A 72,089-nucleotide genomic window follows, 5' to 3' on the forward strand; every position below is an offset into this window, starting at 1 on the left:
CGAAACACTCATCGCCGAATGCCCCACTTCTTCCATGTGATAGTCGCATATCTTTGACGGGTCATAGTTGGAAAAACTTTCAGCGTTGGGTCGCTTTGGCTCAATCGAAAGGAGGTTCTTCTTCCGGAGGATTGCCAGTACTTGTGATGGAGTTCCAGGAAGAGGAGTAAATTGTCTCTTGTTGTTGTAACGCTGAGATGGCTGACGGCTGGTGGTCTGTTGCTGTCTTGCATTTGTCTGAATTGTTGGAGAATGATTGTAGGTCGCATTGACATCTACCAGGGGTTCTTTATCTTTTTTCATGCTGAACCTGCCCATGGATGTAGGTTCAGTGAACCAACCATCCCTTAACCCTATCTCGATTTGCTCCCCTACTGGAATGAGTTGATTAAATGATTCAGCGATCGTAGTTACCATTCGATTGCGGTACTCGTAAGGGAGGGTTTTGATAAACATCTTTCTCAAATCAAATCTGTTGGTTCGGGACTGATTTGGGCGGCGATTCCTCCATCGGATCGTATATTCTTTGAATGATTCATGCTTTTTCTTTTCAATACGCTCGAGATCCTCACGAGAAGGGGTAATGTCCATTATGAACTTATACTGCTTGAGGAATGCTTCACTCACTTCGCTCCATGTTTCGAGGAGATTCATGTTCTTGGTAATGTACCACCTTAGGGCAGGGCCTATTAGACTTGATTGGAACAACTGGATCATTAATGGTGCATTATTAACATATTGGGTCATTCGAACCAAGTACATTTGCAAATGAGCCCTAGGGCAAGTTGTGCCATCGTACTTCTCAAATTCAGGCATTTTGAATTTTTCCGGCATTTTGACATTGGAATAAATGGAGAGATCGGTCAAAGTAGGATCTTGGAGGCCTTGCAGTTGTTTCAACTTCTCCTCAAGCTTTTCGAGGCGTTTGTCATGCTCAGTTTTAGACAAACTGTCTGGCCTAGCTTTCTCAATCATGGTTGGGTGCGGATCATCCTCCACGGGCATGTTATCGTCGCATCTCCACCTTGATCACCCCGGTAGATGATGGTGGCAACAATACCTCGACCGAGGTCAAAGGTGTAAGTTTGCCCCGGATGGAGTCTATCTGCTTTGACAGTTGTTGAAGCACATTGAAGACTTGCTTCATTTCGCTTTCTATGACCGCAATACGGCTTGGTACGTTTTCTTCAGCCATTCTTGCTCTTGCTTTTGAACGAGTTTGGACCGGCGAACGTTGATGTTCCGTGATTACCTTGTCATGAATAAACAAGCGTGTGGGAATACAAGGTGTAAATAGGGAGTCAGTCCATGATGACGACCTAACCCTACTCATTTCGTTTATTCATGAAAAGATAGACGATTTCTTAAGCATGGATTGAAAAAGGGCATGCGAGATGTTAGCATGGACTAAAAAGATATTTAATTTGAAAGGTGAAGAAAGCATGAATTGCAACAAATTTTGAAAAAGATTTCTATCCCCCTTTTTTTGGCAAATGAAAATTCTTGCGGAAAAGAATTTTGTAACATGCGTGAGAATAAAAACATCAACTGAAAGTTATTTTTGCAATTTTTTTCTTAAACTTTTTAAAAAAAAAAAACTTTATGACAATTACTTCCAAATTTAGATGACCGTGATATTAAATCCTACACTAATCATGGACTACTCAATATATACAGGAAGGTAAGTAAATTGCAAAGTACATGAAATAAAAACTTACTTCACACGAGAAAATTGATGGCAATCACATAGACATGCGCATGATATGTGCGGCTCGATTTCTAACTGAGAAGGTTTGTTGAGATTAAAAGGATATCCGCCCGTCGCAGTCTCGCGTTAGCGATACCCTCCTAACCTCGGCTAAGAAATTCGGGGAAAAGAAAGGCAACCTCTACATCGCAGTCTCGCGTTCGAGGTCGTATCTTTCTTAACACCATCCTAGAAATCCTATGGCGGCCCAGGTCCGGCGGCCGGGTTGTGTGTGCCATGTGTAGTGCTAAAACAATAAAGCATGCACAGCAGTTTATAATCACAAAACAATTTATTTTAACAAAATAAAAAAACTTTAAGCTACTACCCTGCACAAAAGAAAAAAACCAAGTCAGCAAAGCATTTAAACAAAAATAAAATGGCCTAAGTCCTCAAAAATGGTCCCCAGCGGAGTCGCCAAGCTGTCGCGACCTCTTTTTTTCTGGCACCCGCAATCGGGTACGAGCGCCTAAGGAGGCTAATGGCTCGGCTGAATTTATTAAGCCCGGACTCTCCCAAGTCCGCCAATTCACGACTTAATAGTTTAAGTTTTTAACCTGTAAATTAATTTTAAAACGGAGTCGCCACTAATCGATTTGGGGTGGGTTGATTAGAAACCCAAGTGAAGTATCGGAGAAATACTCACTCTGCGCAAATCCAGAGAAATTAGGATCGGGGACTTGATTACACTAGTTAATCACTAATGCCCTTTCGGTACCTAATCTTGTTTAAACCCTAAGGCTTTTTGGATTTTTGAGGGATTTTCCATATATTTTTGGAGAAAAAACATTTTTTGAGTCTTTTCTCATTTTTGGACGCAAAAGGGATTTTTTGGGATTTTTTGGAAAAACACAAGTCTTTTTGGCTTTTCTGAATTTTTTGGCTTTTCATGAATTTTTGGCTTTTTTTGGATTTTTGGCATATTTTTGATTTTTTTTTTTGGAAAATAAAATATTTTTTAATATTTTTCAAAATATTTTTGGAAAAATTATTTTTTGATTTTTCTCGATTTTTAGAAAATAAAACATTTTTCGACATTTTTAAATATTTTTCGATTTTCTGAAATTAAAACATTTTTTTAATATTTTTTGAAAATAAAACACTTTTTGATTTTTTTTAATAAAATATTTATTATTTATTTATTTATTTAAAATATTATTTTATATTAAAATAATATAAAAACTGACCCGGCCTCGGATCCGCGGGTTGGGTCCGACCCGGGGCAGAACCCGAACGCGGGCCCGACTCGGATTTTTTGTCTGTTTTTCTTTTAAATGTAAAAGCCCAAACCCCCTTTTTTTGGCGAAAGGGCCTGTGCCCACAACAAAATTGGGCCCTTCCCACCCGCACGACTAAAACCCTAGGGAACCGGGTCATGCGCCCGACCCGGTTCCATCCGGTTCGCAGCTCTCTCTCTCTCCCACCTCTCTCTACTCGCGGCGCCCATGGAGGAACTGAGGCGGCAGCTTGCGTCGACGACGGCAGCGACGGCGGTCTTCCACGGCGACGATGACTAGGGCGACGACAAGCGGTTGCTGGCGACTCCACTTGGGGAAGCGACGTCACCCGGCGGTGTCTCGGCGGCCGGGACACGGACGACGGTGGCTAGGGTTTCGAGCGGAAAAACGAACGACGGGCGGTGGTTGATACCTTTCTGCAGAGGTAGCACGGCGCAGGGGCGTTACTGGTCGGCTTCGGGGAGGGATCGCGGCACGGCGGTGGACAGATCCAGCCCTCCCCCTTCTGGTTTCCCTCTCTCTCAGCTACCTACTTCGCAGATCTAGAACCGCCTCTTCTCCTCCGGCCTCCGCTGCTCACAGATCCGAGTTCGCTTGCCGCCGGCCTCCCCCGATGTCTCTCGGTGGGAGGTCGTTTAGCTTGCGACCCGATCCTTCGCACCCTTTGCTCACTCTTCGATCCCCCCTTGAAGTCTCTCAAGGGGAAGCTCTCGGAGTTCGCCGTGGTGTGGCCTTCCTCTCTGATTTCTCTCTCACTCAACCTCCACACGCTCGGATCTCTCCTTCGCTCTCACTCCGGCTAGATCCGAGCCTCCACCGGCCGGATCTAACCTCCCGAACTCGCTCACCGGCAACCTCCCCCGAAGTCTCTCGGGAGGTCGGCCGAGCTCGCGATCCGAGTCCTCTCTCGCTCGCTCTTCGATTCCTCCCCCGAAGTCTCTCGGGAAGATCTCGAGCTCGCTCGTGCCGTTCGTTGACGGAGGTGCTCCTCTATTTATAGGCGAGGAGGAGGCCGGTCGACAGAGGTTCGGCCGTCGGCTCTCGCACGCCGACCGGCCCTGGGTGCGGCTGAACCGGCGTCAAATCTTCCCCCTTCCGAGCTTATCCAGTGAAGCGTGCTCGGCATTGATGGCGCCCGAGATCTTATCCTCTCCGGCCGACGTCGGCCTACTCCTCTCGGCCGTAGGCCGTCCTTTGCGCGCGTCGTCGTCTTCTGCGCGTGAACTACAGAGGCGGAGAAAGAAGGAGCGAGGAAGAAGAAGAGGGAAGAAGAAGAAGGAAGGGGGTGGGGCCAAGCCGCACGAGCCCACGTGAAGAAAAGGGGGCTGCTGTTTTTGTTTTTCTTTTCTTTTGTTTTTACTATTTTTTGTTGCTTTTGTTATTTGTTATTTATTATTTAAAAAATAAAAGAAATTAAGACCTAATTAAACCTAATCAAAATTTTAGGTGTCAACAAGTAACATTCGAATAAGCGATTGTGAATCATATTCAAATTGATGCATTCAAATTGATGCGACGTGCTAACTCATATGAGCTTCCAAGACTACACCTGCATTTGAGCCTGACTGAAGCTATCACGTGCCCGATTAGGAAATGACAACACGGGGAGGGTCAATGGGCTGCACATGTTTGAAATGGAAGAGAAGGCAAGATCAAGATATCGAGAGGAAATAAAGTGCGTGGGAATGAGCAGTTAGTTTGCTTAGCTGCTGACCGTTACACATTTTTCTACCCTTAAAGCATTACAGTTTTGAGTTTCTTATGCATTTTTTTTGTTGTTTCCAGGCAAGTATGAACTAACTCCTGGTGTCTACCAATATGCTTGAGATTGCATTCTTGAGGAGTTAAGAAGCAGCTAGCTCCTTAATCTAGAATGGAGAATCACTCATTTCGTTGTAGAGAATTTACTACTAAGTCTTGAGAAAGTCCTGTACCATTGAATTCATGAATATGAACAATACAATATTTTCATAATCCCATAGGCAAGGTGATAATCTAAACTAGTATGTCTTGATTGTCTTGATTCCTTGCAATGAAATTAAGGATATTTCTTTTCAAGATTTGTGATAATTGCCCCCACAATGATGCAGCCCAAAACGACCCAAAGGAAATAGTTGGAAATATTGAGGGTATATGATGATATTTAATGAAATAATTTATGGAATTTTACTAATGCCTTCTTTACCTCCCTACTTAGAAAGGAAAGCTTGAAAATCTAATTGATTATTTTTCATAATCTAGGAAAGGTGGTTGAGAATTGATTCTCTCTCTTTTCGATTTTTTGCTGGGTAGAGTTGAAATAACAACAAGAACAAAATTTTCTTCATTTTCCTTATTATCTTTTTTCTTGTTCTTTTTTCTTATTCTGAAGAGAGAAGACTACCCAATAGTGAATGCCATGATGGAAAGCGAAGAAATGAGTGGGATTGGGCCTTATGACGTCGGCGAGGCTTGAGTAAGTCTTGGAAAATGAAGGGGCTCACGACTTTTGAGGTTTGTCGTGGCATTCATCAATAGTCCCATTTATCCTCTTCCATTCAAAAAAGTAGTTTTGTACTCGCAATTTCAACATTGCATAATGAGGTAATTCTTTCTTCTTTGACTTGGCACGGTAAATGAGGCAAAGAAGTTTTTAGAGAGAAAAACGTCTTGAAAGGCGAAAAAGAAAATATATATATAAATAAGTAGAGGAGGGTCTTGTGATTCCTAGCCATAGGGATGGCTAGGAGTACTAGCAATTAATTGCCATGAAGAGGGAGCGTAGTACTATCCTAGCAAAACTAGAGAGAAGAGAAGAGCGATAAAATCTCTCTCTCTCTCTCTCTCTCCCCCTCTCTCCCCCATTATTATCAATTATGGTGGTGATTATACAAGGGTCCAGTCGATAGGGGAAAAACATGTCCATTCAACAGGCGGCACTCAATCACTAACTATAAGGATACTGTCCATCATCATTACTAACTTTTAATGCTGGAAAAATAAGTATTCATCTATCATTCTAATCCAATGTTATGTAATTAGTTATACTAAACCAATATAATTTTTGGACATATAATGTGTTTAATTTAATGAGAGGGAGTTTTTCTTTTTTTCTAGATAAAAGTTCAAAAGCTTTCGTTAAGTAGCAATAGAGGTTTTAGAAGATTTAGTAAGTTGGTGTTAAACCAGATGATTGTTTTGTCTCCAAATATTTTTTTTTAAGTCAAAGTATAAAAATAATTTGAGAAATATTGTGAAAGTCTCCAATTTAATTACAAATCTCTTATTATATAATGAATTGTAATATTGTAAATTGAACTATGAATGAAACTTATATGATAAAAAAAAAAAAATCATTCTGGCAAATAGGTATACCCATCGTGTTATAAAATATATGTTTTAGGGAAGTTAGGCAATAGTACCTAATAAAATCAAAAGAAAAATGAAAGAAATAGAATAGGCGATTAAATCATAAACTAAACTTAATGAATTGCTTGGCCTTAGTTTTGACGAAAGACCCGATTAAGTGGACCGAGACGTGCTTAATGTGGTGGCATAAGAGCTAAATTTGTCTTCAACCATGTGGCCTTGCAAGCAACTATGGGAATATATTTTGAGAAATACAAGTCTTTGGGCTAAAGGATTTTCTGAAATGGAAATAGTATTTGTTAAAGTGCTTTTTAAAAATACATTAAAAAGTAACTTTGATGAGGTGAATGCCCTTCACGGTTTATAAAGGATTTTTGGTAAATTTCATTGTTATGAAAAACCAAAGACTATGGTATGCCAACCTATGACAATTATGACAATTCAACCTTGAATTTATAGAGGATAGGCCGTGATCTTTCTTCTGCAAGGTCCAGACTCCTTTAATATCCCGTTGAACTCCGTCTAGAAACATGAAAGTCAAAGAGGAACTTAGGTAGGGTTTGGTAAGAAGAAGAAAAAGAAGAAGAAGAAGAAGAAGAAGATATTAATGACGATGAATTTGATCAATTGTCAAACCAACATTACTAAAACACAGATATTAAAAATAAAAAAATAAAAAAAGCAAGAACTTATGAGGTTATAAGTAACATTTTTTACTCATATACTTATTTTTTCGAATTTCAAAAACATGAAAAATCATAAATTTTTTACTAAGATTATAAGTAGAAGATAAAACTAAAAATAAGGTTGCCCCACATGTACCGAGAACTCCAACGGTCTCAAAAAAAAAAGAAGAATAAGGGGCTCTATTTCATCAATTAGGTAAAATAGGTTAAAGATAGAATACAAGTTGAGAATAACTATTTCTTTGATAATTTTTATAATTTTGAGGGTCTTTGTTTTCCCCATCCATAAAAGAAAAATCATGTGGAGAAAACTTTCTCAAGATATCTTTACCCTTTGGCCATGAGCGTCCTTCGCAAATGTAACAAAAGACAATGGAAGAATAGAGCTTTTATACCTTCCTCACATGTTTTTGTTATGATTTAACCCTATCATAAGCCAAAATGGATTGATAGCTATGTTGGGTCCACGACGGTGACGTACAAGTTTGCATTTCCGTCTCCCTCGGTCCCTTTCTATTTTTATTCGGGGAGTTTAGTGGATGAATAAATTATGAGACTCATTCATTAAGTATGAATTCAAACCGAGTTTTAAAATTTTAACTAATTCGATTAGATTTTGCATTTTTATAATAAAAAAATCAATTCAATTTTAAACACTTTAAACGTTTTGATTATGTCCTAAATTTTATGTTGAAAAATCACATTTCAAGGGGGCGGGGACAATTTGAAGTAAAGATGTTGCAAGGATAGAGGACGAAGGCTCCCAATCTTTGCTCCTAAATAGTTATATATATATATATATATATATATATATATATATATATAATTTCTTTTTCTGGTGTGAAGCCCTGGAAAATAAATCATCTCTTTAATTAGGCAAAATGTGGCTGAAAATATTTTCTTTTCAGTCTCCAACTCAAACATGAATTTAAAGTGAAAAATATTTTGTATCATTTTGTATCTGGTATATGATTTGATTTTCTTCCGACCACTTGTTTTGATCATTTTTTGTTTTTATTTTTTATTTTTAAAAATTATAATTTATATTTTTTTCTTTTCTTTAATTTTCTTTTCCTTAGCCAGTAGCCGGTCGGCAAGCGTCCCTATAGGGCAGTGCTTGGGCCTTGCCACCCTCCATGTTTAAGCTCTCCATGTTTAAATGTTGCCAATCTGACAAGCCTCAGGGATTAATGTGCGCCTCATTTTTTTTCTTTCATAAAAACCTAGTAATCAGTGATTAGTAGATTAGATTTATTGATTAAGGAAAATATTTCTTTTGATAAAAACTATCAAACTTTGATTATCTTTGGATCATAGTTAATTTTTTTCTTTTGGAGCTAGTAAATCTCGTAATATCCATCAATTATTTTTTTAACTAAAAAAAAAAAAAAAGAAATGATAGTTTTGATAGCTATTTATCTACTTGCAAATTTGAAGAAAACATGGAGAAATAATAGGAATACTGCTTTGCTCTTCTCGGAATGGGAACAAAATGAAATGGACAATTTTACCCAGCGGCTCCATGCTCCATCTTCTTCTTCTTCTTCTTTTTCCATTTTTTCTTTTTTTCTTTTATTGTATATTCTCTATTTTCCTGGGCCCCACCACTTCTTTCTTTTTCCCTTGGTGGGCCCAACCGCCATTTGAGTGTCATTTATTATTTGTTATTTTCTTTTTTGGTCGTGTGTTTATTATGCGATAAAGGTCCCCCGCCCCCCCCATCCCTTCTCTCCTCTCTCTTCTCTCTTTGTGGGATTTTAAATTTGTTTATCATTTCCAGCCTCCGATCCGCATCCGGTGTCTTTTTCATTAGGAACCTACATTTTATAGGAAAAACGTCGAGAAAAGGATAGGATTTTAAGATGAGTTATGATGTAAATTACAATTTTGAATAGGTGAAGATGATTAGTTTTTTTGCAATGTCTCTATAAAATATCTTTAAAATATTCATATAAAAATTTGGATTTTGATAGATTCAATTAGATCGGTCTCACTATCCTTAATCCCACCAACTTTTACTTCTTTTGCCTCTTCAAATCAAGTCAATCAATTAACAAATCCTTTACAAATTGTCAACTTGCATTTACAAAAAATAGAGAAGATAAAATTCAAGGAATTTGGATTTTCGTGTCTCATTATTATTTCCATGGCTACTAGACAAGTCCAAAGAAAGAAATTGCTGCACTATTTTCCAGTCCATTGTTAAATACATGAGCATACATTTGCTAAGGTGACTAATTAGGGAAATACCATAATTTTCAATGCCGATATATTTCCAAGAGTGTTGAGCATTGCATGGTAAGCAAGTAGAACAAAGTCACAAACCACGAACACTTCCTTTCTTGTTTAATATTAATAATTGAGCCATAAACTCTTCAAACGTTGAGGAACATATAGTCTGCACATCCTTCAGAGGACAATACTAGGTGTATGGCGATGAACACCTGGAAACTCGCATAATCGTAACAACTTAAATTACTTTATGCATCCCACAAAAAAAAAAATTAATGCTTTAAACACACCATATAATTTAAATGGTTCAAAATAGCTATCTCCGAGGCCTAATTAATGATAAGATAGATAAGAAAGAGGAAAAGCACAAGAATACTCACAAAGCAATGATGTCTAGAACAATTATATACAATCTCCCTATAAAGATTAATTTCTAATAAGTTCAAATTATTTTCTAAGTGGAAATTTTTGGTTAAAATTGTGAACTTTTTATGATTATAACTTAGGTTCTGGATGTGCTAATTAATAAAGATTACAAACAAGATTCAAATTTATCTGCTACCCACTCTTGAACCCATATTTAGCATCCTAGAAAGAAATCTTCCCTTTTCTCCTTTTGAAACTTATACATAGATGATTTTCATATCACACTTCCATAGTGCTGTTTTCTCTCCCTTCACCTCATCCTAGACATTGATCGAAAATTTTTCATTAAGAACAAAATGCTTTACATAAATGCTAAATGAAATGCTTTACATAAATGCAAAATGACAAATTTAGATGGAAAGGAAACCTTGAAAGGATAAGTCTATCAACTACTCATGGAAACTAGTGCTTTTAGTTGCAAAGCGATCCCATAGAGGTGTCAATGGCAACAATACCACTAAAGTTTGTTTTTTGCTTTTTTTCCCTTTTTGATTAGAACCAATATGTCTTCAGTTTAATATTGAAATAAGCACTGTCTAATAATTCTTTATTCTCTTCATTCACATGGACGGATGAGGATGAATAATGCTGATTCGCATGCCCTACACACATGAAGGGTACAGAAAAACCACACAAAATCCAAAGCTTCAGATGGTCCGCGGAGTAATTCTCGTGACTGCTTCCTAGACCTTGGTGCTCATCATTGTTTAGACTGGATGATTGAAAGAAATGCCATAAGAATCAATCATGCAGGGCAGTGAGGCATGAAATTTAAATGCACAATTCTTAGCTGAATAATGGCTACAACCTCCTTCAATTGCCGCTTTAATAGCATGCTCAATGGATGTACCCCACTATCTATCCATCTAAGTCTACTATATATACCTTAGGATATCATCCTAGGTATCAATACAAAAATTAGATTCCTATAAAAATGCTGGAGATAATGCTTGGAGCAGACTTGAATGCCCAAGTTAAAAAGGTGGTAACGAACGAAAGCAAGTTGAATCGATTGCTTGAACAAAAACATTAGCCTATGTCCTAAGCAAGGACTAAAGCATTCTATGTCATCTCTAGGTAATCATCTCTACAAAAATTTGCACTGAAGTATTAGTTTTGCTAAAGAATCGAAGTTCTTCCTCGCTTGGAAAATTGTACATGATCGGACTGTACTATGATCAATTTCTCACAATTGAAATGATAGAGTGCCACTCATAGATAGATTTGCATACCTCATGGCAAAGGCCTGCAGAATCATCCTGATTGAAAAGCCCGAGGGCTATGATAGGAAGTGACGTAAAGAATAAATTGTAGAATCGCATATCCAAATCATCGTAAGCAGGCTGACCAGAGAACGAAGCATATAGGCCTTGAACCAGAGCAAGGTAAGTCCAAATGCAATGTTCTTGTAGAATGCACAGGGGTTAAGTCCATGGAAGTGGGGCTTTATCATCTTTTTTTTTTGGTTACTATGAGCTTGGTGAGTTCTCTTGTAAATACTAATTTGATGATGGACCCTCTATTTTTAGATGCTGGAATTGTATAACATAATGATCATTTGTTTTTACACCCATGTGTCTTAACTAAATAAATTCACCAGAATCACCACACAAAACTATTCACAAGAGTTCATCATCCACATATAATTTTCAAAAGAAAAAAGGTTCCATGCTGCAGTGCAAGTAATATTCTTGCTACATAGAGCATGGACACAACAATTCTAAAATTCTCTTGTTTAGCCTGCATCCCCAAATATAGAAGGCAAGAAATACCAGCAACGGTTTATTATTACAAATGGTAAATAATAAAAGTAATAACATTTGGAAAGGACAATTACATCTTGAGACGATTGGCCCACATGTGCTTATGCAAAAAGTGATACCAGTAAGGGTCAATCAAATGCATGTTATAAATCTCAAAGCAAAAGTATGTAAGCTAGATGTGTTTGGTAACTGGCAGCTGGACGGTGGGAAAAAGAAGCAATAACAATCTTAGTTCATAAAGTGATAGGCTGGCTGATTTTTCTCTCTCCGTCTCTCTTTTTTATTTTATGCAGTGCAAGTAATATTCTTTCTCTCTCTGTCTCTCTTTTTATTTAATTCATTTTCTCTCCAGCAAGCTCAACACATGATCAAGGATTTTGGAGATTGGCTTATAAACGAAGAAAAGCAGAAGACTAAAAACAAAAATACCTCAAAAGAATTGTCTCAATTCTACATAAACTTCACAAAATTAAAGTTTCATCTTGAATTTTAAGGTACGGACGAGTTCTACCTTGCTTCTAGTACTCAATTACTATAATCATCAAGCACCAATGTAATGGTTGGCTAGGCACTAACATAGCACTACTGTAGAGTTGATTCCTAAAACAAGAGAGAGTAAGGTAAGATTAGCATCTATAACTGCTGCCAAAACTAATGACTAACAAGACCCATTGGGATTTAATAGCTGGAACTAAAATTTACAAAATGTGAATAACTACCATCCATATATGAAGGTATCAAGTGGGAACTACCACATAACAACTAAATCCACTAAGGTTCTAGTTGCCCCTTCCATTTTACGATAAAGCATATTTGGCAACAACATTAGATCTAAAATGAAATTAAGTGTGCTTCGATTAGTCCTGCATCAAACTATATCAGAGATGTGCATAGTTAGCATCAAATCATCACCAAGTGATCATGTCACCCCAATAGAATGCATACCAGGTTTCACAATTCAGGTTACTATTGAAAAAAATAAAAGATGCATAAGGCTAGTTTTCAATCCATACACAATAGAAAGAACCCATTAGATTAAAAACCCTCCTTCCAAATATCAACCAAATCAAAGACTGAGAATTCCTTTTGTTCACTTGGTGATGTCATCAATTCCTTGACAATGTTAAGCCTTTTTCATGACACACCATAACTCAACCTGACCTTGGGGACAGATTTCCTTAATATGCCTCTAAAACCTATTTCTATTGTCCATAGAGTGAAAATAATTCCTCATAATACTAAAAAAAAAAAGAAGATCAAGATTTATGTTTTTTCCCTATCTAAAATGGCCAAGAAATAAAGGCTCCAACCACATTATTACAATATAAAGATGGAAATCAAGAAAATGGGAATCGGCATATGATTTATCCTACTCGTACTAAAAGCATCATCTCGGATCTACTAAAGCTTGAAATTAAGAAAATAGAATCTTTCTATTTTGTATATTTCTCTAATTTTTTTGCTGGCCCCACTTCTTTCTTTTCCCCTTGGTGGTTGGGGGCGTCTTTATGGGCGCGCGGTGGGTAGGAAGAGGAGAGATTAAAGGTCGGTCTCTCTCTCCGTCTCTTTCACTCCCTCTCTAGGTGGCATTTTAAATTTGTTTACTGTTTAAGGTGCTAAAAAAGGAAAAAAAAATTAAAATTGCTTACCCTTTACGGTGCCTACGCCTCCCAAACCCTAATTTTCTTCTCTCTTTAAGTTTCGCAAATCCTAATGAAAATGATATCTGCCCTTTCGAATCCACCTGATTGTCTTTGGCCTAATCAAGCTTGGTGGGGAGTCCCCCGGGGGTGGGGGTGGGTGAGGGGGGGCAGCGCGGAAACATGGGTCATCTCGATTAAGGAGTCAAATGAGAGATTCGTGATTTGAGATATGTCATCAAACGACAGTAAACATTGGGAGAGGGAGCTGGGGACTCACAACGAAAGCTTTAGACATTTACTTGGAAAATCATTAAGAGGAAGCCAAAGTTCCTACCATGAATATACATAATAAGATAAAAATCTTAATTAAATACTTAAGCCATTGAATTATGATTTACCTTAGATATTAATTGGTCCACATTCTAGGGATAAATGTCCCAAAAATCATAAATTTGTTGTAAGGTCACAAATTTAGTCATAAATTTTTGAATTTGACCAATTAATTGACAAAAAGATTTGGCCAATTAGTCATCAAAAGATTTAGATTAGAATTGACCAAATTAAAAATTTTAAGATTGTGTTTAACATATTTGAGACTTGAGACTTGTTTACCATTTTTTACCCACATTTTGTCACATTCCCAAAGTGAAGCTTCTTTTGCATACCTTCTTACACATGCAAATTTGCATGTTGCATGGCTGTTTCTAACTCTAGCTTTGTTGTTCTAAGTAAAGGTCGATGCTTTTAAGACATTGGTGGTAGATTGAAGTCTTCTAACTTGTCTTCAAACGGATGCATATTTTAAAAAAATAATCAAGTCATCATTTCATCTTAAATATTTATAAATAAATAAAAAATATTGATAACCCTTGTCTATTAGATCAAAAAAAGTCTATTTCATTCATCATGTAAGAAAATTCACTTGAGGTGTCATTTGAATATAACCCGATGCAAATAGTGCATCTCGTGCGTGCAAAAAAACTAAGTGGGTTTCAACTTTTCCCCCATCCATTATTCAATTCTAATTCACACCAGTTGAATGGGCAGAAATCATTGTCCGCGTGGCTTTGGGACAGAACCCTAAAGATTTGGTACAACATAAAATATTGTTTTTCTGAGGTTATTGTATCAGCAAGAGTTGCCTCCTGTTTTTGGAGTTTCTGATAGCAAAAGGTTTGTCCTTTCTGCTGCAACTTTAGATTTTTTCAGAAAGGTGGGGTGCGGGAAAATGGAAGAGCAAGAAACTTCCCAATATACAAACGAGGGGGGAGAGAGAGAAGTGGGAGTTCTTAGTTTTTGAACCATTAGAATTGGCTAGTGGCCACCCTTTCAATATAGAAGAGAGAGGTGGATGATTCGAATCTCCACCTTCTGGGTGGTTGGGATGGGGATGATTCAGTATCAAATATGAATTTTGACTCTCACGCCTCATAATAAGATAGAGTAAAAATCTAAAATCTGATAGTGAGAGTTAGAATAGAAATAAAGTAAGACTTGACAAAAAAAAAAAAAAAAAAATTGGAAATTATTGGGGTTTGAGATGATGGTGGTGGTTAGGAGAGAGGAAAAGAAAGGAGTGGAAGCTACTTTATCGTGCCATGAACAAGCAAACATGGAATGGCATTGGCACACCAATGAAAGCCCAACCTACGAAGAGAGAGAGAGAGCCCAAAATAAATTTCCTAGAGAACCAAAATGATACATATGCCCTCCTCAATAATTTTCATGGCCGTGGCAACAACATAGAAAAAAATAGCCGGGGCGCCTTGATCCTCTAAATTAGGAAGCATGGGCGCAGGGATGATAAATCATGGCCCTCACCTTATGATTGGGAGGATCACTCATATGAATGACAATTCAAGAGCCGCCACATGACAAACATACATTTCTCGAGCCTCCCTTTTTTTTTTTTTTTTGTTTTTTTATTTTTTTGTGACCTAGGAAACTCACGCACCGTACCAACACGGACAGCCCGAAAGGCCCGGGGTAACGGGAGTAAACCCTGGGGGCAACATGTGCTAGCCACCACACACATGCCACTGGGTAAGTCACCTGCGACGCCCGGGAATCGAACTCCTCCCCTTGCGTTAGGGGGAGAAGCTCGCCGCCAGCACCGCCCAAGTGGGTGGTGAGCCTCCCTTTTTGTTCATGCTCGTGAAATGCTCAAATTTTTTATTTTCTAATTTGCTGGGAATAAGACCCTTTTGCGTGACCAAAGCCCCGTGAATAAATAATAAAAAAGTGATTTTTTTTTTTCTGTCGGTTAGCCGACGCATGGAAAGATAGAAAGGAGAGGGAGAGTGCATGAAATGACAACGCACCCACCATTCTTGAATGAAGAAAATATGGAAATAAGAATTAGGGCCGGGGGCCAAATCTTTGTTCAGAGGATGCGTAACAAAGATGGGATCCACATCTCCTCTTAATTTTCTCCCTTCTTTTGCTTGGCCTTCCTAATTTATTTTGGTTAGGCATATTGCCTAGATTCATGCGCGCCATGTCTCATGCTGAAATTTGCATCACCAACACTTTTCATTTTTTCTAGGTATATAAGGTTAGTACCCAAAAAAAATCCCAAACTAAATTCATTGTAAACTTGCTCACTATGAGACACATATTTAAAATATTTTGTGTCCTAAAAAATCTTGAATTTATATTAACGCAATAAATATGCCCTTAAACGGTGCTAGAATAGAGAATATATTAATATATAAGTTTTGGTCTTTCAAGAGTAAAATGCACGGGGTTAAGTCGTCTTCTCCATCACGAGTGAAAATAATTCCTCGTGATACCAAAAAATAAGATCGAAATTTATGGTTTTTTTTCCTATTTAAAATGGCCAGAAAATATAGGCTCATGCGGCTCGAGGCAAAGGGCAAAAATCAGCAATTCACCTTATGGAAATCAAGAAAATGGAAATATCTTTTGGTATAGTTCTCCAATTTTTAGTTGGGCCCCACTTCTCTCTTTTCCGCTCGTGGGGCCCATCCGCATCCGGGCGTCTTTATTTATTTTATTTTTTTTTGTCGATCCTATTCTAAGCCTATTCTAACACTCACTCTCAAATTTTTACCTTGTCTCTTTGCAAGGCATGGGAGTCGAAATCCACTCCTGAAATGATATCGTTCCCACCCCAATCCCCCCTAAGAAGGTGGGGATTTGAACCCCTCACCTCCCCCTTCAAAGTTGGAAGAATGGCCACTAGGGCGAACCCCCAGTGGGTTGGGCGTCTTTATTTGGGGAGGAGAGAATTCTTAGGTCAAAAGTGTGAACTGATTAACACCTTTTGGTTATCAACTACTTAAGGAAACTTGTGCTTTTAGTTTCAAAGCTTGAGGTATCCATCGCAACAATACCATTGAAGTTTTAGTTTTTTCTTTTTTTCCTTCTTTTTTCCCTTTTTGGTTAGACCCAATATATATCCATATGAAATGTTGAAATAAGCATCGATTAATAATACTTTAGAGATAGACGGATGAGAGCCTTGTATATCCTGACAATGAACAATTACTCATTTGCTTGCCCAACCTGTACACACACATAGTCCACAAAAAAATCTTACAAAATCCAAAGTCTACAATGGGCCAGAGTAATTATCGCGAGTGCTTCTTGGACCTTGGTGGCTGTTTTTAGTTATTATTTATCAGTTTAATGCGATTCCCATTCCATTACCATTCAACTTCCACATCCTCAACGGATGCTCGGGGCTGGGATAGGATAGATTTGATTACCTCATTTCTGGGATTACTCCTAATTCTCAACATGATATATAGAAAATAGCACATTTAATTGTTACCACATTAATGAATAATACTTATGTATGCCACAACTTGTAACATCATCGAGGCACGATTCCCCAAGCTTGCAAGGGACTGAAGACACTATTAGGCGGGCTCGATCGATGACATTTGGTCTAAGAGGTCACCTTATCCAAGAATTCGTTCACATTAGGATGAATGAAAGCACGCGATCCTAATATTTCACCACAGCCCACCCCATAGGCACCTCCACCTAGTATACCGCGACTTCTTCCAAATATATATCCACACGACTACAACTACTGCTTTATAAATAATAAATAATGGTTTTTTTTTTATATACGAGTTGTTGTTGCTTTTTATTTTCATTTTTACTCTCTTTTTTTTTGGTTTGAATTGAGCAGTTCTCCTTGCCTTACGACGACTTGTGGAGAGAGAAAAGATCAAGACTGGGAAGTGGAAGCTCTTCCAATGGCGATGGGACAGCAGAGCCACGTGGCGGTGCCCCACACCCACTTGGACAGTGGCCATGGAGCCCGTGGGTCCCATGGATCACGGCGCTATTCTCAACCAGGGAAACTAGGTCATCCCGTGGTTGAGAACAGTGCCGTCAGTGCGTGTCAACCCAATTGTGAACATTTACCCCATCTTCACTCACTCCAAGCGCGATAGGCTACTATACTTGTCTACCCGTAGTAGCCAGAGCCGAAGTCTTGACGTGGTGTCTACCTTCACCACTGTGAGGTCCCCTAATTCCTGTCTATTTTTGTCTTCTCGATAGAGAGGGAGTAAGAGGACAGCGCGGGGTCTCCCACCCCAGGGCGGTTCTCCCACTTGTTTCCTCCGTCCGTGAGCCTTTTAATGACATAATTAGGATAAGAGGAGAGAGAGAGAGAGAGAGAGAGAGAGAGAGAGAGAGAGAGAGAGAGAGACCCCAGGGTGGTTCTGCTCAACTTACCGCTGCCTGTAACTAGCCTCTAATGCCTGCTCAGCTTACCGCTGCCTGTAACTAGCCTTAGAGGGGGGGTTCGCCCCAGTGGCCACCCTTCCAACACGGAAGGGGGAGGTGAGGGGTTCAAATCCCCACATTCTTAAGGGAATGGGGTGGGGACGCGTAAGTTTCAGAAGTGGGTTTCGACTCCCACGCCCTGCACGAGGCAGGGCAAAAGTTTGAGAGTGAGTGTAGCGTAGGAATAGAGTAGGACTAAAAAAAAAAAAAAAAAAAAAAAAAACTAGCCCTAGAGGAGAGAGAAAGATAAGTTCATATAATAATTTTTTTATTCAAATGTCAAATGACACGTGTCGTTTTATTAATGGATCCACAAGCATATGCCATGTAGATGGGTGATGTGGCGATTGCAAAATATTTTCTCCATAAATAGGTAGAGAGAGAGAGAGAGAGAGAGAGAGAGAGAGAGAGAGAGAGAGAGAGAGAGAGAGAGAGAATGGACCTACCTCTGAAATTTATTTCTTGAATGAACCTCCAAAAATTCTTAAATATCTAATTAAGATTTTTTTTTTTTTGTTTTTCAATGTGTCATGTACTTATATTAATGTGTGCGCGGTGTATTGTACATCTAGTTGAAATAATGATAGCAATCCTTAATTTCCTCCCTAACTTTTTCGCAGAATTGAATAGTGACAAAAAAATGTATTGAATTAAATTGCAAGAGAGATATGATAGAGGTTAAGGCAAACACGATTTCTTCAAATTAACACGTAGATTTTTGTGTTTACTTAACATGAGGTCACGTTATTGCATTTCCTGTGCATAACCTAAAATTGCTATAACACCAAGCTAATGATGGCATTTATTCTTAATAAAAAGACTAAAAAAGCGAAAGTGCTAGCAAGTAACCTCAGCAAGCCTACAAGATTCTCGAAATATACAAGTTTGTGTTAAAAAAAATAATTATATTTTTGTTGAAATTTGTTGGTGCAGCGGCGAGGAGGGATATTGTGAAATTCTATGGGAAGATTAAGAACCAATAAAATTGAGATATTTAGGACAAAATTGACACTTGTCCCTTCCTCGTGGGATAAGCCAAGGGAGGGGCATATGTGTCCTTTGACTTAGGATGTGTTGGTGGGGCTTATCTTGGGGAATGAGTCGGAGTTTCCGGTGGTATCGGAAGAGTTATGGCTTGAGTGGAGACTGTTTGTTAAGTTTAGTAAATCATGGGTAGACTCCTCTAATGAAAAAAGTCATCCAAGGCAACGTCCATCTTTGATTATGATGGGAAAAAAAAAACACCAAGTAAATAAGTTCAATTAATTTGAAAAGTGAAGTAATTTGAGCGAATTATTGCTAGTTTATAGCTGGGTTAATTAAATTTTATACGAGGATATTAAAGTAATACCTAGATTAGTTTATAACCTTTTTTATGTTTTAATATCATAGAGATTGGTATTTTTCTCATACTTAATATGAAATAATCATACGAGGATAATATGAAGATAATTTGTAATTTTCTTCCTCCTTTCCTTACATTGGAAAGTGGCTTTTCCTAAAATATACACTAAAAAAATCACTGGTACTATCTATGACTTATGCTTTGAGAAACCTTAACATTATTAGAGCTTTTCTTTTATTTTTCATTTACATCACGACTCATGGTTAAAAAATTTGTATTACAGACTCGCCCTTCAGAGCACACGCCAAGTAAATTACTAAAGATTTTTTTATTATTTTTTTCGTTTCGTTGGGCGGTGTGGACTGGGAGCTAGGGGGCGGACGGGGTTTGGTTGGGCGGGAGTTTGAGTTAGAGAAGTCCCGCGAGATTTGACCCGTCGCCCCGTCACCTCAAAAAATGCTGGGAAAAGGGCATTTGACTTTTTATCCTTCGAGAAGTCCGAGAAAAAAAAAAAATGTCCTGAAGAAAGGACATGAAATTGAAGCCACGATGGGGTGGGGTCCACGACGGTGACACCCTGAGTCTCTCTCCTTCTCTCTCTCTCTCACTTTCTCCTTCCTCCCTTTCACTTTCGTAACTGGGGAGGGGAGTCGGTGGATATTACCGTTCCAACCGGAATTTTAAAAATCTTTTTTCAATTAATAAATTCATATAAATGACTAAAAAAAGGTTATTCCAATCGAGCCTCCATACATTTTTTTGTTAGGTTCCGTTATTTCCTAAAATCCGTGTTTGAAGATGTAACGTAGGAATGATTTTCTTAACTGACGCTCACGCTTGGAAAATTTGATTTAATGCATGGAATTCCCCTTCTCATTTTATCCAACAAGACATGAATAGAAGTTTTTATTTTAATTTTTATTTAATATAAATTTTTGCTAACAAATAATATTCATGCCCTTGCAAAGTTAACTTTTTTTGGCTCCAACTCGCAGAGTTTGGCAAGGACTTGATATTCATGATTAGAAATTGTTATTAATACCAAAATTTTGATGAGTTAGTTATTTACTACAAAACTCCTGAATAATAATAGCATCAACTTAGTTCATAAATTCATTGTAGACATTGGTATTATTTTCGTTTAATAGGAATAGGTGCACAATTACATTCAAATCAACTCAACGCGCCGACTTACCGACTCATATGATCTTCCAAGACTAAGCCTACCTCAAGCTCAATGCACTCCAATTAACTCAACCATACCTTTTAAGCCTCACGAGCACGTGCTATGAGTAGAGGTGGCAAAATGGGTCTTAGACTCATATATAACCCATTTAAATATAAATTGATCATATATGGGTCACTTATTTTTTGAAGAAATTAGTTAAATGGGTTTAACAACTAAAGACTTAAGAGATGTAAGTCTTATGTGGGTCTTAAATGGGTTGGATTTATAACCCATTTTCAAACCAAAACCTCACAATCTCTCTATTCCCTCTTTAGCTTTACAAAAATATATTTTTTTAAATCAAAATTATATTTTTATTTTTTCCTTTTTTTTCCTTTCTTTTTCCTCCTTCTAGTGGTTGGCACGGTGATGGTTGGCGACTGGCTAGACAAGCCTTAACCTCACTGGTGTCGGCGAGCTCGAGCTCGCCAGATCTAGCGAGACTTAAGCCTCACCTAACACCGATCGAGAACTCGCTTACATCGGGCGAGGCTTGAGCCTGGCCAGATCTGGGGAGGGGGCGAGCTTGAGCGATTTGGCAAGGCTCGAGCTCGCTAGATCTGGCGAGGTGGAGGCATCGCCAACATCCGGCAAGGCTTGAGCCTTGCCGATTTAGTGAGCCTTAAGCTCGCCAGCGTCGGCGAGCTGGGCAAGCTTGAAGAAAAAAAAAAAATAAAACGAAAATTGAAAATTATATTCCTAAAAAATAAAAAATAATTAAAATTCGATTTCTTTAAAATAATTATTTTAAAAATTATAAAAATTGTCCATTAAATTGTGTTGTATGAAAATATTTTAGCAATACCATTTTTAATATATATATATATATATATATATATAAGAAATGAGTTTTCTTAAGTTAAGTTAAATGGATCGGATATGAGTTAAGTATAGGTTAGGTTGAGTATAAGTAAAAAAATTTGCACTGCAATAAATAATTTAAATTGGTTGATTTGGATCGGACCATTTATGACCGGACCCAAACCCGACTCGATCCACATGTTTAATGGATCTAGTTTTAAGCAACAAGCTAAGTGACAAAAAAATATTTTAAGGGTTGTGCCAAAAGACATTTAGGACCTTCCAAAATGCACCTATGTTTCTTTTATAGCTAGAGTAAAATATTATTCTAAAAGCATGATATTTTTTCCTTTTTTTTTTAAAGAAAAATTTCTCAACTTTCGAGAGGTGGCTTCATTTGGTTAGAAAGGTGACAAAATGCCCTTTACACTTCTACTTTTTGGGAGGAGAAGAGGAGAGGAAGACTTTTCAGTTTCCAGTCACTTCTTCACTTTTATTTATTTATTATTATCTTTTTTCTATTTAATTTCTGGTGTTAAAATGTCATATGGGGTGGTGATGTGATTGTCGTTTGGTCGAGGTCGTTCGCTTCCATTCCCTTTTTCGTGTGGCAGCAAGGGGTGGCAGGGGAGGGGCTAGTTTATGCTCATTGCTCATCGCACTGCCTCACTCTTCCTTGAACCACTTGTTCCTCTTTCTTTCTTCCCCCAATATAATTTTCTGCAATCATGCTTGAGATTGCATTCATGAGGAGTTATGAAGCAGCTAGCTTCTCGAACAGGATAAATACAATCTTTTCATAGTCCCATAGGCAAGGTGACCATTTAGTTTGCCTTGATTATCTTGATTCCTTGCAATGAAAATAAGGATATTTCATTTCAAGATTTGAAACAACTGCCCCTGCAAGGATGCGGCCTAAAAGGACTCAAAGGAAATAATTGGAAAAATTTTGAGGGTAAATGATGATGTCTAATGAAATAATTTACACAACATGAAATTTTACTAATGTCTTCTTTCCCTCCCTACTTAGAAAGGAAAGCTCAAAAATCTAATTGATTATTTTTCATAATTTAGGATAGGTGGTTGAGAATTCATTCCCTCTCTTTTCGATTTTTTGTTGGGTAGAGTTGAAACAAAAGTAAGAATAAGATATTCTTCATTTTCCTTATTATCTTTTTTCTTTTTGTGAGTATGATTCTTTTTTTTTTTTTTTTTTTTTGTTTTTTTTTTTTTTTTTTTTTTTTTGTGTTCCGGAGACTAGCCAGTATTGAATGCCATGATGGAGAGGGAAGCAACGATTGGGGTTGGGCTTTATGACGCGGGCGAGGCAAGAGGCAGCCTTGGAAAATGAAAGGGCTCATGGCTTTTGAGGTTTGTCATGGCATTCATCAATAGTCCCATTTGTCCTCCTTTCATTCAAAAAAGTAACTCTGTACTTGCAATTTGACATTATGGAATAAGGCAATTCTTTCTTCTTCGGCTACAGCAAATAAGGCAAAATAGTTTTTAGAGAGAAAAGCGTCTTAAAGGGTGAGAAAGAAAAATTATACATAAGTGGAGGAGGGTCTTGTGTTTTATAGCCATAGATGGCTGGCTAGGAGTGCTAGCAATTAATTGCCATAAAGAAGAGGGCGTGTAGCACCATCCTATCAAAACTAGAGAGAGGATGTGAGTAATAAATTTGGTTGGTACTTAAAAGCAATGAAAACAATTATGGTGTCAAAAAAGTAATTTTGTACTCACAATTTGAATTTGACATTTGCGGAATGAGGTAATTCTGTCTTCTTCGGCTTGGCACGGCAAATGAGGTAAAAGAGTTTTCAAAGAGAAAAACGTCTTAAAGGGTGAGAAAGAAAACTTATACATAAGTGGAGGAGGGTTCTGACCAAAAACAAAAAAAAAAGGAGGAGGGCCTTGTGTTTCCTAGCCATAGATGGCTAGCTAGGAGTGCTAGCAATTAATTGCCATAAAGAAGAGGGCGTGTAGCATCACCCTAGCAAAACTAGAGAGAGGATGTGAGCAATAAATTTGGTTCGTCCTTAGAAGTAGTGAAAACAATTCCGGTGTTTCATGAAGATAAACACGAAATCTCTCTCTCCCTCCCTCCCCCTCTCTCCCCCATTATTATCAATTTTGGTGGTGATTAATGATTATATGAGGGTCCTAATCGTTTCTACTGGGATTTGGACTTTATAAATTGATACGGTCGATAGGGGAAAATCATGTCCATTCAGCACGGGACACTTAATCACTAGCTATAGGGATACTGTCCATCATCATTACTAACTTTGAATGCTGGAAAAATAAGTATTTATCTATCATTCTAATCTGATCTTATTTAATTAGTTATACTGACATTTAATGTGTTTAATTTAATGAGAGGGAGTCTTTCTTCTTCTTCTTCTTTTTTCAAATAAAAGTTCTAAAGATTTTGTTAAGTAGTAAAAGAGGTTTTAGAAGATTTAGTAAGTTGTTGTTTAACCAAATGACTGTTTTGTCTCCCAATATATATATATATATAATTCAAAGTATGAAAAGAACTTGAGAAATATTGTTTAAGTCTCCAATTTAATTACAAATATCTTATTATATAATGAATTTTAATATTGTAAATTGAACTGCAAATAAAACATATAGGGGCACTTAATAACTTGCTATAGGGATATTGTCCATCATCATTACTAACTTTTAATGCTGAAAAAATAAATATTTATCTATCATTCTAATCCAATCTTATTTAATTAGTTATACTGACATTTAATGTGTTTAATTTAATGAGAGGGAGTCTTTCTTTTTTCTTTTTCTTTTTCAAATAAAAGTTCAAAAGCCTTTGCTAAGTAGTAAAAGAGGTTTTAAAAGATTTAGTAAGTTGCTGTTGTTTAACCTTATGACTGTTTTGTCTCCAAATAAAAATTTATGTTCATTTCTTTTTGTAATTCAAAGTACGAAAATAACTCCATAAATATTGTTGAAGTCTCCAATTTAATTACAAATATCTTATTATATAATGAATTTTAATATTGTAAATTGAACTGCAAATAAAACTTATATATTTCTACAAATAGGTATACCGATTGTATTTCATAATATATGTCAAGGAAGTTAAGCAACCATGGGAATGTATTTTGAGAAAATGTAAGTCTCTGGCCAATGGAAATAGTATTTGATAAAGTGTTTTTAAAAATACATTAAAAAGCAATTTGATGTAAATGGGGTTTGATTTTTGGTAAATTTCATTGTAATAAAAAACCTCAAAATATGACATGCCAACTTATGGCAATTTGACCTTGATGTTAATAGAGGAGAGCCCGTCATCTTTCTCCAGGTCCCCACTCCTTTATTATTGAGTTTAACTTGGTGTAGAAACACGAAACTCAAAGGGGAGGTAGGTGCAATAGATTAATTCCTCTTTCCATTTATTTAGTCCATTCCGAGGTTTTGGGTCTTTTGAGGGGTCATTTGCAATAACACTTCATGGAAAAGAAGAAGAAGAAGAAGAGGAAGAAGGTATTATTTAACTTGATCCATTTATAGTAATCCATTTGTATGAATGTCGTCAAACCAACATTACTAAAACACATAGATATGAAAAAAAAATAAAAGAGGAAGAACTTTTATGTTATGCATGTTTTATAATAGTATTTTCTTTTGGATGTTTTATAATAGTTTGATAAGGTAAAAAGTAACATTTTCAACTCATATACTAATTTTTTTTTCAAAAAGATGAAAGATCATAAATTCTATACTATTTTCTTAATTAGTTTTTAAAAAGAAATAGAAGAAGATTATAAGTAGAAGATAAAACTAAAAATAAAGTTGCCCTTGCATGAACTCCAATGATCTCAAAAAAAGAATGAGGGGCTCTATTTCATCGATTAGGTTAAATAAGTTAAAGATGGAATACATGTTGAATATAGCTATTTTCTCGATAACTTTGAGAGTTTTTGTTTTCCCCCTTTCACAAAAGAAAACTCACGTGGGGACAACTTTCTCAGGACATCTTTTACCCTTTGGCCATGAGTGTCTTTGCGAATGGAACAAAAGATAACGACAGAATAGAGTTTTATATCTTCCTTTGCACGTTTTTGTTCTGTCGCATGATTCGACCCCATCATAAGTCAAAATAGATGGATAGTTGTGTTGGGTCCACAACGGTGATGTGCAAGTTAGCATTTCAGTTTCTCTCAGTTTGCTAGATGATAAAATTATGAGGCTCATTCATTAAGTAGTAGGATTCTACTTTCATTTCATTTCGAAGGTGTTTTAATTAGTTTATCTTCGAACACTAGAAAATTCGAAAACATTTTCCAAGAGGTTTTTTTTTTAATCCAGAAAACGTTTTTCAAAGGAGTCGAAAAATATGTCTGATTGTAACGTCTTTTCATTAAGCATGGTCTCTGACCAAGCATGAAGCATCACGTGAACCGACGTGGCGCCGTGGATGGAGTTTCTGCATGTAAAATAATCATCTTTCCGTGGCTTTCGAATTTTGAATATAAAATAGCCCCTAATTTAATGTCTAACATTTCTTCTCTCTCTCTGTGGGATTTTCTCTGGGTCTTAAGTTTGACTCATGGTCAAGTAGTCTGGTCCCCACTTATGCTCTTCAATTCGCAGTTGATTCTGCTCTGTTGTCTTGCCCTTAATTACCTCCTTTCCGTTTTCTGTTTTCTCACTTCTCCTCCATAACCCTCTCTTTCTCTCTCTCTCTCTCGCGGCTCTAGCCATGTTCACCAAGAAGCACAACAAATTCTTCGACAGCAAACCCTTCCGCATCACTCTCTCTCTCTCCCTCTTCATCCTCTTCTCTTTCCCTTCCCTCCTCCTCTTTCGGCTCTGGCCGCAGACACCCTCGCCTTTCCATCGCATGCCTCTACAGTCGCTCTTCACCACCCGAAGCACCAGTTACGACATTGTTGCCGTCTCGACACCTCCTGCTGAGTGCCGCGGAGGGGTCTCAGTCTATATCCACGACCCGCCGCCCGAGTTCAACTTCGGGCTCCTCCAGGACTGCCAGCACCTGAACCGGTTCACCAACATGTGCCCGCACGTGACTAACCGCGGCCTCGGCCAGCCCCTCCCTTCCTTGGGCCTCGGACATGAGGGGCACGGCGGTGGGAGGACGAGCTTGGTGACGCGGCGGGTCCGCGCGCTGCAGGTGACGCCGAGCCACGAGCCGCCGCACGGGTCCGACGAGTTGGCCCAACCGGCGAGCGAGCCGGAAGTGTCCGCCCATGATTTGAAGGCCAGCAGCGCGGCGGAGTACGGCGAATCGGAGGCGGCGGCCGGGAAGAGGAGAGACGAGGCGAGGGCGGCGAAGAGGAGGAATCGCGCTGCGGACATATCTCTCTATTTTCCCTCTCTTTTTCCCGGCGCGACTTTCTCGGGAAAGTTGGGGAAGAAATTGAGGGAAAATGGCGAGGGCCTTCTTATCTCGGCATAGCCGTTGGAAGGGACGAGAGAGACGGGGCTGTTTGGACTTGGGGGCTAATGAATGCCCGACGAGGATACCGTGTCCTGGAGCGCGTCCCTCACACGCCGCACGGTGCATCCATGGCGAGGCCAGGCCAGGCCAGGGCTTGGGTTTGGAAAAGGTCATCAGATGGGGTCGGGTTCTCGTGAGTTCCCGACCACAAGAATCCTCCTCTTCCATTGCAGCTCCCGACCTCTATCAGTATCAGCATTTCTTGCCTAAATCCCCTTTGTTCTTCTTCGAGTCGCGTTGCAGTTCACTCCTTTTTGGGCTTCTCCGAGCTCTGGTCATGTCAAGTTTCTCGCTTTCGCTGGTGAGGTGCGGACCCTTCGCTCTGATTTTGCTTTGTTATTGCTTGATTCGTGCCGTCGTTTCTCTTTTGGGTATGGCTTGATTGCCGTTCCGGTTGGTGGGGGGTATGATCTTTTGATGCTAATCTTTATTTAACTGTTGGGACGAACTTGATTCGCGCAGTTATGACCTGCCGGCTGCTGTTGAATTCGACTGAGAATCTGCCTGGCCGTGCTTTTGATCTTGTCTGGTTTTAGATGCATCGCTCCAACTCGCTAAATTTTGGTGAATGTTTTGATTGAAGAGGTTGAAATCACCGGGTTGTCTTTAGGCGCTACCGTGGCTTGCTGTTTTGAAAATTAGAGCTAAGCTAAGCTCCACCATGTTGTAGGACATTTTTCATCCTAGTTTCGATTTCGGAGATTGTCGCTTTAAGGAGATATACAGTTTTCATCGCCTGCTTAGTACGTGGTGAAAAGTATGGATCCATATTAAGGTTACGTTTTGTCTGTGATGGGAATAATTAGGTGTCATAAGAGATCCCGTGAAAATAAGCATAAAATTGCCGAGCATTACGGTTATATCAAATCATCCGTCTACGGAGATAGGTAGCAGCCTTCTTACTGCCTTTATTGTAGGAGATATTGTGGTTTACAAGTTTCTGAGTGGCATGGCAATATTTAAATTAGATTTCAGTTTCTTAGGGCCAAATGTTGCCACTTCTCTAATTGAAAAAGCAGTGCTGCACTTACTCTTCACGCATGCACCTCATTCCGGTAAGATCTCTTTCTCCATAACGAACTTATTTTGATTGTATTTTCATGTTAAAAAACTTGAACCTAAAGTCACGAATTGATATGGGCTTGTAAATCTAGGCTTAATCCATTAGCCAAACTTAGGTTCAACCCCGAAAATTGGTCGTGACAGAACTTGGGGACTTGAGTTAAAACTCTTAGACTTAGGCCAATTTTTCTTTTCTTTGAAAAATGTTTCCGAGATTCCAGTACTTTAAGGTGTTAAATATTCTTTGCAGGATGTGAGGTATAAGGGGAAGTGTTTGCTGACAAAGCACACACAACCCGTTCATGATTATTTAGATGGTGTTGAGAGGATGAAGACCGCATGCTCGCGTACGAGTCGCCCATCTCAATTCCAAAGTTTCTTTCATGGTGTCAAGAGTACCCACCTCGGTCCGCATGCTTAACCCGGAACCAGCTCATGAGGACCCGATATCCACAAGCCCGTAAGATCATCCTTGTGGCTCCACGATAAGCCTTTGTCTTACCATGTGCATGTCTATGTGATTGCCATTGATTTTTCTTGGTGAAGTTCTTCTATCCCTATACTATGCAATTTCTACTTTTGGTCCATCCATGACAATCTAGGTTATTCGCTTTGATCTAATTCATTTGTCAATTAGAAATCAAATGAGAATTGCCATGCAATGAATTATTTGCCCAAAAAAAAAAACTCTGAGAATTTGTTTTCAATTCATGTTTAGGAAATTTGGTCTTGTTGGGTGCCTAGCCTAGTCCATTTATAGAAAATGCCCTTCTTGTAAGAACTTTCATGAATAAATGAAAAAAAATGGAAAAATCAAGATCATGGATCGACTTTCTATTTACCCTCATGTTTACTATTTGAATTAGGTGATTATGGAAACGATCCCGTCACCCATCCGTTCACGATCGAGTTAAAATGACGGATAAAAAAGAGTTTATCTCATCAAGCAAAAATGTTGCTCTATCTTTATGAGAAATTGCGACTTTAAGAGAACCAAGAAGACCTTTTGAATATTTTCCTGAGGTAGTCGAGTTTGATGCCATCATGAAAGATAGCTACATATCTAGATGGAAGAATATCTGACCTGAAGGGTTTGCCTTCAAGGAGGGTGAAGAATGTACACATGATTCATGGTCCTAAGTTGTTCCATTTCCCTCATTTAATTGCAATACAGTTACAAGTTTTGTTTTGAGGATATGATGGGGTACACCAAACTAGCCCGGTGACGATATCCAACAATGAAAAGAAAATATCATCCAAGGAGAATTCCAGGACTTTTCATCTATCCAAAAAATTCCAAAAGAACAAAAAAAAGAAGATCATTTTTCAAGCCATTTCCAAAAGCACTGCATTAGGTTACTCTGGTTTTTCTAACTCATTTACTTCATGTCTCAGAGCATAACATTGATTTGGGAACATACATCCGAGAGGAAAATAGACGTTGATCATTTCCAACTGATCTTGATGACATATCCCAAGAGTGAAGAAAATCATCTTGATTCCAAAGTTGATATGTGGCACATCTCATAACAATTTGTGTGAGATGTCATTCTCGGTGAAGTTTCTCATTTCATGAGAAAATAATGGAACAAATCAAAAAGAGGATTCTGTCTTGGATGAAATGTCTGAATATAATTAATTCTAGAATTGACACTCTATTCTTTTCCTTGCAGACGAATTGGGGGCACTAAGGATTCTAGTAGTGACATGACTGAGACAAAATCTCAATCCGAGCCAAAATGGTTGTGCAATTTGAGTTTACTTTGAGTTGTATACTATCCTATTCATGCACGTTCTCTTGTGCAGGAGCAAAGCCAGAATGGAGTATTCATCAAATCAAAAAAGCGGATTTTCACTTTTGATTGATAGAGACAATCCAAGGACATCCATTGCTAAGACAATCCCTTCGTGAAAAATGAATGCTTGAAATCATCTTTTTGAGTGTAGTAAATTGTTTGTTTTGAAATCACAAACGCTTTTTTATGCTTAAAGTTGCTGACGAAAAGAAAATTTTCATATTGATTTAGCTCACCAATTTCATGTGAGATTTGTCAAGATAGACAATTTAATGGGAGTGACATCAATGTCGTGTCAAGCATGATGAAAGGCAAGCCTTATCCTATACACAATCCCCTACTTATTCACTCTGTGAGATGAGGTAGGAAGTTCCATATCTATAAGGTAAAGAGTTCTCTTCTAACCTAAATGATGAGGGGCTGCCCATTGCTTAACCACTTTGAGCCTTATACACTTGTGAAGATTTTTTTTTAAAGTTATCCCTGTCAAAAACCACCCCACATTGGGGCAAATTGAGGGTAAGACAGCACCATAAAGTTGGATTGAAATTTTCTTCAATTTTCAAGTCGTGCTATTACATTGAATTCATATGGTAATTCTAAGTGCCTTTTTAGGATGACGAGAGCATTTCTTTTCTATCCTACATACTTGTATCCTTTTGCATAGCCCACTTGAGCCTGCAATTTCATTTCTTTTAAAAACCCGTTCCCCTCAAAGTTTGGAATGTCATTTAAAGTGTAATTGCTTGAACATGCATTCAAAATAGAATTAAGGGGCCAGTGTGCCTGGTAAAAGCAAGGCCAATGCTCATGAAAAAAAAAAAAAAATGAATAAAATGAATAAGAACTATGCCCATAGATGAAAAGAGAGTCACTTCAAGAATTGAATCTGGCATAAAGAACTCAAAAGTTGAGTTTTTTACAATCAATGGGGCATTTCATGAAGACAATCCCCAATGATGAAAAAGAAAACCGTTGTCCTTTCATTTCAACCCATGAACCTAGCCTATACTTGAATTAACATAGGAGTTCATATGTTTATAAGCATCACTCAAGAAGTGCGAGCAAGATTATTTCTTTCTCATTTTGCAGTTCTGACTTGTAAACCCGGAGATGATTAAAGAGTTGTTCTTTCAATAGCCTTGACTCAAGAGTCCCTTTGCTAAGCCGCTGACCAAGCCCCACATTACGTCCCTATTAAAGACCTCTCAGATTGGTAAAGTCAGAATACTTGGACCTTTGTTGGCATGGGATGATAGTGGGAGATGGAGGATTCTCATAAAATAGCCTGAGAGTGAGTGAAAGTCCTTTCTAATTGAAGGTCCTCATCCACTTAAAATGGCTGTTACGATGAGGGAGTTTAGCAAAGGAATGACCAAGGTACATTTCCTGTATCAATTGATCCTGTATCAGTTAATGTGATTTTATAATTTGCATGATGCACTCTTTCCTATGGGGGTTTTGTCAACTGTATATTTGCATAGTAATATTCCTTTTGTTGTCAACATTCATATTCAAAATGAGGAGCCTATATTCAAGCTTTTTCTGATAGTAAATGGGTGTTGAGAGACAATGGAAACTTTATCTCCTTTTCTGCTTTATCATCTTCAAATTATGCTGATAGTTTGAAGAGTGGATGAGAAATAAGATAATGAAATGAACGACTATATCAATATGATCTTATAGTGCACAATTAAGGAACATTGTCTTAAGCAATTTGGGAATGTTAGTTCTCCACTTCTTGCTCACTTGCTGGAATATGGCTTGCAAAGTGGAAAAAAGTTGGAAATGCAAATTGTGGAATATTTTTGTTAAAGTTGTGAAATGATGGTTGTGGAGTAGCCTTGCATCCTGCAGCATACGAATAGCAGAGGTATATATTTGATTGCTGAATGCAGTTTGTTTATATGAATATATAGGCTGGTGTGGTGGAAGAATTTGTGAATGACGGCTCTTGACACGGAGGACATAAAAGGGGGAGATAGATGAAAAGGTTGATAAGATCTTGACAGCCATAGCCACTGAGACAGCTGCTCAACTTCCAGGGGCAGTGAGGAAGCAAAAGGTGAAGCAATCTACTGCAGAAGAAGTATTTCTGCTGGTTCCCTTACTGATGGAACTTATTTTTGGTTATTCTTTTATTTCCCCGGTAGGAAGCTAACCGGGAAACAATCACTGCTGCATTCTTACTTTTTTCATGTGCCAATGAATTTGGAATTTGTAGGACAAAGCGGTAGCCGAAGGTGTTGATGATGAGGAAGAACTAGGACAGTAGAAAAATATGAGGTGGTCTTGGACTTGCCAAGTCAGCATGGCCTTTGACCACTCACAAGGCGCCACATGGAGGCATGGGCCTGCTGGATGTCTTTTGTCACCTTGCTGGTACCTTAGGATTGCCTAGGATTCTCATTTACAAGGTAGACTGCACTTTCTTGGTTTCTTTTGGTTTTTAATGAAATAGTGGCTGTCTTGTGGAACGGACTTAATGTAAGCATTTCTTCTGTTCATGTGTTGATGTGATGGTAATTATTGCAGGCTTATGTAGATGGCAAGACAACCGTGTCCATTCATGAAAGAAAAGCTAGCATTAAAGAGTTCTATGGTTAGTGGAACGGAGTTCTTTTTCTTTCATTCACTCTCAATACCACTGTTTTCATAAAATACTATCTCAAAGAAGATTTTGCCTGTATCGTACAACAACCTTCACTTTTCATGACTAGGTGTGATATTTCCCTCCCTTGCAACTTCTCGAAGGAATAATTGACATGGAAGAGAGGAAACAAAAAAAGTGTGTGCCACCAAGTACGAAAGAAAAGATGAACTAGACAAGGGAAAGCTATATGAAATGGATATTAAGATAGAAGAGGAATGTGGTATTTGCATGGGGATGAGTAGAGGGTTGTATTGCCGCATTAGAAAAATTGGAAAACCCTTTGAAGAACCAAAACCTAAAATTGGATAAGCCTTTAGGGCTCTATAATAGGGATTCTTGTTAAGCTTTATCTTGTTTTCTTTTTCAAGGATAATTTAGGATACTTGCATATTTTTTATTATGATTATATAATCGAATGCATTTTTTAATATTTTGGTGTTATTTTCCTACGCTTTCCAATCTTCTTCCACCCTTTGTCCTCCGCTTTTCTCACCACTGCTTCTGTTTGAATCGCCACCGGTCATCTCTTCCGACTTACTCGATCTTTAGGTACTCTCTCCGGGACTGTGCTTGTTCATTTGCGCTTCTGGTGGCACTTGTTCAGTATGTATGCATTACAGGCCCTCCGCATTCTTTCTCCCCCCCACCCCCCCCCCACCCCCACCCTCCCCTCTCTCCCTATGTCTTGGTTGTTTGTTTGGTGTCACCGTGCTTTTCTCTTTCTTTTCCTAGCTTTTAGTTGCCTTCGTGCTTGAGCTATGTTGGTTAATGTTAGGTTCATGAGTTCTTGTGTGCTCGGTTATCCTAATTTGCAAAATGATCTCATGAAAGTTCTGTTATAGAGAGAGCGAGATGGAGAGAGAAAGGGAGGGAGGGAACCGTAGCACTTTATGATTTGTAGCTAGAATGATGGATGCCATAGTACCTACCATTTTGTATGTGAATTGTTAATTTCAATCAAAATTTTGTTCTACCATTACATCATTACATTTTGTACACACACAACCTGCGGCCAAACCCAAGCAGCACTAAGGAAACCTTAAGAGATACCGAGAGAAGGAACCCGCATGGGGAACGACCTGTGGTAATCCTATCTTGGTCCCACTCATTCCAATTAGTGATAAAGAGGACTGTCCAACATAAATATGGATAGGGAAACTCTTTTGACCTAATTGGGATGGGAGCCTTAAGCCTTTAGATTTCTCACCGTAATAGTGTTGAACCTCACAAGTTGCATTTGACATGTGATTGACACACTTTCATCCTCTTCTAAATTAGAATCTTGATTAGGAAAGTCACGACGAAAATGAAGTTAGGGTGCATTTGGTTTAACTTTTAATGAAGGCTTTTAGGAGATGTAAATGCCTTTAGTTGAAAGGGATATGGTGAAATGCAAATATTGTTTGGTAACTGTAATTAAAAAGTGTCTTGCAATGAGAAAATGCCGTTTGGTAAACATATGTTTGAAGAGTCCTTTGGTGTGATTAATTTAACTTTTTTGATTTTAATTTGTTTAAAATTAAAAAAGATGATGATTGTAACTTTAATATTCTTGCATTGACATAATGTAAAAGAAACATATTTACAAATTAGCGAGAATATTCCATATCTTTTTCAATAAATCAAAGGCTCACTCAATTTATGAGCATAGCGAGAAATAGACATGGTTGAACACTTATTGACAATCCATAGGGAAATCTTAATCAAGTGATGATACACAAATATATTTTAACAAGAAATTTGAGTAGAATCAATCAAGACAAGCACAATTGAAGATTGCAGATGTAATTCTACTAGAAGCTTGGTGGGTGGTTTACATAAAATTGCTGTTGAACACCCATAATCACTGGTTGGATCACTAACTTTTCACAGACCAAAAGTAGATTAACAAAAGTGAAGAACAAGTTCTACATATACCTAGTTTGACATAAATATTTTGGTGACTATTCCATGACACAAGAGTACAAGCAAGTAAATTTCAATGGTTCTTGGTCATGACCCAATAGTATCGGTCCTTTTTGTTTAGTGTCGGCTTGCCTCCATTCTATGATCATCTCTAGCATCTATATGATGACCTTACTATTCATCAACCTCTTTATACTTATCAAGTTTAACCATTTTGTCTTTCCCCCACCCAAATATCAACAACATACCATTGAAGCTTGCATCAAACCAGAGTGCTTGTAAAGTTCACTCTATCACTTTATAAGCTTAGGATTGATGTGATATAATAAAACTTTTTTTGAGTTGTATCATAAAAGATGAATTTATAAGAAAATGTAATCGAAAAAGAGATTAACACTTGAATTTTTAGTAGAATCAGGTCGTTTAAATATAGTAAATTACAAAATACTATTAATCTAAGATCACTTGAATAGTTACAACTTAGAAACTATTAACAACTACTTAGAATTACAAAGAAGGCCTCAACAACTATTGTTGACCCTGAATTCCTATTTGTAATAAAAGGCAGCTGTTTTTGACAAACTATCTAACCTAATAGAGTTCTAAATAGACTTAGCAAGTTTCTCCCTGCTAATTATCACCTATGCTGTTCAATCTTGAAAAAATGTTTTGGTCCAACTCAAATGTATGACAAGAGTTTTAATCAATTAAAATAAGAAACTTTTCATAAATTTGGAATCAACACACCGAAGCTCCATTGTTCATGAACTTGAATAATACAATGCTCTAAGAATAGCAAAAAAATTATTTTCACTGGAAAAGCTAATATGCGTGAAAGTCGTGGATTATCTTTATCAACCTATCTCATGGAATTACCATTTTCAAGACCAAATTTTAATATTTTACCATTTGCTTTAATCAAATAATACAAGAATCGAAAGGCTGGATCTTGAGCTCTTTAAAAAACATGACAACATGGGCGTTTTCTATTGGATAAAGCTTGTGTTTACGACATGAACAAAAAACCCTAGATCATGATGCAATCTAAGTCCAGGAATTAGAAAAGCCAAACATACACAAAATCACCCAATCTACTTCTAATACATTGCTCTTTTCCATCTCCATCAAAAGTCATCTTTTCAATCAAGCACATCATCGAATGTATCATTCATGAAATCACCATATGCTTAAGAATCATAATTAAAAAAAGCACAACAAGAAGGGATCGAAGCGAGAAAAAAAAACTTTGATTCAGGGGTAAGACAAGAGAATCAATCAAGAGAGAGGCAAACATGAGAGAAGTAAGTGATTGTTGAGCAACGAGAGAAGTAGCCGAGAGAGGGTGATCAGAGAGGTGAGCTTTGAAGAAGAGCAAAGCCAGAGAGACGCAACTTCAAAGAGGAGTGAGATATAAAAGGCGAGAGGTGAGGAATAAATCTAGGATTTTAAAGAGGATAACAAAGGCAAAATAAAAATTTTCATTGATGAATCCACCAGCATGCTGATAATGCTAAATTGCCCAAGATAGCCTCTTACTTGCCTTAGGCTTCCAGCCATTTAAAGGCCAACTTTGCTTTAATGTGGTTTCCAAATTTTTTCTCAGACACTTATATTTTTGCCCAAGGAGCTTTAGATACCCAATGCCACTTGGAAAAGCCCCTCCCAAATGCACTCTTAGTCTGCTAACATTTGTTAAATGTTTTTGTAAGTTATGAGTTACAAGAGGTGGCGTGATTGTAAATCATTGTTTTGTAGGTAGTGAAAAGAATGTATATGAATGTATGTGGGAATTATATTGAAGTGTTGGTTGATCTTGATATAAATATATGTTTCATTACATCACTATACTTCGCACACACATAACTTGTAGCTAAAACCCAATCTACACTTTAGAAACCCTTAGGAGCCAAGACGAGGAACCCGCATGGGAAACTACCCATGGTAATCCTCTCTTGGTCTTGCTCATTCCAATTAGTGATAAAGGGAACTGATTGTTCGCAAATATGGATAGAGAAATTCTTATTACCTATTTGGAATGAGAGCAAGTCATCAAGAATCCTACCAGTAGGTGTCGAACCTCACAATTTGCATGTGACGTGTGATTGACACACTTCTCTTCTACTTATTTTGTAAGTCTTGTCTCAATCCTAAATTACCATAATTTCATAAATAATGTAATTTCCTATTGTAAATATTTTTTTCATAAGAGACCGTGATTGATTGAAATGTCTACTTAGGCCTTGATATAATGGATGCTTCTAAGGATGCTTCTGATCTTGGAATCATCCTCATCCAGAAGGAAGTAGGGGTGATCGGTTCCCCGTTCGGTCGGTTCCCGGTTTCACCTTGGAACCGGACCGGGAGAATCGGTTCCCAATTTTAGGAACCGTGGACCGGATCGTTTGGTCCTAGGACCGAGAACCGGACCGGACCATCGGTTCCGGTCCGGTCCGGTCCGGTCCAAAAGAATTGGTACTTTCTTTTTTCACTAAAGAATGACCATTCACTAAAGAATAATCATGCTCCGGACCGATCAATCAAATTCGGTTTCCAAGCAATCTAATAAAACTACTCACACATGTTTCCACGTACAAAATATTCAAACTTCACTTGTGTGAATATCAATCATAGTTTATGTGTTTCATGCTTAATTTTAAGCATAAAACCCATGAACAACGTGATTAAAGGTTGTGCTTGGCTTAGGTTTTATAGACAATCTCTCTTCTATACTTTGAATGTTTAATCGATATGAGACTTTTAAGGCTTGAAGTGCCTTGTCGTTTGCAAGTGAGGGGAGCAAGAGAGAGAGTGTGAGCATGAGGAGAGTTTTTTCTATAAATAAAGAGTAACAACAAGAGTTTTGGTGGTCTCTTGGCCACATAAGAGGTTGTTACCTCAATTGCAATTCCGATTACAATAAGTTTCATATATAATATTCATATATTATATGTGTTTATATATTATATGAATATAAATTATATATAAAAATTTGGTCCGGTCCGGTTGGTTCGGTTCCCACCTTGGAATCGGGACCCGGACCAACCAGCCGCCGGTTCCAAGATTAGGAACCGGGAACCGGGAACCGAACCGCCGACCGTGGGAACCGCCCAAAACCGGCCGGTCCAGTCCAGTTCGGTCCGGTCCCGGTTCGAGCGGTTTCCGTTGCACACCCCTAGAATGAAGTTCTTTTGGAAATGTGGGATGAGCTTGATAAAAGCAAACAAGATTATGTGGAGCAGAAGATTGGATGCCTTATCTCTATCTTGCATGTAGAGCCACAAGTTGCATTGTTTAAGGCTCTAGCTCATTTTTGGAATGCAATGACATTTACATTCGTGTTTGGTAATAAATATGAGTTAACCCCAACTTTAGAGAAGTATGACATCATCATCAATAGGCAGATGACTTCTTTTGGGTCAGTTAGACCACCAATTGATCTAGATCTTGTGCCAACACTAAGCGAGTTTTTGCAAGTAAGAGCCATCAAGATTAGAGATGCTATGCGAGGTAGCTGAAAGGCCATTCCTTTGTCTTATTTAAAGCTTACCATCGCTAAATTGTCCATGAAGTCAATCCAAAGAGCTACAGTTTTCCTTTTAGCATTCTTTGAATTCGTCATCTATCCTCATACATAAAAAACAATGAATCATCAAGTGACTTATATTGTGAAACGGGTATGTCAACTCAAGGGATTTACAAACATGATTTTGGCTTAAACATTTCTTTCATTCTCTCGCTTTAAAGAAAAAAACGTATTCGGTCCTTAGAGTCCCGATAGGATTTCTTCAAGTTTGGTTTCTTTCTCACATAAAAAATTTTGTGGAAGCATGATGATTTATCAAGTTAATAAAGATTCGCACCTTCTTTCTAAGCTCAAAGGCATAGAAAAACTTCTCAATTCATGGTTATTTCCTTTTTGGTTTGATTTCTCGAAACTTTTTACTCCTAAGCAAATCTTATGGCAAGCCCATTGGGTTGGATTTCTCAAGGCACGCTTTACTACGGGCTTGATGACCCCATCCCACTTTTGGGACTTACGGGGTCTACATCATATTACTCTTTGAGAGTTGCTCGCCAGTATCGCATGCTCCAAGAAATTCCCCTCCTCTAAAGTTGGGTTTATATCGTTTTGACTTCTGCAAAGAGGTTGTAAAAAAGGACCAAATTGAGCATTTGCAGAGAGAGGTGAACAAGATCGATGAAATACTACACTGCTGTATATTGAGAGATGTCGAATGAGTGGTCACAGAATTGGAAGGCGAGATGAAATTACACCATGCCTTAAGAGACTATATAATCCACTGTCCCGAGCCTGAGCTTAAGGTGATCATTCCCCATGTCCTCTCGAATCTGACTCCGAGAGAAGCCCATATGTGGAGGCTTATCAGAGAGAGGGATGAAGCTTTGGCCAAAATGGAATGTTTCGCAGAAGAGAACAAAATACTTCGTTGAGAATTTTTTGATAATACTAGTTAGAGCTAGAATTCCGAGCACATTTTATTAGAGCTTTTTCCATTCATACTAGTTTGATGTATGACAAATACTTTTTCATATGTAATTTCTTTTGACTATATTAGTAGTAATGTATTAGTAGTAATGTATTGGGTTCTTGGTTTTTTAATGATACGTAAGGATTATCTTTCATGGATGAATGGAAAAAGCTCCAATGGAATGTTCTCAGAATTCTAGCTTTGACTGGTATTACCAAAAAGTTCTTGACGGAGTCTTTTGTTCTCTTCTGCCAAACGTTCCATTTTGGCCAAAGCTTTATCTTCTTTTTGATAAGCCTCCCCATATGGGCTTCTCTCGGAGTCGGATTCGAAGGGACCTGGGGAATGATCACTTTAAGCTCAGGCTCGAGACAATGGATTATATAGTCTCTTGAGGCATGGTGCAATTTCATCTCGCCTTCCAATTTTGTGACCACTCATTCGACATCTCTCAATATCAACAGTGTAATATTTCATCGATCTTGTTCACCTTTATCTGGAAATGCTCAATTTGGTCATTTTTTACAGCCTCTTCGCGGAAGTCAAAACGATATGAACCCAACTTTAGAGGAGGGGAGATTTCTTGGAGCATGTGATACTGTCGGGCAACTCTCAAAGGGTAATATGATATACCCTGTAAGTCCCAAAAGTGGGATGGGGTCATCAAGCCCGGTAATAGGGCGTGCCTTGGGAAATCCAACCCAATGGGCTTGCCATAGGATTTGCTTAGGAGTAAAAAGTTTCGAGAAATCAAACCAAGAAGGAAATGACCATGGATTGAGAAGTTTTTCCATGCCTTTGAGCTTAGAAATAGGGTGCGAATCTTTATTAACTTGATAAATTATCATATGCTTCTGCAAATTTTTTTATGTGAGAAAGAAACCAAATGTGAAGAAATTCTATCGGGGCTCTAAGAACTGAATGCGTTTTTTCTTTAAAGCGGGAGAATGAAAGAAATGTTTAAGCCAAAATCATGTTTGTAAATCCCTTGAGTTGACATACCTGTTTCACAATATAAGTCACTTGATGATTCATTGTTTTTTGTGTATGAGGATAGATGACGAATCCAAATAATGCTAAAAGGAAAACTTTAGCTCTTTGGATTTACTTCATGGACAACTCAACGATGGTAAGCTTTAAATAAGACGAAGGAAGGGCCTTTGAGCTACCTCGCATAGCATCTCTAATCTTGATGACTTTTATTTGCAAAAATTCATTTAGTGTTGGCACAGGATCTAGATCAATAGGTGGTTTAATTGACCCAAAAGAAGTCATCTACTTATTGATGATGATGTCATACTCCTCTAAAGTTGGGGTTAACTCATATTTATTACCAAACACGAATGTGGATGTTGCATTCCAAAAATGAGCTAGAGCCTTAATCAAGGCAACTTGTGGCTCTACATGCAAAAGAGAGATAATGCATCCGATCTTCTGCTCCACAGTCTTGTTTGCTTTCATTGAGCTTGTCCCACATTTCCAAAAGGACTTCCTTCGGGATGGGGATGATTTGAAGATCAGAACATCCTTGAAAGCATCTATTATATCTAGGCCTAAGTAGACATTTCCATTAATTACGATCTCTTGTGGAAAAAATATTTACAGAAGGAAATTACATTATTTATGAAATGATGATAATTTAGGATTGAGACAATACTTACAAAATAAGTAAGATAATGGAAGTGTGTTAATCACACGTCACATGCAAATTGTGAGGTTTGACACCTAATAGCGGGATTCTTGAAGGCTTTTAGGCTCTTATCCCAAGTAGGTAATAAGAATTTATCTATTCATATTTGTGAACAATTCCCTTTATCACTAATTGGAATGAGCGAGACTAAGAGAGGATTACCACGGGTCGTTTCCCATGCGGGTTCCTTATCTCGGCTCCTAAGGGTTTCCAAAGTGTAGATTGGGTTTCAGCTGTAAGTTGTGTGTGTGTGCGAAGTATAGTGATGTAGTCGAACATATATTTATATCGAGATCAACCAACACTTCAATATAATTTCCACATACATTCATATACATTCTTTTCACTATCTACAAAACAATGGTTTACAATCACGCCATCCTTGTAACTCTTAACTTACAAAAACATTTAACAAATGTTAGCAGACTAAGAGTGCATTTGGGAGGGGCTTTTCCAAGTGGCATTGGCTGTCTAAAGCTCCTTGAACAAAAATATAGGTGTTTGGGAAAAAAATTGAAAACCACATGGAAGTAAAGTTGGCCTTTGAATGGTTGGAAGCCCAATGCAAGTAAGAGGCTACCTCGGGCAACTTAGCATCATACTAGTGGATTCATCAATGAAATTTTTTATTTTACCTTTGCTACCCTCACCAATTTATTAATTTCCTACTTTAACAATTTTTAAAATCTTAGATTTATTCCTCACCTCTCGCCTCTCCTGTCTTACTCCTCTTTGAAGTTGTGTCTGTTTGGCTTTGCTCTTCTTCGAAACTCGCCTCTCTCTAGCTACCTCTCTCGTCTCTTAACAGTCGCTTACTTCTCTCATATTTGCCTCTCTCTTCTTGTGTTTTTTTTTTTTTTTTAATTGTGATTCTTAAGCATATGGTAATTTCATGAACAGTACATTCGATGCTTGCGCTTGAGGATATTACTTTTGATGGAGATGGAAGAGAGCAATGTACTAGAAGTAGATTGGGGGATTTTGTGTATGCTTGGCTTTTCTCATTCTTGGACTTGGATTGCATCTTGATCTAGGGTTTTTTGTTCATGTTGTAAGCACAAGCTTTATCCAATCGAAAACACCCTCATTGTCATGTTTTTTGAAGAGCTCAAGATTCAGCCTTTTGGTTATTGTATTATTTGATTAAAGCAAATGGTAAAATATCAAAATTTGGTCCTGAAAGATGGTAGTTCCACGAGATAAGTTGATAGAGAGAATCCGCGACTTTCACGCATATTAGCTTTTCTGGTGAAAATGATTTTTTTGCTATTTTTAGAGCATTGCATTATTTAAGTTCATAAACAATGGAGTTTCAGTGTGTTGACTCCAAATTCATAAAAAGTTTCTTATTTTAATTGATCAGAACTTTTGTCATACGTTTGAGTTGGACCAAAACACTTTTTCGAGATTGAACAGCACATGTGATAATTCAGCAGGGAGAAACTTGCTAAGTTTATTTAGAACCTTCTTTGTAATTCTAAGTAGTTGTTAATAGTTTCTAAGTTGTAACTATTCAAGTGATCTTAGATTAATAGTATTTTGTAATTTACTGTATTTAAATGACCTGCTTTTACTAAAAATTCAGGTGTTAATATCTTTTTCGGTTACTTCTTATAAATTCATCTTTTATAATACAACTCAAAAAAAAGTTTTATTATAACACGCCAATTCTAAGCTCATAGAGATAGAGGGAACTTTACAAGCGCTCTGTTTGGTGCAAGCTTCAATGGTATGACACTGATATTGGGTGGGGGAAAACAAAATGGTTGAACTTGATAAATATAGAGAGGTTGATGAACAGTAAGGTCATCATATAAATGCTAGAAAAGATCATGGAATGGAGGCAAGCTGACATTGGATGAAAATGACCGATACTATTAGGTCATGACCAATAACCATTGGAATTTGCTTGCTTGTACCCTTGTGTCATGGAATAGTCACCAAAATATTTATGTGAGACTAGGTATATGTAGAAACTTGTTCTTCACTTTTGTTGATCTACTTTTGGTATGTGAAAAGTTGACCTAATTGGAGGTCAAAAGAATTTCCCCATCCATATTTATGTTGGACAGTCCTCTTTATCACTAATTGGAATGAGTGGGACCAAGAGAGGATTACCACAGATCGTTTCTCATGCGGGTTCTTGCTCTCGGTACCTCCTAAGGGTTTCTTGAGTGCGGCTTGGGTTTCGACCACAGGTTGTGTGTACAAAGTGTAGTGATGCAATGATAGAACAAACTTTTGATTGAAATTAACAATTCACATACAAAAGGGTAGGTACTATGGCATCCACCATTTTAGCTACAAACCATAAAGTGCTACAGTTCCTTCCCTCCTTTTCTCTCTTTGTGTAACAGAATTGTCATGAGATCATTTCGCAAATCAGGATAACTGAGCACACAAGAACTCATGAACCTAACATTGATCAACATAGCTCAAGTACGAAGGCAACTAAAAGCTAGGAAAAGAAAGAGAAAAGCGCAGCAACACCAAACAAACAACCAAGACGTAGGAAGAGAGGGGAGGAGGGGGGAGAATGCGGGAGGGCTTGTAATGCATACATACTGAACAAGCGCTAGCATAGTCCCAAAGAGAGAGAGAGAGAGAGAGAAAGAGAGTACCTGAAGATCGAGTAAGTCGGAAGAGATGAACGGCCATTCAAACAGAAGCGTTGGTGAGAAAAGTGGAGGACAAAGGGTGGAAGAAGATTAGAAAGCGTATGGAAATAACACCAAAATATTAAAAAATGCATTCAATTATAAGCATAATAAAAAATATGCAAGTATCCTAAATTATCCTTGAAAAAGGAAACAAGACTTAACAAGAATTCTTATTATAGAGCCCTCAAGGCTTATCCAATTTTAGGTTTTAGTTCTTTAAAGGGTTTTCCAATTTTTCTAATTTTTATCTTTTTATTTTTCACATTTTCTAATGATTTTTTTTTTCTAAAATTTTTAATGATTTTCCAGATTTTCTAGATTTTCACGATTTTTCTATATCACAAAATTTTTAATATATATTTTTGGAATTTTTTATATTTTACTTTTTCAGATTTTTCCAAATTTTTAATGATTTTCTAAAGTTCTAATTTTTTTTTTTATTGATTTTTGAATTTTCTAAAATTTTTTAGAGTTGTTAAATGGTTGGTCGGGTCGAGTTACTAATGATCCGACTCAAATTGACTCATTAACCCATTTATGATCTTATTTATGTTTAATGTAAATTTTTCGACCCATACCTGACCCAATCAATATTAATAAAATATTTTCATATTTAACCAAATTTTAAAAGATTACATTACTAAAATACTTCCAAGCTATTCAAATCTAATCAATTATTTTTCAATTTTTTATACTTTTCAAAAAAATTATTATTATTATTTTTTTTTTCTGCATCTAGAGAGGTTTGCCAATCAACCTATTTAAAACCCCATTATATCGCTAAGAATGTTAAATTATATCTCGAGTTTGAACGCTTACAAAAACGCGATTTGCTTGGATTAAATTTTCTATAGGACGTGCGAACCAAGACAAAAGAAAAAAAGGGAAGGGTTCTTTACTTGCAGCGTCCGTCACCGAAGAAGGAATCAATTGGTGGGGCCCAAGGTCAATTTAACCTTGCACACACACGTTTAGTGTTGAAGAAAGAAGCCAAAACGCGTGGTGGGCCCTTGACGTGGTGGGCCCTTGATCTGGACACATATATATACGAACATAATTCACTTTCCTTTTTGAGTGCGTGCGTGGAGCAGTCGAAGACCTATGTAGAACGAAGCCGCCGAAGTCTATGAAGCCGTACGTCCACGAAGCCGCAAGTCCTCCGTGCGAAGCTTTGAAGAGATACAATAGAAGCCGTGTGTAGAGCGTATTGTTTTGAGCTTGAACGCACGGTATTTTTGTACCGTGAGTTTATTGATGTCTCAATGTGACTCAAGAAGCAACTTGTCAGTCACTTAATAATGCATTTGGCCAACAAGTGGACTTCTCTTACATTTTCCCTCATCCACAAAATTTAAGCATAAAAAATCCACAAGAAGTTACATGTCAAAAGTGCATTATTAAAGCAAATATTACGAGCAACAAGATATTAACTATGCACATAAAAATTCCCTTTTCTTTTTCATAAACTTTTACCATATTACTTCTTACCGTAAGCCTTGAAATGTGCTTCACATTAGGGTTGAGGTAACTAAACAAGTCTCTAGTAGCCTCATGGTCCACAAAAGAGTATGTATAATTGTGTTTGATTATCGCTCTTGCTAGCATATCTCTAAACACAGCTTGGTCAAATTGTACTTCGGAACCATCAACATTAACATCTCGGTTGGGACAAGTATCTAAATGACGCAACAAGTTTTTTTGTCCCATGACTAGCCGTGTAAGTTACTTTGCACCACTTACATTTAGCCTTCTTCATGCCATCACCATTTGTGAACTTTTCAAATTCAAACCATACAATCGAAATGCATTTTCTTGAACGCTTAGAGCAATTAGAGTTATCTTCCTCGTCCTCATGAACTAAGGATGCAACTCTACATCTCTCGAATTGTTCCGTAGTTGAATATTCTTTTCGATCCTTGTTTATCTCTTGACATGTCAACTAATTAGTTGGAGAAAACATAAATTAGAACAGGTTCAGGATTGCATGTTATGAATTTAACATAAAGAATAAAGAATGAGTTCATACGTGGAACATGGATGTTAATTAAAAACCCAAGTCTCTAGCATCTTTCAAAGAATCTGACCAAAGAAAAAAGCAAGCCAAGAAGCCATTTCATACCATATAGGTTTTTGCCTATGTAGCTAATTTTTTTAGAATCCTACAATGTCTTTGGGTATCGCCCATGAAGAAAATACAGCGTTCCGTCTATGACTCCAGGAGTAGATGGGGCTGCCGAAAAGAAGCTCTAATAATAGAGTGGAGGAATACGATGTCGAAAGAGCAACTTTTGTTCACTAGAACATTGAAAAATCGCAGCAGTCATCAAATTCATCCTTACATTCTTTTAGAACTTTCTGGGCCTAAGCTTGAGGAACCGCAACAACTCTCTATTCAGAAGATACTACCCACTGCGACTCCACTGGATCCGGCTCTCCCTCCCTGGCGCCGAGCCCGCTCGCCACAGTCTTGTACTTGGGCAAGTAACTCACAAAGTAGTCACCACCAGCGGTAGAGCGAACTGCCTGTAAGGGGAATAAAAAAATGAAGATCAACTGCAGTACATGGCTGTCAATGGTAGGAGCAACACTTAGGTAATGCTACATCTTACCAGCAACAACTGATTTGCCTCAATACACGAGGTGTCTTAACATGGTGGATTCACAACCAATGTAACTTACAAGTCAGCATCAGAAAACCAAATGTTTCAACCTAACTCTCAAATAAAAAGGTCCAGGACAAATCATCCACATGGAACAAGATTGACAATAACAAATTATAAATGGGCATTAGCAACACTATGAGACCAATGGAACCATTAACACAAAAAGATAATATGCTCTAATAGTGCAATTCAGGCACCCTTTCAAATTCACAGCAGAAAAAACACACATCAACCCAGCACAGAACAAACCACTTCCACCGTCAAATTGACTCGAGCAAAACACCACTTCCGCAAAAGAATTGACGACACTAAGCAACCGGTAATCGATCGAACATGTCGTTGGGACCATCTCGCCACATGTGTGCGCTCGATTATGTAAAACAGCAAGCGTGTTCAGATGGAGTACCTGAACCAAGTGGCTCTGTCCTCTGACGATGGAGTTGTTGGACAACCTTAGCCACTGGAGATGGGCGGCGACAAGGCGATGATGGGCGGTGGCAAGCGGCGATGAGGCGAGACAGGCGACGGCAAGTGGCGACGGGCGATGGAGGTGGCGGTGAATCGAAAGCGAAAAGGGGTAGGGTAGACTCGGGGCTCTCGTGGGTTACTGGGTTCATCTTTAATGAGTTAGTAAATGGGTCTTAAATGGGTACAAAGTAGACTCATTTAAGACCCATATATTTTAGTCCTTTTATTTTTAAAACCCATCATGGGTGCCTTGGGAAATAAAGTCGATCCATTAACGACCCATTTAAGCAAACATGGGTCCATAAATGGATTATGTACCCATTTTAACACCTCTACTTATGGGATATAAAATAAGCATTTTGATCGATCACCATGTGTTACACACTTCAATTATATAATCTTTTCATGTGTCATCATGAATAATTTGATAAGAAATCATTTATACAAAATTGGAGCCTCGATGAAGGTTTCTTATCCCAATTTCATCTTAAGAAAGTATAATATTGAAGGGTGCGTACCTTCTTTTCATTTCTTTTCCGTACGCTGACTTTACTTATTTTGCTTTATTTTTTGTGAACAGAGTTGAAAAAACAGCTAAAAAAGGTTGCCAAACCTGCTCTAGAGCAAGAATGGAGAATGATGATTCAAATACTCGAATTACCAAAATGGAGAATCACTTAGCTTGGGTCATCGCTATGCTAATAATTCTGCTAGAGCACTCGATATTGCTTGAAAATTGGCAAACACAATACGGCACGGGATGATGATACCTCTTCTTTTGCTGTAGTTTGGTTCGACAATTCTATCATTAGGCATAATCCGATTTATGTACCGAAAGTCGCTCGAATTTGTTGCCTCCGAGAAGTTGAAGATATAGAGAAAGGGTGACATTATGGTGCAGCCAAGCAGATGCTGCTGTCTGAACCCGTGACGAGCATCTCTAAGAATAGCCATCCATAAGCATCCGTAAGTATGGTCGTCACCCTTATGTATACTCAACGTTAAACAAAATATACAAACCAAAATAACCCTAAACCGTAATTGTAGCCCAATATATCTTCCCCTAGAATTGTCCTTTGAAGGACGTGCAAAGTCCATGGTCTCCACCGTTTAAAGAGTTTATGACTTGATTATTAAACAAGAAAGGAAGTGCTCGTTACTTGTTGCTTTGTTTTGCTTACTATGCCATGCTCAAAGCTCTTAAAAAATACGGTATAGCTGCACCGAAAATTACGACATTTCCTTAAATAGTTGCCTCATCAAATGTATGCAGACACATTAAATAATGGACTGGAAAACAGTGTAGAAATGGGATGGCGATTTCTTTCTTTTGGCTTGTTTGGCAGCCATGGAAATAAGAATGAGATAGGAAAATCCAAAAGATTGAGAAAATGCCTGTTAATGGGCATCAACTTGGTTTGAAAAGGCAAAATGAAATAAAAATTGATCAGATTAAGGATAGTTGGACTGATCCAATTAGATCCTCGAAAGTCCAAATTGTTATATGGATATTTTGGAGACATTTTATTGAAACATTGCAAAAAATAATCATCTTCACCTATTTGAAATTGCACTTTACACTATATCTAATATTAAAATCCTATACTTTTGCATCTCGATGCACAAAATAAAACAAGAGAACTTACACATTTTAAACAGCAATTTTGTTTTTCTAATAGGCCCCACCCCGAAAGAAGTGTTGGCCCAGCAAAAAAATAGAGAAATATACAGGGAAAAGAAGAAGACGGAGCCCGTGGGAAAAAATTGCTCCGCGTCTCTAACATTTGTTCCCATTTAGAGAACCGAGGAGCACAAAAGATCTGTTGGTAAGTGTGTATTCTTTGTTCCTCCACATGTTTTCTTAAAGATTTGCCAAGTAGATGGTTATAGCTATTGAACTAGTTCTCTCCATCTTTTCTTTTCTTTGTACCAGGTCAAAGTAGAGAATTGTTAAAAAAAATAGTCAATGTACATTAAAAGAATTACTAGTCCCCCCTTCTAAAAAAAAAAAAAATTATGATCGAAGGATGATGAGACAAACTCTAATGAGTTTAATTATTTTTATCGGAGATAATATTTTTCTTGACCAATAAGTCTATTCCATTGATTATTGATTATGAGTTTTATTTTTATTTTTATGAATACGTGTCTTTGGAGGAAACAAAAAAGAATGCAAAATCTTTTGGCAATTTATTTCATATATAATTGACTTTGATATATGCGTGATGAACCAACATGTTGCTCTCATTTGAATAAGGAGTCAAGTGGCTTATATCCTCTACTTCATGATCATTCATGTATCTAGGAGCTCTGTATTAATTTTTGTCAATCCAAAATAATGATATTTCACTTAATTTTTTTTTGTAAAAATAAAAATATTTCATGCAATGTTTTGATTTAATCAAATTTCCTCTACTTAATAATTTATCTATAAATTTAATTGAGAACGTAGAAAAGAACTAGATCCGTTGGAAACTTGTCTTTTCGACAAAACAAAGTCTTATGGAAAACAATAAAATATATATATATATATATATATATATATATATATAACCTTTAATATACATGGAAAATCTACAATAAAAAAAACTAAACATAAGAAATTATTAATTATGGTAAGTAAATCACATATAGATGGAAAAATCTCAAATAAGGACTTAAAATGAGCATACTTTCTCAAATAAAGACCTGAAGTGACCGTTATTCTAAATAAGGATCTGAAGTAGCTAATAGGTCTCAAATAAGGACCTGAACCCGCCGACCGGCAAGCGTGTAACATTTATGGTGGCCGGAATATGGGCAATTTTGTCCCAAAAATATCAGATAGAAATTTACAAACCCTAAAAACAAAATCCCCAAACTCTTCATGTTATTCTTCTTCCGCTCTTCATTTTTTACATTCTTTGTCCCCTCTCGTTTGGACACAACTCATATGCATTTTTTCAAACAAAAGAGACATTAACTCAGAATTCCGACAAAACAAGCAAAAAGAACACCATAAAACAAAAGAATTGCTCCTACCATCACCATCCTCGGTGCCATCTATGTGATATTCCACCACATGCCTGTGCCTTGTCGACATGTTGCTTCGACAAGTTACAACCACTTTGAATGAAGGAAGGATCGATTGCACCAATTTGAATGAAACTGGCCTCGGTTGAATGAGAGTGTGAATCAAAGTGTATGGAAAAGAACTTGAAGAACTTGAAGAGTGGGGGGTTGTTTTTAGGGTTTGTTAATTCTATCTAAATTTTTCGTGGAAGAAATTACCCATATTCTGGCCACCGAAAATGTCACACACTCGCCGGCCGGTAGGTTTGGGTCTTTATTTGAGACTTGTTAGTCACTTCGGATCTTTATTTGAGAAAATAGACTCATTTTGGATCATTATTTGAAGTTTTCCCTATATAGATATAAAAATAATAGAAAAAAGGAAAGTAAATAAATTTGGGACCACCAATGTAAATAAATTTGGGACCACCAATATAAATTGTAATTGAATGAGAGAGAGAGAGAGAGAGAGAGAGAGAGAGAGAGAGAGAGAGAGAGAGAGAGAGAGAGAGAGCAATTTCATTTTTAAGAGAGAGAGAGAGAGAGAGCAATTTCATTTTTAATGAAAATTAGGTGGATTTAATTATATAAAGGGTACAAATAGCGCCGCCGAGTAATTATCGTTGCATCAAAAGGGAATGTGAACGATCATAATTAAAAAACTTATCTTCGGAGGCTGAATCTGTTTCTCTTTGACCGTTCTCCCAATCTCATTGGGGAGAGCGTTGTCGCACACTGAATTACACGACGCTTCAACCTCCCACTGGTTTGAAGTTTGAACCGACCTTCCTAACGAAGAAGCCTCAAATAACTTTCTCCTTTTGAGTCTCGAAGCTTTGTGGATTCTTATCTCCGATATTAGTGAATGTTAGTATGGACAAAGACGTGCTACTACTTAGAGACACAAAAAGACCTTGTGATTTGTATAAATCAGTCAAGTTAGGTGTTTAGCATTTGTAGGTGGCACAAATCAATATAGTTTATATGAAATTGATAGCGTTCAAACAAATAGCTTTCGATTCTTGAGTTGGAAATTTCTTGAGATCCCGATCATTTGTAGACCTCGAGTTGACTCTCTCTCCTTTATCCATGAACTTGAAGTTGAACCAAGCCGGGCCGAGGTCCCCAACATTGGGCATGGGGACCTAGCACCCTTGCTTGGGACCCCTTGTGAACGTGCCTCGATCCCTGGCGATCAAGTTCCAAGGTCGGGATTGGGTCCATTGAGGCTGGTCTTATGATCTTGACGACTAAGCTCACATCCCTCATAGTCGAGCTTAATAACATGCAGCTGAGCCCTAATGTATGAATAATGTTTTCTTCAAGGTGTGTTTGATAATTTCCCTATGATAGACAGAATTCCTGAAAAGGTCGCTTTGGCTTGCACTATTTCGACTCCCTCAATGACCGGATATACTTTATTTACACTAAAGAAACACATTTGTTCTTAATTTTTCAATTACAATTTAAGTAATAGTCGCATTCCTTTTTTTTTTTCACTTTTTTTTCTATTTAGAATCTAGTCGCCATATCTCGCCATCTCTATCTCTATTGCGGCACATCTTTGAAGAGGTCCACTCTCACGCGCACAAATCTTGGATAAAAGATTTGGACTTTCTTGACCAACAAACGGAGACTTTTCACGATTTTTTTTTTTTAAAAATAAAAACGCTTATCACGTTAATATTTCTCTTAAAGATGAACTCTTATTCAAACATGAAAGTGGATATTTAAGATTTTTTCCACATATTTAAATTCGAAATGTAATTTAATAAGTAGTGAACATTTAATGGTCAGCAAAAGGAAAAAAGATAAATGAAAAGAAACTTAAGTGAATCTCATTTCTCTCAGGAAAATAAACAATGGATAAATGACGAGGCTCAATCTTTATGTATAGAATTGAATCGGGTTTTAAATTTTTTAAATAATTCAATCGAATCTTGCACTTTTATCTATCAAAAGATAAAAGTTAATCAAATTTATATAAATATGAGATATTCGATATTTAAGAATGTCTTGTCACATTACATAGATTATAGATAAATTGGACCAATATTCGTACATTATAATCGTACGAGAAAATTCTAAATGATGACCCAAAGTGGACTAATTTTCTCAAATAATGACCCGAAATGAACTGTGTGTCAGATAAAGAGTTAAAGTGAATCCATTGTCTCAAATAATGACCTGAAGTGGTTGAATCAATTCTAAATAAGGACCTGAGCTTGCTGGTCAGCCAAATATTCACCGGCTATCAAGCATGTGGCATTTCCGATGACCGGAGTTTGGGCAATTTTGTCCAAAAAAAATCTAGGGAAAATTAACAAATCCTAAAATGGGAAAAAAAAAACCCTAGGTTTTCTACGGGTTCCCCATTTCTTGTACCCATTCTCTGCAAAGTCAAAGACTGAAGTTCTCCCCATTTCTTGTACCCATCATTCGCAAAGTCGAGGACCCAAATTTTCCGTTAGTTGAGGCACGAATTCAAAAACAAGAAAAAAACCATATGCTTCTTTGTTTGTTTATGAAGACCCAAATTCTCTGTTGGTTGAGCAAGGCGAGGAGCGACAAGAATTGAGTTGCGACGATGACCGAACAACAATTTGGTTGAGGAGCGTAGGGGGAGAAGAAAGAAGAAAAAGTAAATATCTAAATGAATAACTTAAACTTAATTAATTTACAATTTTCCCTTTTTTTCCAGTCACAAATTTCTGACAAAATTGCTCCTATTTTAAATGTCGGCAGAGCTGGAACAATGGGTCATAAACCCATATTATGACCAATTTTTAGTTAAATAGGTTATATATGAGTCAAGTGAAAGTTAAATATGGGTAAAAAATGGGTCTGAGAAAGTAAAGCACAAAAAAGAAGAAGGTTTGAATGGGTTATTAGGAAACCCACTTTGAACCCATGGCCTTCATTCTTTAACTTTATAAAAAAATCAAAATTATAATTGTTTTTTATATTTCAATTTCTTTTCTTTTTTTTTTTCTTTCTTTTTCTTCCTTCTTTAGCCGGCGGTCGGCAAAGTGATGGCTGGCAACAAGCCAGGCATGGCTCGAGCTCGCCGGCACATGAGCTCGAGGTCGCTGACGATTGGCAACGAGGCAAAGACCCTACCCGACGCCAGCGAGCTCGAGTCTCGCCAGATCCGGCGAGGCTCGGCCTCGTCGACGACCGGCGAGGCTTGAGCCTCACCAAATCTAGCGAGACTCGAACTCGTGGGCATCGGGCGAGGCCTCGGCCTCGACCTCACCAAATCGGCGAGATTGAGCCTCCCTTGACGCCGGCGGAGCCTCAGGCTCGCCGGATATGATGGGACTCGAGCTTGCCAGTGTCGGGTGGGGTTTCGGCCTCGCCAGATCGGCGAGATCGAGCCTTGCCCAACGCCGACAAAGCCTCGGGCTCGCCGGATTTGTTGAGATTCGAGCTCGCCAGCATCGAGTGAGGCCTCGGCCTTGCCGGATCGGCGAGATTGAGCCTTGCTCAATGCCGGCGAGCAAGGCCTCGGCCTCACCGGATTAGCGAGATCGAGACCCGCCTTATGCCGGCGAGCTCGATCTCGCCTATGGCTCGGTCGCCGGCCGTCGTCGTGGCCGACGGCCGACCGAAGAAGAAGAAAAAGGAAAAGAGAAAAGAAAGAAAATAATTATTAAAATTTAAAATTATATTTTTAAATGATAAAAAATAATTATTAAAAATATTACAATTTTGCTTTGTTTAAAAAATATTTTAAAAAGAATTATAAAAATTTTCCATTAAATTTGTTTTGCATAAAAATAGTTAAAAATTTTGTATTGCATAAAAATGTTTTAACAATACTTTTTTAATAAAAAAATCATAAAAATGAGCTTTTTAGGTTTAGTTAAAAAAATTTCATGTTACAATTTTTAGTTATTCAATGGTATGTTCACTTCAAATAAGAGAAGCATGTGCATGGTCTAGTTCTTTATAAATATTTCAATTTATAGGTTTTTTTAAACTTTTTTTATTTACTATTTTTAATTTAATTTGAAGTTTTAATCTAATTAGCATATAGTAGAGGTGAGTTTTCCTAGAATATTAATAGGTTTTAGCAGTACGGGTCAAGTTGGATATGGGTTGGGTATGAGTCGGGTCGGGTATAAGTTACCTGATTTACACTACATGAATATGGGTCAAAACGAGTTAGATGGGTCAAATATGGGTCAACTTATTTTTGACCCTACCCAAACTCGACCTGACCCACTCATTTGGCGGGTCTAATCACTGAAAAATGTATGTCGATGAGCTAAGATCCTTAATAGATATTAACTTGATCACTTCGGATCCTTATTTGACATATAATTCATTTCGAGTCCGTATTTGAAATAATGGGTCAACTTCGAATCCTTATTTAACACAAAGTTTACTTTGGGTTCTTATTTGAAGAAATAGATTCACTCTGAGTCCTTATTTGAAATTTTCCTAATCATACAATAAAACTTAATGTTCTACATTGAGTTTCGAAAAATCTTACTTTCCTCCTAAACCTGAGCTCTCTCTAACCCGCTCTCATTAAAAGCCACAAAAGTCTAAATTCAACATCGGTCCAGCGACCCGACCCGGAGCCCGAATTCCCGCGGGAGGGCAAGGCACGTCGGTCAACATTCGCGCTTATCACTGCCTTCTCCGCCTCGACTCCTGGGCCCCACCAAACTTGAATGCTAAGCAGGGCGCATGTGTAAGCTGCGAGCCACGCGTCGCCTCCTCTTTCTTCGCTCGTGTCGCCTCGTACGTGCGGCTCAGTGGACACCAAAGTTTTTCAGTCGCCTCAGCATATAACTCTCTTTTTCCTTTTTTTTTTTTTCCTTTCCTTATAAACCATCTTATTAGCTATCGTTAATTCTGTTTTTATTTGCATTTCGCATGAACAAGATTGTCGGACACAGAAACCGGGGAATGACAAGGCATGACCCGTTCAACAAAATTGTTGGAATCGTTAGAACACTTTGTGAAGGAATTGAGTCCATTCCATTCAAGATGGTGGCTCTTCATCATGTACTTGTTCAACGTGATGGCGAAGAATGGTAGTTTAGCTTCGAAATTGCACTGCAAAGTGTTGGAATTTGGATGATAATTTTGGAGATATTTTATGAATGATGCATGTTTCTTGTGGAAGATTAATGCCATTTTCTAAGAGCTCGGTATTATCATTAGGGTAATTAAATCGATAAGATGGTAATCGTAAACATGATATTGAAGGAGACTAACGTCCGGAGTTCGAACCACTTCACATGCATCATCATATCGGTTATCAATCTTTGATCATTACGTGATTGATTACTCCAATAATAGCAGTCCCTCCTAGCAATGGACTAACCAAGAAAAGCTATGCACACCAAACCCTTTAAATCGAGAAAACAAGAGAAACTGAAGTGGAGGAAAAGGAAGCAGATTACTATAGCCATAGCCACACAACACCAAACTAAGAACTTGTCACAATTGGCTTGATATCGATCGAAAAATTTGTTTGAGCATCACAAAAATCATTTTCTTTGTTTTTAGTTCCTTTCTATTTTCATTATGAAGGTTTTGAATAATAACCTTGGTTTTTTTTTTTTTTAAATTATTTTCTTTGATATTTTGAGGAATTTTTATTCCCTGAATTCCATTCACCTTAATCAACCAAAACGAGTTACAAGAGCTTGAGAGAGTGAGACCAACATGAGAGGATCAAGAAACAATTTTTTTTGCATGCGCGCTTCATGCATATTGACTCTATTTCGTAGTGCTTGATAAGGATTCAAACCCTTTATTCATCTAATTGTAATTGGATCACTTTTCTTGAATTCACCTATAAGTTCGAATCAATGTAGATTTCAATTTGCCAAAATTATTTTAGAGTCTAGTAGAGATTTATCATTTTTTCAAGAGTAGGCAATTCACTTGCAATTGATTATTTTTGTATATATATCTATAAATTTAATGTAAGATTTTTTTTTTTTTTTTTGGGGATGGGAGGTTGGGGGGTGCGGGTGAACCCCGCCCTCCTCTCTTTCGCTAATGTAGGTTTTTAAGGCAGTTGAAGAATTCGATAGAGTCCTCTGAAAATCTCACAAACTCATTAATTAAAATTGCATTAACCGAATGATAATTTTTAAGAGGAAATTTTATTTTATTTTATTTTATTTTATTTTATTTTATTAATTATAAATCGCTTGAAATATTTAGTCGATTGGAAATGTTTTCTATGCGATGACGTGATTAATTTGTACATGTTCCAGTCGAGTGCTGTCTAGCTTTTCTTGATTATGTTTCTTTTTTTTTCTTTTTCTAGTAGCTCCCTATGGTTGATGAGAGAAGCTTACATTAAAGTTCCTTCGGAGACATGTAGTCCAGGTCGTGATTTGTGCTTGGTTCAAGCAGCAACTGCTCAACGTTCTCCCTTTATAAAAGTGAGAAAGTAATCCATAAAATATCACATTTTATCGATTCAACCTTAAATCTTTCAATTGTGTCTATTAAATTTTAACTATTTTCACTTTTTGTCAATTGATTTAATTTAATTTAATTAATTTTGATTGGAAATCGCCGATGTGGACACCAACCGTCCCACATGACACGATCCTTGCCAGTTCTCAACCGGAATGACAATGGAGTGTAATAGCTATCTGATCCCTGTGACCATTTAAGGTCATTATCTCAGTCAAAGTTCCCAAATATTTTATATACAAATAACTAATTATGTAGCTACATCAAAATTAAAGTATGATTAATGTATCATTAGGAATTAATGGGTGGTTTTGTATGATGGTGAATAAACATAGTTGCAGTACATTATGAACTGAAATGGATCATCATCACCATGCTGAGAAACTTATTATAATCTTCTTGGGGACTGTAGGGCTGGTTAGGGCCATTAATGGCTATGTAATCCAAATCCGGCATAATCAACTAGGGTACGTAGCAGAAAATAGAAAGGAAAAAGCTAATATTAAGGGTGAATTAGTGGCATTACTATATTTAATCAATGGGCCTCTATGAAAAGGCAACATTCCTAATTCATAATATAGTATAGAAAATTATGAATTTACAGATTCATTTATATAATTTGGTTGCTATTCTGGGGGAGGGAGAGAGAGAGAGAGAGAGAGAGAGAGAGAGAGAGAGAGAGAGAGAGAGAGAGAGAGAGAGAGAGAGAGAGAGAGAGAGAATCATGTTGGGTGAATTTTATTTTTATAATTTCCTGCTATGCACTATCAAAAAATGATATGGTTAGTTGCAAGAAGGGAAATGGGCACGTGAGAAAAGGCATTATAAAAGAAAATGGATAGGTGAGGTTTAGTCACACAATTATTTTCACCTATTTTTAGTTTCTTTCACAAAATTTGTTCAATTTGACAAGAGAAAAACCAGAAAACAAGGCGATGGATATCGATGTCAACCCAGTTCCTGCAAAATCAGCTTCTAATCTTTGTTTTTTTTTTTTTTTAATGGGAGAAATGCTGAAAATAGGGAGGAGGGAGGGTGTTAATAGTCAATTTATTTCTTAATTTGCGAATTCTTCATTAAAGAATTCGTTTTTTTTTTTTTTGGATTTTAGTGAAACCACATAACTTTTGAATATCCATTCAATCCTAAATCCAAATCTAATTAAATTGTTTCACGAAAAACTCAATTATATCGGAAAATATTTTCCGGGAATACGATTAGGTTTCCTTTATTTGGTGACATATAATCGAAAATGTTTTTGACATTTGGATATTATTGAAAAATGACTTCAATCTCATAACTTTATTTTAGGCAAAAAATTTTAATTTTTAGATTTTAAAATTTTTATTTTGAAAAATCATAAATTTTAATTATTTTATTATTTTATTATTTTTACAAAAATTGGGCCAAAATCCGAGTCGTTGGATGTTTGAAGATTGAGAGGGCATTCCTTCCTGTTTTGTGACATGTGTGGGGTTTCGCTCATTGCGCGCGTGTCCGTCTTTTTCACGCTTGCGAGTGTGTGTCTCAAGCCTTATAATTACTCATTAGGGCTCCCAAAAATTATAATTATAATTTAATTGAAATTTTGTATAATCACCTAGGCCTTCGATTTTGGAGATTGGTTCAATCAGACAGCCCACAGTTGAAGAATACCATCGTTCATACTGTTAGGGAAATCTCTTATGATGTTTTAAAGATGACAAAATAAATCAAAGGCTACTAACATGTTTAATGGTTAAGTAATAGATTATGCAGATGATAGAACATGTAAAGGATATTGTCAAAGTCTGAAGACTGCCATAAGACTGAACGTAACACATGTCCAAAGTATATTATGAAGATTTCCAGACTTCTATGTTAAAATTCGAAGACTGTCAGACTTTAGTGTCAAAGTCTGTTCTACATCAAACTTTTGTCCATTTTGACAAATTCCAGACTTAACATGAATGAAGAACTAGAAGACAAACTCTATGTTGAAGTTGAACTTATTCAGATTGTGTCCAGACCTTAAAGCTAAATCTGCTCAGAAGCAGATTATGTTCAGACTTACGTCAATATTGGAAAGTTTATTGTACTCAGACTCTACTTTAGACTCTACTTCAGTCTGAACACCCTCAGACTTTACGTTCAGAATGAGACATAAGTTCATAACGTAGCGGATTCAGAATGAAGCATGTTCAAATGAAACAACTTGAAAGAATGTAACACAAGCCCCAAACATATAACAGCTAGTAATTTGGTTTGGATTTTACATCAAAATATATTTGATTGACTCAATCTAATTGATTGACAATTGGATTTTGAAGACAAGAACTTTCTATATGGAGAAGTTCTACTTACGGAAATTAATATTATTTTTATATGGGCAATCCGAATCAATTTGAGATTTTACTTCTATCACTCAACGGCTATCAAATCTTTTAGATACAGATTTATCCAATGGGTAGATTGGAAGACGATCCTCTAAGATACTGTCCAACGGCTAGTTTGGAAGTGAAGGAATATTTAAGGAGATCAATGACCGATGAGCAAGTAAGAGATAGTGCGTAGAATTTATAATTCCAAAGTCTGAGTGACCTTTGATCATACATTTGTCTTTAGTGAGCTTAAACGTTTGTGATCATGAGAAACTACCAAAAGAGTGACTTAGTGAGATAGTGTGATCTACTACTAAGTGTTTGCATTCAAAGTTGTAATCTCTTGTTGATTACATAGTGGAATCCAGCTAGAAGGCTGTTAGCGTGGGAGAATGGACGTAGACTTGATTTAAGCCAAACTACTATAAATTATGTGTTATTATTCTCTTCTCTGAACTCTTTTATTTTGTTTGTAGTTCTATTTAACTCCTAAAGTCTGAACTCGCTCAAAGTCTGTTGTTCTTCAGACTTAGTTTTAAAAGTCTGTTGTTCTTCAGACTCAATTTCAAAAGAAAAATATTTCTACTGTTCTTAAGCGAAAATTTTTCTTCACACCTATTTATCCATTTCTAGGTGTTCATACTAGCACTTTCAATTGGTATCAGAGCTAAATGCTCATTTTATTAAATTTTTTTACTTTTGAGCTAAAGATCTTTTATGGCTAATATTTTGGCACCACGACTTATGGAAGGCAAAGTAACACCAGGCCATCATATTTTGATGGAAAGGAATATAATGTGTGGAAGAACAAAATGAAAGCATTCCTAAGATCTAAAGATCCCTTACAATGAGATGTTGTGGAAAAAAAGAATCAATCCCACTGCTGCGTCTACATCAAATAAAAATGGCAAAGACAAAGAAACCAAACCCCCATGCTCCTATATCTCAGATAAAGATGTCCAAAAGAGAAGCTCTTGATGCAAAAGCCATTTATTCTTTATATTATGCCATTGTCTCCTACTGAATATAACAGAATCTCTTCATGTAAAACAACAAAAGAAATTTGGGATAAACTTCATGTTACATATGAAGGGACTGATTGTGTAAAAGAGACAAAATTAAACTTCTTGCTCGGCAAATATGAATCATTCAAGATGAAGCAAGGAGAGTTGATTAGAGATATGTTCAGCCATTTTACAGAAATTGTAAATGATTTAGCATATCAAGGTCAACCAATTTCTGCCCTAATGAAGGCCAACAAACTCTTGCGAGGTTTCTTAAAAGATTGGAATCATGTCAAGACCTCAATCTGAGAAACTCAGAGGATTATGCCACTTTCCGTTGATAAATTGATCAGCACTCTTCAATTCTACGAAGTGGAACAAATTGTTGATGAAGATCCTAAAGGTAAGAAGTCTATTGCTTTAAAATCTAACACTGATTCTAATGATATAGACTCAGAAAATGACATGGATGATGAAGAATTTGCTTTTATGATTAAAAAAATTCAAAAAACTGAGTAGAAAAGGAAGGAAATTCGGCGGAAGAAGACAATACAAGCAGAATGGGCATAAAAGAACAATGAAATAAGATGATGAGCAATGAAATATATGCTTAATGGCACATTCAGACTCGAGACTCATATTCGGAATCTGAAATAGACTTAGAATTAAGTTTGACTCGATACACGACTCGGAATCCGATGAGGAAATCGAGGTAAGTTATTCAGAAATTCCTACTAAAGTTCTTACGTATATAAATGAGCTTTGCTTAAATCTCAAATCTTTTCTTAAAAGGATCTTCGAACTAAAAAAAGAGAATTCTTGGCTTAGGCAACAGGATTTTTCTCGAAAAGAAAAGTTTGAAATTTTGCAAAAAGATTTTCTACAAACAAAAGAAAGTCGAGATTTAATTGTCAAAGAATATGATTCTTTAGAAAATGAATTTTCAAATATTTTGCTCATTGCGCGCGTCTGTCTTATTCACGCGTGCGAGCATGTGTCTCAAGCCTTATAATTACTCATTAGGGCTCCGAAAATTTTAATTTTAATTTAATTGAAACTTCATATAATCCTTTAGGCCTTTGATTGCGGAGATTGGTTCAATTGGACGGCCCATAGTTGAAGAATAGCCCATAGTTGAAGAATAGTATTTAAATGGAGAAAGCATTTTCGTTCACGACCCATGTAGGGAGATTTATCATTCAAGGAATTATAACAATTGGTTTATAGTCGATTCTTTCTTTTTCATGAAGGTGATGATGCACTGAGATGTATGAATCCCTTATCCAATGATTCTTGCATCTGCACATTCCATTTAATATAACTAATGGTGGAATATGGGAGTTAAGAAACAATTGAGAGAGAATATTTTACACTCAGTCCCCCATGTCTACTCTCAATGATCGCTTGACCGAGGATCGATCCATGATCGATTTGCATGGTGCATGGATCGATCCCCATAATGCAAGGTTGATTTGCACAGTGCATTGATCGATCCGCACGGTGCATGGATCGATTCCGCTCGATCGGGATCAATCCGCACAGTGCATGGACTGATCTCGCTCGACCGGGATCGATCCACACAGTGTAGGGACGGATCCCACTCAACCGGGGATCAATCCACGATCAGTCCGCACGGTTTAGGGACGGATCCCGCTCGATCGGGGATCAATCTGTACGGTGTAGGGACCGATCCCGCTCGATTGGGATCGATTTGCACGGTGTATGAATCGATCCGCACGATGCAAGGTTGATAGATCGATCCATGATAAGTTATAAGCTACAATATGATGGAATATGAAGTGATTTCGCAATCAACCCATCAATAAGTAAAGCCATGCATTTACAACGCACTAATGATATGTTGGCTTCGTATCTTGCTTCGTGGACTAGTTTTTGAAATGTAATTAATCTGGCATTACAAAATAATTTATGACCTTATCTGTTTCTATTATAAAATAAAGACAGGTTCCTTCTTGTTATTGGCATCCTATGTACTCTGCTAAGTATCGACTTTCAAATTTCTTTCTTGTTACTGAGAGACATCTACCTTATCATTTGTATTCGGTTGGTAAATAAATGCCAAAAATAAAATGGGTCATGTGGTCCACAAGACTACTAAGGTCAGCCACGATGGAGGCAATAGTGTTGGGATATTCATTTTGATGTATATTTTGTAAAGCAACTTTGAAGTGAAATGAAAAAGGAAAAACAAAAAGAATAAAATAGAAGGGAGGGCGAGCAAGGGTAGCTAGGCAAGCTTTGCCGGAGTCGACCATAGGCGACCATCAACAGCGACCAAAGGCAACTGTTGACTGAGGTCCCGCAAAGCCAAGGAAGGCGACCCAAGGGGTCGCATGACCTTGGCAAGGTGAAAAGGCTTCACCGGCAATCAATCTCATTGATTTTAGGGTTCCTGATTTGGAGATTTACTGCATTGGAGCTTCACTAGTGACCAATCCCATAGACCATTTGAGCCCTTTGACTGTCCGCAACCTAGGCAATGATCATCGAGGGTGCGCGAAGCCAAGGACACACAACACCGAGCTCACATGACCGATGCAAGAATTGTTGGATAAGGGATTCACACGTATCAGTGCATCACCTTGGGGAGCACCGGTTCTGTTCGTGAAAAAGAAAGATGGTTTGTTGCGTCTATGTATTGACTATCATCAACTCAATTAGGTGACGATCAAGAACAAGTATCCGCTCTTGAGGATTGACGACTTGTTTGACTAGCTACAAGGAGCGTCGATATTTTCTAAGATTGACTTAGGGATAAGATATCATCAGTTGAGGATTAGAAAGGAAGACATACCGAAGTTAGCGTTTCGTACTTGATATGGCCATTATGAATTCATTGTAATGCCGTTTGGTAAATCCCGCAATGAGCTTATGTATTAATTGAACACCCTAATGGTGGAATATGGGATCGACCTTTTTCTTAACTCCCATATTAATTGAAGGCCCTAATGGTTGATCACAAAGGTTCAAATCAGGGGTTCTTGGCCAGGATTGGATGTGTGCATCAACGAACTATCTTTTTTTTTCACGAACAGAACTGGTGCTCCCCAAGGTGATGCATTGGAACATATGAATCCCTTATCCAACAATTTTTGCATCTGCACCTTCAGTTCTTTCATGTAGATTGAGAGAATATTCTCTCTCAACTTTGGTAGTTGAACTCAGATTGCATACGAATTTCCTTTGTGCTTGCGCATGATAACTTATAACTTATCATGCTTGGTGAGCCAGTCCATGCCAATTATCACATTGAAATCATACATGGCTAGGACTATCAAGTCTATCTTCCCCTCTTGCTCACCAATTGCTAACGTGCAACCAGAACAACCCACTGTAGCTAACACCTTATCCTTTAATGGTGTCGATATACTGACCATTGACTCCAATAACTCAGGAATCAATCCTACCAACTTAACATACTACTCAACTATAAATAAATGAGTAGCTCTAGGGTCAAATAAAGCATAAGTAGTGTGGTCGTTCAGCGAAAAAGTACCTGTAATCACATCAGGCGCATCCTTCGCCTATTCGTTGGTGATAACGTATGTCCTTCCTTGAGTTGGAGGTCTAAGTAGTCCACCCTGCCGTCAACGATATGTGCAGTGGGTTGTTGGACGTTAATACGAACGACCCCTCAACAAGATCCTATTTAATGAGTTGACAATACATAAAAATGAACTTTCTCTATGCCCTTCAAGTGGCAGGTGCCTATAAAATTATTTGTTATATCTTTTATGTATGTGTCACAATCACGAGATTCCTACAATCAAGGGACCGTGCATGATGGAGGAAAACCTCTCAAGATCGCCTAAGGTTCCCACAAGAGCTTCCGGAACATTCCTAGGGATAAACGATACGGTAATTGCGCCAAGGATCTAGAACTCTCTTGGCATAAATGGGTGGTAGGTTAGAAGACACGATCTTGTCCGTCCCATTGAAAAGCAATCTATGGTTGTAATCCGAGGGCCTCAAGTATAAGAAGGGGTACCCTCCCCCTCATTATATCTATCCAATCATTTCATAATCAAAATTCCATTCCCTTTGTTTTTTTTTTTTTTTTGGTAAGATTTTCCATTCCCTTTGTTTAGAGCTTCTCTTTCTAAAAATTCTCTCTCTAAGATCCCATGATCTCGATTCTAAATAATCAACTACGACATATGCCTTTCGTATTTCGTTTTCCTCTATCCTTTCTTTCATCATTTTATATACTATGCTTAAAAGCCATTTTGAAGGATAATCATGTGAGTTTATCTTCTGAAAGTTAATTACATGAATATATGTGCTTAGTATGTGAACTATATTACACGATAGTGACAATGTGCTTAATTGTACAATCTAGATTTTCTTCTTCTTTTTCGACTCGGAAATTTAAAGGTGTCTATTGAGATAAAATCCGCCAAAATACACTACTCACTAGCAAATATATGTTCAAAAGAAAACTCTTACATTACCCACTTTGCCCTTTTTGTCGCCAAGCCTCGGAGACCAACTGTTTATGCGACTGGACAAAGGATCCAAGACTTAACATTAGGGTATCTCCAACAAGTATAGCCAGAATTGAAACTAGGCCACAGACATACCTACGCGGGAGATGGTCGCCGCAGTACTCTGGCTGGTGTGGAAGGCGCAAAATTGCTTTGTGTTCTAGTCGCGGAGACATAAACCATGCACAATCATTTACGATGCAGTCGCCCTGAACAACTCCTTTGTAAGGTGGCACCATCCTTGACGAATTCGAACAACGGCAGAAGCTCGGTACCTTGGCAATGAAACTAGCAGAGAAGGGTGCTCTACAATTTAATGTTGTTCTTTGTTGTCGGGTTATGCCGCGACGACTCCTACTTGCTAGTTACTGGATTTTCCATGGAGGAGTGAGTCTTGTTCGCCTATGCTATATCTGCAATTTAATGTCGTGCTTTGTTTGCTCGTGGAGAACCGGATTCCAAGTACCTTATTTTTGCTATGTCCGAGTTGAAAGGTTAGCGGTTGAGGACTAAAGGCTTATTGATTATGGACACAATTGAGATCGAATATTCTAACCTCGGCCGAAATCATGGACAAGATCATTTTCAATGCAAAAAGGAAAGCAGTGGCGATGCTTCTAGAAAAAGGACCAAAGACAACAAATTACCTGTTAAGCGAAGTAGGCCCGTCATTGATGGAAGCTGTTGGGAAATTGACAAAAAAAGAAAATCCAATTACTAGTCATAATAGATGGTTTGGGGGTGTTGGCTCACCCTATAAAATTCAAGGCGAGAGTTGCAAGCTTAGCATCAACGCCGTGCACCTTCTCTTTCACCTCCAATGACCTATCCTCAATTCCAATAGTCAAAGCACTCGCTTGGGCCAACTTATTCTCATAATCAAGCTTTATTTGGTTCGGTGATCCAGATCTGGGTCGCCACTCCAAACACCAAATTCGCATGGAACATGGATGAGGCTGTCTACGTGTAGCTGATGATGAAGTCGACAACAAGGAGTGGCATCTATCGATGGCGGTCATGGTAGTGGTAGCGGTCCTTTGTGCAGTGGCACTGCTCGCCGAGTTGCACCCAACTCAAGCGGTGGCCAAATCCACCAAAGCTTACAACTTTTTTAGTGCAATCTCGCTTTGGTGGTGTCATTTTATATGATCCTGCTTCTCATGACCACCCTTCAGAAAAAGCAGCCTCTCGAATTCAGTGATCTAGCGGTTCATATGATGTGGGCCGCCGTTATCCTAACGGCAGCCACACATATGATTCCCACATTCTTAGTTGACCACCACTACAAAATAAACTAGTCAACTGTGATATTCGGAGTTGCCATTATTAATTGGCTACTAGTATGGGTCTGTCTGCTCGTCCGGGAGCTTTGGTTGTACCATACATTGTGGCATTGAAGTGGGACTATTATTTATTATTGTACTGAAATTTTTATTGAATAACAAATAAGCACGTGTTTGGGATGCGGCTGAGGTGACGGTACCCTACAGGTTTATTCACTATTGAAGTTATGGGAAGAAGCCTAACTCTTTCGTTGAAGAAACCCTACAGGTCCACTTGGCTTACTTTTAAGGGGCGATAACGATGCATGAACCTGCATGTTTCTGGGACATGCCCACGAAATGACTAATGTAATCAGGTCCTGCTAGTCCAAAATTAAGGTCGCATTTGTAGCCTGTTTTCGTTTTTTTCTCTTATAGTATTTGACATTTAACCAGTAGTTATAGCACACATTCGAAGTCGTCACAAATTATTATTATTATTAAAATATTAACAGGTAGGCTTGTTAATGAATCTCATGTCTCTTTTGCGCACGTGATTGCCACCTACCCAAATTAGAGGAATTTGCTTGTTGGCTGAGTTAGAGGTAGATATGGCTCTTTCTTGCAATTGATGTAATCTTTTCTCCATTCACACTAGAGCCAAGTACCTCTAGTGTCATATCTTAGGTTGAATTAATGCATTTCGGTGATTGATATTAAAAGTTCTATTGACATGATTGTTAATTCCACAATGACAAAAAAGAAATTTGTCCACATAGTTTGATCAGATAAGAAATATACTTGGAACGGAAAATTTTATGAATATTTCAATATCTTTATAATAAAGAGAACATAAGTCTATTTATAGGTTTTAGAGATAACTATATAAGGTAACAAGATATTACGATTTCAATCATAATCAATTAGTGATGTGCGGAATCAAGAGAGATATATATGTACAAAACTGAGAGATTGTAGAATCAAAGGAAATAATCTATATATCTCTAACATAGGAAAATATTTTAAAGAAATATCCAAATAATCTCTAACATCCCCAAAAACTTAATGTGCAGAAAATAAGTTAACTTGAGTTTGGATAAATATTTGAAAACACTTGTGTGGATCACCTAAGCAATTTAGTGTACTGAAGAGAGAACCAACTAATGTTGATATGGTTGTTTATGTGGTTGTTATGTGTTGTTGGGGTTGTTGTGCAACTAGACCTGTTATGGGAGGGTCGGATTTGGGTTGAGTGAATAGGGCTTGACAAAATATACCCATTTAACTCGTTTTGACCCAATTTCATGCAATGCAAATCTAGTAATTTATAGTCAACCCAACTTTATATCTAACACACACTCAGCCCGAGCCATATTGTTAAAAACCTTCATATTTAACCTAACCTATGAAAAATCATACTTAAACTAAGATAAGAGTGCAGAGTGAGCGAGCGTAAGATCGGGTGAAGGCGAGAAAGAATGAAGAGAGAGTCATATAGGTGGGTTGAGTTTAAATAAATTGTAAACCTGTTATGACCCATTTAACACCCATACTATGTTTAAACCCATTGACGGGCTATTTACTTGAGCTATTTACTTATTATAATTAACCCATTTATAATCCGTTTAACACCCATATGGGTGAACAAATGGGTCAATGATCCATTTTGATTGGTCTATGTGCAAGCTACATGGCAAGAGGTTGTTATTGTGGCAGATGTTTTCGTTACGACAGAAGGTTGGTTGTCATGACAGGAGTCTATTGTGGCTATTGTGACAAGATATGTGACAACATTATAGGCTGACACGGCTATCGGATGAGATAGACAACATTGAGAATTGACTTTAGAGAGGGATATTTGTAGTTTTTAGCCAAAAAGAAGATGACATGACATACGAGATTTACATTGGGTTGTGCATGGTTGTGCACTGAGGGTGAACTCAGGAGTGCATCAAGTACGATGTGCACTTGTGTACCTTAGGATTGACTAGCTTTGATATTAAGATAAATGGTCTAACCAAAAAACTTAAGTCAATAAGTGAAGGGAGATCACATGTATATAAAAAGTATATAAACCATGTTGTCAAAAGTATGGATGTTTCAACACTCTTTAAAGGTGCAAGTTGAATTAAGAGTGGCACATGAAATTTAATTAACGAGGGCAAGGGAAAAATCTAACTTTGATCATGTTAGAAGTTTCTATCCAAAAATTTCAGCCTCTATGATGTCTAATAATATCACTTGGTTCCCTCTCTTCTTTCTCATCCACCCCAATCAAGTTGTTGTGTTAAGGAGGATCCCCATATTCAATTCAGCAAGCTAAATATCTATTCAAGCAATACATAACATCATGCGCATTAAATTGAATGTTTATCCTATGGCGCTTCTCTTAGCAAAATGGCACCCTTATTCATAGGGAGTAACGCTACCGTCACCTCAGCCACATCCCAAACACGTGCTTATTTATTATTTTATTAAAAATTTTAGTACAATAATAAATAATAATCCCACTTCAACGCCACAATTTATGGAACAACCAAAGCTCCCGGACGAGTAGATAGACCCATACTAGTAGCCAATTAATAATGGCAACTCCGAATATCACAATTGACCAGTTTATTTTGTAGTGGCGGTCAATTAAGAATGTGGGAATCATATGTGTGGCTGCCGTTATCCTAACGGCGGCCCACATCATATGAACCGCTAGATCATTGAATCTGAGAGGCTGCTTTTTCTGAAGGGCGGTCATGAGAAGCAGGACCATATAAAATGACACCACCAAAGCGAGACTGCACTAAAAAATCTGTAAGCTTTGGTGGATTTGGCCATCGCTTGAGGTGGGTGTAGCTCGACGAGCAGTGCCACCGCACAGAGGACCATTGCCACTACCATGATTGCCATTGATAGCTGCCACTCCTTGTTGTCAACTTCATCATCAGCTACACGTAGATGGCCGCGTCCATGTTCCATGCGCATTTGGTGTTTGAAGCGGCGACCCAGATCTAGATCGCCAGACCGAATAAAGCTTGATTTCGAGAAGAAGTTGGCCCAAGTGAATGCTTTGACTATTGGAAATGAGGATAGGTCATTGGAGGTCTAAGAGAAGGTGCACGGCATTGATGCCAAGCTTGCAACTCTCCCCTTGAATTTTATAGGGCAAGCTAACACCCCTAAACCATCTATAATGACCAGTAATTGGTTTTTCTTTTTTTGTCAATTTCCCAACAGCTTCCATCAACGACGGGCCTGCTTCGCTTAACAAGTAATTGGTTGTCTTTGGTCCTTTTTCTAGAAGCATCGCCACTGCTTTCCTTTTTGCATTGAAAATGATCTTGTCCATGATTTCGGCCGGGGTTAGAATGTTCGATCTCAATTATGTCCATAATCAATAAACCTTTAGTCCTCAGCCAATGACCTTTCAACTCGGACATAGCAAAAACAGGGTACTTGGAATCCGGTTCTCCACGAGCAGATAGAGCACGCCATTAAATTGTAGATATAGCATAAGTGAATGGGACTCACTACTCCATGGAAAATCCAATAACTAGTAAGCAGGAGTCGTCGTGGCATAACCCGGCAATAGAGCACGACATTAAATTGCAGAGCACCCTTCTCTGCTAGTTTCATTGCCAAGGTACCAAGCTTCTGCCTTTGTTTGAATTCGTCAAGGATGGTGCCACCTTACAAAGGAGTTGTTCAGGGCGACTGCATTGTAAATGATTGTGCATGGTTTATGTATCCACGACTAGAACACAAAGCAATTTTTCGCCTTCCACACCAGCCAGAGTACTGTGGCGACCATCTCCCGCATAGGTATGTCTATGCATTTTCCAGTGTGGCCCAGTTTTAGTTCTGGCTATACTTGTTGGAGATACCCTAATGTTAAGTCTTGGATCCTTTGTCCAATCGCATAAACAGTTGGTCTCCGAGGCTTGGCGACAAAAAGGGCAAAGTGGGTAATGTAAGATTTTTCTTTTGAACATATATTCTCTAGTGGGCAGTGTATTTTGGCGGATTTTATCTCAATAGACACCTTTAAATTTCTGAGTCGAAAAAGAAGAAGAAAATCTAGATTGTACAAGGAAGCACATTGTCACTGTCGTGTAATATAATTCACATACTAAGCACATTTATTCATGTAACTAACTTTTAGAAGATAGACTCACATGATTATCCTTCAAAATGGCTTTTAAGGACAATATATAAAATGATGAAAGAAAGGATAGAAGAAAACGAAATACGAAAGGCATATGTCGCAGTCGATTATTTAGAATCGAGACCATGCAATCTTAGAGAGAGAATTTTTAGAAAGAGAAGCTCTAAACAAAGGGAATGGAATTTTGATTATAAAATGATTGGATAGATACAATGAGAGGGAGGACACCCCTTCTTATACTTGAGGCCCTTGGATTACAACGATAGATTGCTCTTCGATGGGACGGACAAGATTGTGCCTTCTAACCTACCACCCATTTATGCCAAGAGAGTTCTAGATCCTTGGCGCAATCACTGTATCGTTTATCCCTAGGAATGTTCCGGAAGCTCTTGTGGGAACCTTGGGTGATCTTGGGAGGTTTTCCTCCATCTTGCACGGTCCCTTGATCGAAAAAAATCGACCACGGATCATTTGCATTAAAAATTTCTAAAAGCTATCGAGTAGCCTAGGTCACGCTAAAATTGCGCTATATCGAAATTAACCGCGAATTTGAATCCGATTTTGGAAATTGAAAGTTCTATCATGTCACAGGACATTTTACAAATGTCGACTCAATCTCTAAATATTTTTCTGCAACCGAGACTTTTTGAGAAAAAGTCGTCATAGGGCTGTTTTTGACCGGAAAAATCAGAGGACCGTTTTTGGTCTCTAGGATGCAAGTGAGATCAATTAGCGAGGAAAAATACCGATTTGATTGAGGACTTGACATTGGAATTTTTAGAAGCCCAATTGAATTGATTTAAGAAGCATTTGGGTCCAATTGAAGCAAAATCATGTACAAATTCGTATGCCCCCTCACCCATGACTTGTGGATCATCTCAAGAGCTTCTAAAAGGGAAGTGGTGGCTGAAAATTGGCCATGGAATCCAGCTGGTGGTGGGCTAAGACCAAGGGGACCAAGGTGATGAGGTTGAAGGTTAAGAGGACCCATTAAGCCCAACTTGTCTCCTCCCTCCTTCCTCTCTCTCCCCCACCGTCGAGTAGCCTCCTCCTTCCCCTTCTTTTTACTATTTCAAATACCAGAAGCCTAGAAGAGTAAGACTAGTAAGCTAGCACACCACCGGACCACCGCCGTTCACCGTCGTGTGCCCTCGCGTGCTTGCCCGCTCATCACGCTCAACTACCGCCCCATCCGTGCCGTCTCGCCTAGTCTGCGCTACCAGCCACTCCCCAGGCCAACTCAGGCCACCATCGGAGTCCTTGCCACCATCGTGAGCCACTGTCTCCACTCGTCCAAGCCACAGCAACCCCACCATGCTGTTTCCAACTCACTCGGCAATTGGAGTAGCCTTTTTAGCCATTGACTAGCACCGATCAAAACTAAAAATAAGTTGGCCTCTAGACCACTATTTAGCCCGCCTTGGCCCGTTTCCGGACCTTGGAAGGCAGTCCCCCTTTGGAGTTTAACTAATCCTTGATTAGTAGGTTAATGACACTTAAGGGTTGTTTAGTTTAGACTAAGTATGGATTAGGTGGATAGTTAGATTATATTAGCAATTTAATTAATTGTTGTTGCATGTTAGGTGGTTAGAGTAGTGTAGTTAGAACCTAGACAAGCTCTAGTATTTAACTTGAGTGGTCTAGAAATTTTTTGGATCCGTCTCGGCTTTTAATTAGGCTTTACGAGCCTAAGTATGCTTTTTGCTATTTATTGTCATTTATTAATCAATTTCTGTAATTAATTATTTATTTATTTTTTTTCAGAAATTAAACTGGGATAACCGGTGACCGGAATTTTGTGCTGATGGTAGTGGTGTGATCTGTTTATTTGTTGGTTGTTATTTTGTGCAAATTGAATGTGTTTGGTGATTGTGGGTAATTATATCAAAAATTCATAGGTTTGGTAATTAATTAAAAAATTACCAGGCGTCGGTTTACAGCGCCAAAAATCTATTTTAAGACTACTAGAACTGGTGGGATGTTCAAAAGTGAAAATATTGTATTTTAGCTAAGGCTGACTGTGTACTCACACACGAGTATTTTTATCGGATATGATAAAAATGGTAAATTGAATAGATGATCGGGATGGTATATTATATCAGCCCGTGGGCGATATGTCAGCTTAGGTTGAGAGCAGTATACCGATATACTATATCAACCTACGAGCTCTAATATATCAGCTTAGATTGTGAGCAGTATACCTTATCAGCTTAGAGTAAGCAACATTACTATCAGCTTAGAGTGACATTATTAGTATACTATATCAACCTATGGGCTCTGATATGGCAGCTTAGTAAGGGAGTAGTATACTATGTATCAGCTTAGCGCGAGCTATACTATCTATTTATCAGCTTAGAGGGAGTAGTCCTGATATGATCGGACTTATTAGATAGTATTGATTTAGCTGACCGGGAGGAGGTCGTGATGACATGTAATCGATTGAGTCAATTGATCGATAATTCGATCTGTTTTTGTGAATTGAAGTGATTGGTTGATGTGATTTGCATATCTGTGAGATAGATTGACTTGTAGGAAGAGACTGAGGTTAAGGTAAGCCCTTCAACCTATGTTTGTGCTTAGGCAGCCCTTGGAGCATATTTTCTTCCTAGTCAAGTTTTAGGGGTAGAACTCGCTGAGACATCATCTTACCCCGTTGTGGGATAATATTTCAAGTCCTTAGATGGTAGCTCCTGAGTTTTTTGGACGGCCTAAGAAGGTTATGTAATAGACATTTCATATTTTGTTGCATGGGAGGCCTAGGGGCTGAACCTATGAGCTGATAAAGTCCATAGTTTAGGTTGATGCGGGCTCACCCACAAGGTGCCCCACCGATATCGATCATGGTACCGTCAGCCTCAGGATGGCCAAAGAGAGGGTCCCATCTCGGAATCTAAGATATCTCTGTATGTTCTGGAGGTCGCTTTTGGGAAGGGTACTGCAGATCCTCCTTAAGGTTTGGTCGTAGACACTGTAGACACGGCTCTTGAAGTACCAGAGTCCCCAGTGCAGTCTACTGAAGGCTCTAGTTGGAGTGTGGAAGAATGTGAAATCGAGAATATACTTGTTTTTCTTAGACCGGCTTGTATTATATATGACATGACTGATATGTTATGTATATATAAGCGTGATGTTGGTTTTCAAATTATGGCCCTACTTTCCCATCCCATATTGTTGTTGTCTGTGATTATATATCTGCTTCCAC

The 72,089-nt window shown here is 37.8% G+C and overlaps 1 protein-coding gene and 1 pseudogene across 2 annotated transcripts; both read left to right on the forward strand.

Annotated features, from left to right (window-relative positions):
- The first annotated feature begins 5,794 nt into the window (after positions 1-5,794).
- LOC120295336 lies at positions 5,795-27,101 on the forward strand. 2 transcript variants are annotated; one of them, XM_039316372.1, is made up of 2 exons: positions 5,795-5,813; positions 25,923-27,101. In XM_039316372.1, exon 2 carries the CDS (start codon positions 25,951-25,953, stop codon positions 26,665-26,667), a length of 717 nt encoding a protein of 238 aa, XP_039172306.1. In that variant the 5' UTR covers positions 5,795-5,813; positions 25,923-25,950; the 3' UTR covers positions 26,668-27,101. The 2 variants fall into 2 exon arrangements, with proteins under 2 accessions (XP_039172306.1, XP_039172307.1); XM_039316373.1 differs by having other exon boundaries at positions 5,797-5,810; positions 25,916-27,101.
- Positions 27,102-31,502: 4,401 nt separating this feature from the next.
- Positions 31,503-32,546, forward strand: LOC104454784 (annotated as a pseudogene).
- Positions 32,547-72,089: the final 39,543 nt, after the last annotated feature.

The sequence above is a fragment of the Eucalyptus grandis genome, chromosome 7 (assembly GCF_016545825.1).
Source record: "Eucalyptus grandis isolate ANBG69807.140 chromosome 7, ASM1654582v1, whole genome shotgun sequence".
In the NCBI taxonomy this organism is placed as follows: domain Eukaryota; kingdom Viridiplantae; phylum Streptophyta; class Magnoliopsida; order Myrtales; family Myrtaceae; genus Eucalyptus; species Eucalyptus grandis.

Bases quoted from the DNA above. Each gene is read 5' to 3' on its own strand.
- LOC120295336 (XM_039316372.1), top strand. From the start codon at position 25,951: ATGTTCACCAAGAAGCACAACAAATTCTTCGACAGCAAACCCTTCCGC.